Here is a 61728-nt window from a genome sequence, read left to right as displayed (position 1 = left end):
ATACGCATCGTGGTAGCACCTGACTGATAACATTACTTGCACGCTCTGCTTGCGCAAGTAATAAAGGTCAGAATTATTTCAACATATTGTATGAAACATTTATTCAAGTACCACAAAGTGTCACAGCATCTGACATTTGTACAACCCTAATTTGCATATTACCAAAATGGCAGCTATGTGAAACCAAGTTCTAACTTAACTTGGAGTCGATTTGTTTTACTAATCATTAGAAACACATTGGAATGTTCCAATTTATACTCCCACAGCTTCCTCGCTGTATGCACCTTAACCACCCACTCCAGTGAGGTCCCCACGAAGGAGCCCTTCCTCGATCACCAGCATCCTGTTGCATACGCTAAAAGATCTGAGCCTTCTCGAGAACAATACAGTGCATCAGAGTAGACTACTCCAACAACCTGTTTAGGTGCACTCGGAAACTACAAACTTGTAGTTGTCTACATTCTCCACTACCTCTGCATTTATGTTGGAGCCTCTTGGTCATGTCATATAGTCTACCACCATCTCCTTGGTCTTGCTAGCATTGAGCCAGAGGCGGTTTGCCTTGCTCCAGTGCACTACCTCCTTAACCATGCGTGCTCAACAGTGTTATCACCTGAGATACATTCACCTGAGATGCAGCTGACCACTGCAATGTTATCTAAAAAATTCATCTGTAGGTGACAACTGACATGTCTTTTAGTTGAAGCGGAAGTCAGATGTTTATAGGGTGAACAGGAAAGGTGACAGCACTGTGCCCTGGGGAGTGCCTGTGATGTTCACCAGCACATCCGAACAGACAACACTGCAGTCTCACATACTGCAGTTTGCCCGAGAGATAGTCTTAGATCCATGCCTGACACATAACTCCATATATAGGCATAAAGGGACACAGAGAGGCAGATACTGAAATCTCCAGTTGCATCATTACAAATATGTTCTGACATCTGCATAGACTCCATATTTGGGCATGTCTGACAAAGAACTCCATATGGGCATAAAAGGGCCTGTTCTTCTGATATCTGCATGTTCTGACATCACATTGTGATATATATGGAATTAATTCTGACTATGCCACACCTCCTAATTGATTACTTAGTAATTACACACTGAGGGTAGTTTTTTTTTCCAGGCCTGAGATTACAAACCAATTTCCAGGGTTGTGCAGATGTACATATGAGTATACCCATATACGTATGCCTATATATTCTATATCTGCAAATGTTTCATATCCTAACCAGTCAGTCCAAGTGAAAATGGCCAGATCAGACTTTAGGTCTTCAAGTTTATTTATAAATGTGTAGGGCAGAAACCTCTTATCTCCATATTTTAACTTTGGGGTTTTTTTCGTAAATGAATGCCCTACTCGATCACACTACAGCCTTTATTGCTATTTTTGCATATGATTCCTGAAAAGTAACAGTTTTGGACATATGAGGTTTCCACTCGACAGATTAAAAAGAAATGTCTTCTCGTCAGTGACAATGACCATAACATGACATAATGACGTGATAAAATAAACAGTCAGACTCAACAAAATAAATTTAAAACAAATTTAAAACATTTGACTTACACATTTATACAGTAGAACAGCTGTGAATCATTGTTTGCAACGATCATTTGTTGTTTGCCGTTTTGCTCTCTTTTCAAGCTTGCAAACTCATTAGTGCTTCAATGATTATTATACAAAAAAAACAACACACTCAATTGTATTTAACAAAGATCAAATTAAATAAACTGGTCATGACAACACAAAACATTCCATGCCAACAGCTGAAGCAGATGAGATCCTTGCAACTTGTGGTTAAATTGTAATTAAGGCATGGGTACATCAACGTATGTTGTGGTACTGTAATAGAACAATGATGGCTTTAACTTTACTGACGTCCATTTATAGATTGGTCAAGTGTCTAATAAAGGTCCCATTCTAAACCATGCACATCCCATGCTATAATGCTGTCATTCAGAAAATAAGGCTTTTTCCGCATCAGCTGCTAAAACGTGGGGTCTTTTTAAAATGGCAAAGTTTCTGTTATATAGCGGTGATGTTCTGCCTTTGATTGACAGTGGTTGCTAAAACTCTAAAGATGTCAGATTCCTGTTTGTCGACGTCAGTCCTGGGACGAACAAAGGTCCAAATGGACCATTAGGGGTTTGTAATTCTGAGATTGTATAACTCAGAGAATGTACAAATGAACCCATGGTGGTCCATTTGTACATTCTCAGAGTTAAACAACCACACTGAGGATTTGACAGTGGAGATTGCAGTTCCAGAGGAAAAAAAAAAGTGGGGGTCCTTGGCCTAGTGCATATCAAACTGGGGGCCTCCAGTGACTGTCAGCCCCACTCCCACTCCCTCACCCGCTGGCATGTGTCAACCACCCCTGCCCCTTCACCCAGGCTGTTACAGGTCAGTTGTACTACCCGAAAAGGCAGGATTATCAAACGCTACATGAGTTTTCCCAGAGCCTTTCTTGGCTCCCCGCTGGGCAAGTGCTGCCCCCAGAGGCTCAATGTATCCTGGCTCCTCATGGTCCTCATCCTCTTCTTGGATTATCTGTCAAAGAGGAGACACACTGGTAAATGAAAGCCCGGTAATACGTTGCACAGCAAGCGTGCAGATCATGCTTTTTGTTGTATTTTGTATTGAGTTTGTGCTTGAAATGTACTGTAATTCTGCAAACTGTTTGATTGATTGTTGATTGTTGATTGTTTTTCAATCAATCAATCAAAAACTTGTATGGAAAGTACAGAATATATATAACACACTTTTAAACTAGCAGTTGTTGTAGATGTGACAAATCAAGATTGAGTAACCTTCATGGACTAGGTGCCTTGCCTTGCCTAAAACTTTATACATTTTACTAAAATGAATAAAGTAGAATTAGAAGAGAACAGTTTACAGACAAGCTGCCGGAGGCATGGTATCGACTACTGAGTGCCTGCACTTCTCCCTGCCTGTGAGCTCTCTTGCACAGCTGTGTGTTGGCTTGTGCAGCCTGGAGCCGTGATGGCACTCACAGTGAACCACATCTCACTTAATGATTAATAGGTCTGCCTGACTGCCTTTAACAAAATTCATCTCCACAATTGAATATAGCAAAACATATAATAGGCAACTCTTAAGGTGAAATAGGCTCAATCTTACCCCCTTCATCCCTCCCTTCCCCTCTTACTCACACTGAGGGAATCCCTCTATCCCTTTCACCTTTTCTCCCGCTCTCTCACTGATCGAGCTCCGATTTGACGTCACACAACAGAAATAGGCGTCGCCTATTGCAATGGCGACGCGGTACGGGAGCGTTCCCCCTTCACACCATTTTAAGACGGAACGATGATGGCGGCCGGGTGGTTCTTCAAAGGTTAGTGAAAAACTAGGCAGTCGCTGAAGGGAATTAGCACTCATAGCAATTGGCACTCATATCCGCCGATCAGATTCATGCAAGGCCCCAGAACAGCTGGCCAACGTTGAAGCCGTCGAGCCTACTGGTCAAAGCTGGAACTGCAGGCGCAACCGTGCATATAGCACGAGGAAACCCCGCTCAGCTGGGGTTTAACATTGAGCGTTCATTTGCTGTTGGAGTGTCCTTTTTCAATTTATATACTTTTTCTTTTCATCAGATATCGATGATTTATTTTTCTTTGAGAAACTAAAAAGGGATCCAGGACACTTCTAAATCGATAGAACTGTATTTCTTTTATAGATAGAAACTTTTACCATACTTCACAATACTACTTTTTACCTCCAAAAACTAGGTACGTAGCAAATAGCTAAACCTAATAATATAACGTTTTTTTCACAGAGAAGCTGAGATTTGACAGTTTGTAGCGGTAGACAGTACTTGCGCGCTCTGCTTGCGCACTAGTAGGCGATTTATGGCCTACTTGTGTGCAACAAGCAAGTGCAGTTGTATTATAAGTTTCCTACATGTGTACTTTATTATAAATTATTCTATGATTACAACTGTATCCATAGAAATGTAAAGAGACAGAACAGTGGTTATTCAAAAAAACAGACCAATTAATTCATTGATTAATGTATAATCTATTAATCTATCACCTGATAGATTCATTGATTATAAATTAAACAATGAGTGCTCTACAAAGCTGTGTAATAACTGCTAATAAACATGCTGTTTGGTCATATGAGCATTAGAGCTGCTATAAGCAATCATTTGTCAAAATCTTAATGACCTTTTTTGGGGGTTTTTTCTTTCTTTTTTTGGGGTATTTAGACAGCCAGCAATGGGTAGAACGCTCTCCAAAAGGGGCCGCAATCTGCATTCAAAGATTTTCCTAGAAGCTTTGTCATTGGTCGATTTGCCTGTCTATTTCCTGATTGGTTAGTCATTGCGACCGGGTTTTTTTCGACCAATGACAAAGCTTCTATGAACATCTTTGAATGCAGATTTCAGCCCCTAGATATTTCACAGAGACTACATTTTTTGGGGGAGCGTTCTACCCATTGATGGCTGTCTGGAAAAAAAAAAAAAAAAAAAAGGTAATTAAAATGTTGACATTATTGCTTATAGCAGCTTTAAGTTACTCAGTCAATTTAATGCACAGAAGGACAGTGGATGGACATGGACTGGTGACGTAACCAATGCATACAGTAATGCATGAATTCATAACGACGATGAAGGTAGTTCAAATGTAAACTCACCATAGTAAGGGGCGAATCCTTCTCAGACATGTCGATGTTGTAGTCCAGAGAGTTGAGGCTTGATGGGGAAAGAACAAATGTGTTATCGTTACTGAAGCTTTTCTCAGGGAGCCTATGTAGTGTTTCATGTCAGGACACCAAAATGTATACGTATAATATTGACCGCAGAGCCCCATCTGAAAATACTGTGCCATTTTTTACTGATAAAAGTATTCAACCAACCAAACAATCAATCAATGACTACAGTAAAGTGGACACCATGGGTCCTCATTCACAAAGGAGAAATACGCCAGAGTGTAACGTATGCGTAAACAGATACTAAATATCATCGTATTTCTCTGTCCGATCACGCTGCGATTTGCTCCCGTCTTATTCAGGGAAGCTGGTGTAATCACTTCATTTGTGCGGATCGCAGAGTGTAGACTTTCCGCATTTTTCCCCAAGCGATTCGCCTGGTGTCGCCTGGTTAGAACGCCCATCCCACACCATATAAGGCAACAGGAAATATCGAAATACGTCATCATAGCCTGCACCGGGCTTTAAATTATATACAACAGCCGCGATGAGCTTGTAGAGCAGTTAATTTTGACAGGCGGGTCTCTGCACGGACAGATCTTCAAGCAAACAGCACGAGTTATGTATATAATTATAAACGAAACTTGTCAACTTGGCACGCATTGCTTCACTCCTTGTTAAATGTCAGAACGCTAATAAGTTAACTGATGTTACAGTTACTTTCACATAATGAGAAAGAAGTTAATTTGTACTGTTCACCACACGACTAGATTCGTACAGTGCAGAATGCAGATAAGTGTATGCAGCGTATAACATGCAGCGCGAGTCCGCGAGAGCCGATCTACAAGCTCACACCGCGTTGCACTGCGAGTAGAAAGCTGTCAAGTGAGCAGCGCAATCGCGCATGCTAGAAATATCCTAATAAATAAATAAAAAGGTGTCGGGCTTGCAGGGGCAGTTTCTGTATGGGACTCTAGGCTAACCTGCCTCTAGAATGCATCATTTTTTTATGTGCTGACCAATGTTTTGGACACATGCCTACATATTTTATCTGAGATTTGGGGACTTTTAATTGAGTCAGCATGAAGACTAAAGCCTTCTGAATAAATCTACGCAAGCAGTACACGACCCTCTGAGCTGGCGCAGCATTTAGCGGAGTTTCCGACCAAACAACGTCAGCGTCAAGTTCACGTTCAAGTTCATGAATTCCCACGTAATGTGGGAATCCACGTAAATGCCTGTCTGCTCACGCTCCGCTCACGTAACGTCACTTTATGAGCGTAAACTCGTTGTGAATGAGGACCCATATGCGTATTAAAGTAGGGAGCAGTCAGTGTTCCATCATCACAACACAGGTATCATGCTGTAGTGAAACCACTCGGACAAAATTATTTTGTAGCTTGTCGTGGAGAGCGATGTCTCCACTCTGTCACTTTGCATCAGTACGATGGTTGTGGAGAATGCTGCGGAGGGTCGTTTGTACCTGACTTTGTCTGCGTTAGAGTTTTCCTCATCGAATCCCAGATCTGTGGCCGTGTCGATGTTGAGGTTGAGCACAGGGTTAGCCCTGTCAGTGCACACACAAAAACGTACACACGCACAGACAGAATTAAATATAGATCATATCGATACATGGACAGGGCAATACATCATTTATTAGATATAAATTATATATATAAAATGTATATATAAGAGATGTGGTATATATATCCGTTTTTAATCATTTGAATAGACCAGGGGTGCCCACACATTTATGACGTGAGATCTACTTTCAAAATGACAAGCTCAACAAGATCTACCCACTGAAAAAATAAGTGTACCATTGCTGAAAATAGTTTGAATATATAATGTACCTGGGGGGGCTTTGGAATAGGGAGGGGGGAGAAATTATGGCAGGCAGTTTCTGCTGTCAAAATATGTCCCCCCCGTATTTAACTTAAACACCCAATGCATTCTCAATGGCAATAGCACAAACTTTGCCATGCTACTAGTCCTACATACTTACACCTAGAAACCCCATTCAAACCTATTTAGGTTCATCTTACGGTGGACATGTTTGCCTGAAAAGAAATCTTTGAAATGTTTCATAGTTTTAGAAATATATAGTGCAAGGACACTTCGACACCAACTCTGGGGGAGCCCGGGTTCGAACTGGCAACCTTGCAGTTACCATCCAGCCACTCTACCCCCTGAGCCACCGTCGCCCTGTTTTGGTTTGGTTTTACTATAGTTTATGACAGAATGGAGAGAGAAAGCTAAATTCATTGACAAAGTACATTTGGAATTTGTCACCCATCCTACACACCCTATGGGTGCCCACACTTTTTGACTTGAGAGCTACATTAAAAATGACCAGCTCGGCAAGATCTACCCACCAAATCAATTATTATACCATTGCTGAAAATAGTTTAAATATGTACCTGAGGGGGCTTCGGAATAGTAGAGTTCGTGTTACATTCTGTACAGTATAAGACAAATGCACTTGGAATGGGAAATAGAGGGGGAGAAATGTTTTTCTCTTTTTTTTTTTATCGTTTTGTTTCTTCAATATATTTAAATGAAATACTCTTTAGAGGCATGTCATGTGATCTACCTGCACAGCCTTTGTGATCTACTGGTAGATCGTGATCTACCTTTTGGGCACCCCTCAATAGACCGTCAAAAGTACACACACACACACACACACACACACACACACACACACACACACACACACACACACACACACACACACACACACACACACACACACACACACACACACACACACACACACACACACACACACACACACACACACACACACACACACACACACACACACACACACACACACACACACACACACACACACACACACACACACACACACACACACACACACACACACAAACCACTTACTTGTACTTGTTAGTTCCAGGAACTACCGGTCCATTGGTCTGGTTTTCAGTCACTGTCATGGCCACAGTGTTCATGGCTTTAGCCGCCTTCAGCTTCCTCCGGTAGCTAACACATGAATTAATTGGATTCAGTTGAAACAGATCCAGTACCTCTCTAGTCAAAGTCTTTATCACAATATAAAGCAATAAGCCACTAGCATTTGAGAGTGTGACTCAGGTGTTATTAAAAGCCAGTGAAAATAAATACAGTAGGTCTTAAGTTAGGATTTAAAAGCTTCGATGGACTGTTACTGTATTAAGAGCCAGTGAAAAGAAATAGGTCTTAAGTTAGGATTTAAAAGCTTCAATAGACTAGGCCCTAAAGAGCAGCAGCAAATGTGCTGTCAGCCCTGCAAGCTGGTCTCCTCTTACGTTCAGAGTCCAAAGGGAAGCATGCACATCCCAACAAAAACCTTTTCAGGTGCTGAACATCAACACGTACAAATTAATGGAGGAAAGGAGGGGGAGTCTGCACACCGTAGCTCCCAGTAGATTTCAAAACAAATAACAGAACCTTGAATGTATTCTAAAAGTGAAAGGAAGCCAATGAAGTGCAGCTAAAACTCAGATTTGTTTTGTGCTGGTGAGGAGAGCAGCTGCATTTTGCACCAGCTGGAGGCATTGATGATTGATCAATGTCATTATAGAGATAATTGCAATAATGATTAGACGGCGACGCCATGAGATGCTCTTCAGACGCCATTGGATGCTCTGAAGAGTATCCAAATGTACTGTGCGTGTGCTCTCCACATTAATTGCTTCTGCTTCTTTCACACCAACAGCCAGCATAATGATCAACGAATTGTTAATGTGTATTATAGTAACAGAGTGGTCATTGCAGCGAGAGGCAAGCAATCAGCCAATCCACAACAACGATTGTGCAACACAATGGGAAACGGTGGGAGTGCTAGACCAGCACCAGTTGGGGAGATAGACAAGTCGGTCCCTAAATAGGCCCTTCTGACCCCCTTTCCGGGGCCCATGAGATTGGCTGCTCCGTCTGTCTCCCCCCCCCCCCCCCACCCAAATCCTTGCTTACTTTCTGCGTGTGCACAGCAGAGATGTGGTGAGAACTGCCAAAACGATGATGCACCCACCGACGAGGCCCACCAGGACAAAGGTAAGAGGTTTTTCTTTTGGTTCCTCCACGGCCACAGTCCCCTGGAACGTAAATCACAATCAAAGCAACAATAACAGTCACAATCACAATTAGGCTTGGATGGTGCACACACACACACACACACACACACACACACACACACACACACACACACACACACACACACACACACACACACACACACACACACACACACACACACACACACACACACACACACACACACACACACACACACACACACACACACACACACACACACACACACACACACACACACACACACTTACAATGTCTATGAGGCCAAGCTGACGCAGTACAGCAATATGTTCAGCAGAGAGCATCTTCTCGAGAGCGTCAGGTGGAAGGGCGGTCCCATTAGAGTAGACACAATACAACTCCATTATAGTGTCCTTTTCAGCCCTGCCGAATGATAGCACTCAACCAAGTCAATACCGGCTGAGAGAGAACACTTTACAACAAAAACATGCCAGAATTATGTTTATGACGTTATGTTATACCTAACATATCATTTACGAAATGTCTGAATGTCTATCTGTATGTCTGAATGTCTGTCTGAAACACTGTCACTGGTCCTCACTGGCTGCACTCACATTCAACAATTTTTCTCTAAGAAACCGTAAGGGCTACAGTTTCAACACTTGGAGGGGAGGTACCTAATAATTATTAAAATTAATAATAATTACATCAGTCGGCCTCATGTTGGCGCTATAACAGCCCACTTTACATTTCGCCTTATAACTCTTGAACTGTAGGTTGTAAAATCAAAATGTCTCTTTCCCTGGATTCCTTGGGTCATGAGTGGCACATCTATCTCCCTATATAGGCCACGCCCATTTGTGTCAGGATAGATTTCCTGCCATTTAGAATTTTCTTCAAAACACACTTTTTGTTCTTCCACCTACAGATTTGTGTCCAAATCTCACAAACATCGGTACACATAATCTCTGGACCTATCCGAATAAAACACAGCTGGCAGAATTTCCATAGTCCGTATAGTTCGGCTCTAATCGGCTTCCAAAGTTAGTGGGTTGGCTCTTCTACAAAAAAAAAACTTACAAGTTAGTTACAAGGCTGCGTTCTGTCGCGCGTGCCAAGCTGTCATTCTCTTGTATTATTTTCCCACCATGGAGTAACCTCGCATCTCGGAGGACAGTCGAGACGGGCAGTGTCGGTAGGCCAATCAGAGGCAGGCGGGGCGTTACCATGTCTATGCTCAGATGCACACTAGATATACGCGTAAGGACTAGTCAAATTTGATTTATCTGAAATTCTTCTTGCGTCACAAGCTACATCATTCAGTAGAGAGGCACATACACACAGTGTACAATGAACAAAAATGCATCGCATGGATGCACCTGGGACGTATCCTCAGTGATGTATCCCAAGGTCATCGGGTTTTGGGTCTCGCAACATCAGACCCCTCACTCAGGTGACCCAGACGGTCCCAACTTACGTCCCAGTAGCTACCCTCGATCAGTCCCATTTTCCCATAAAAAGTATAACCAACAGATAATGTGCATTTCATTGACAATCTAACATAATTAAGGGAATATCTGTCCGAAGCAATGTCGCTGTCCTAAGGAATCCAGGGAAAGAAATTTAGATTTTACGACCTAAGGTTCAAGAGCTATAAGGCTAAATGTAAAGTGAGCTGTTATAGCGCCACCATGAGGCCGACTGATGTAATTATTCATTACATTAATTTTAATAATTATTATGAACCTCCCCTCCAAGTGTTGTAACTGTAGCCCTTTCGGTTTCTGAGAGAAAAATACTTGAATGTGAGTTTTCGCATTTTCCCATATAAGTCGATGGGAAATTTGTATTCAATAATACATTTAATTAACAGCGTTACATTTGTTAAATTGAAAAAAGGGCCTCATTAAGACCCTTATAATATAATGGTCAATACCTGTGAAAATTCAGAGCGATTGGTGCAGCCAGTGAGGAACAGCAACAGTGTTTCAGACAGACAGACAGGACAGACATTCTGTTAATTATATGTTAGATGTACATATCTACAATAACTATAACAGCATATTATAGGATAGTTGGCACCACCTGGTGGTGGGTGAGCTGAATGAAGTCAAGAGCTGAAAAAAGTACATTTGAATGGGTGGGATGAAGATGACGTGCTCACCTGGACTCTTCAGTTTCAGTGTCAGGTCTGATTTTCATAACTTGAACAGCAGCTTTGGTAGCAAAGGTAAGTACCCTTGGATAGAAGGTAGAAGAAATAATACACTGACAAGACCTGATTTCAAAGATTCCAAAGTTGTTTCTACCACAGTTGTTGTGGAAAGGGCAAATGTTGTACTTTAGGCTATGAAACCGCCTTACCTAATGATTTCATTTTTGTTCTTGTTGACTTCCTCTACAGGTGAATCAAATCGAAGCTCAATTTTATATGATTGGTCAACCGTGAAAATCTAGAATATAAACAATGAGCAGAGAGAGCAATTATTCTTCCCACCAGGTAATGAACTCACCAGACAGACAGACAGACAGACAGACAGACAGACAGACAGACAGACAGACAGACAGACAGACAGACAGACAGACAGACAGACAGACAGACAGACAGACAGACAGACAGACAGACAGGGCAAGTTTATACTGCATGTATAGCAAATTTCAACAAGGCAAATATACTGTACAATTTCTTCAGGCTTCTCACCTCCAGCACTGTGGTTGTTGAGAGGCCACCCGTGTCTGTTGCTGTTACGTTCACCAAATACTTCCCTTTCAGATTCGTAACAAGCTCTTCAAGAGATCTGCAATGTAGAAAAAAATGAAAAGCTAAAAAGATTTAGTAAAACACTCAACAGAAAGCTATTTTAAATATGTATTTTTCAGCTTTTTATTTTATTTAAGCAGGCAGACAGAAAAGTGGTCTGGCAAAAGGCAGCCTCTTTTGGGTGCAAGTATGGGAACCCCTGCTCGATAACAAATCCCTTCTGCAGAAAACGCTGATCTACAAGCATGCAAAATTGTAGATTTTGTGACTCTTAAGAAGAGCGTCATCTATAAACAGCTGCAATGCAGAAAGGGACTCACTGGATGACTGCGATGTAAATTTCATTTTCCTGTGGGGCGCGGACAGCTTCAAACAGAATCCTCTCGTCGTTCGTTTGATTGTTGGAGTCGTGGAATTGCACTGACGTCACTTCAAACGTAATTTGCTGATGGATCCCAGAGTCACGGTCTGTCGCCTGAAATGTGTGTGTGTGTGTGTGTGTGTGTGTGTGTGTGTGTGTGTGTGTGTGTGTGTGTGTGTGTGTGTGTGTGTGTGTGTGTGTGTGTGTGTGTGTGTGTGTGTGTGGAGGGGGGACACACACTTAAAGCAGCTAGCATCAACAGAGACAATTTAATTTATGGATTATTTGTGTCACTTCATACTCACTTTAACACTGGCCACCGATGTGGCCTTGCTTGCACTCTCTGACACCACAACTAAACACCAGAGAGGGAATCAAATCACAGACAGGCAGACGTACAGTACCACCATAGATATATACGTTGATAGATATACGAGCTCACTGTATATAGTATCTGAAATATCTTATACATCCACTCACCAAACACGGAATCGGGGACAATGAATTCTGGAACATTGTCATTTATATCCACAATGTTGATCACCATTTCTCCTGCAACAATTCAGATTATTAATTCATATTGTCTCTTTCCACAGATCTGTGCACTCATTCTGAAGAGGAGCAGCAAACCTACATTCTGTCTGTGTGTGTGTGCGTGCACAGTCTGCACGCATGCGTACAAGCACATGTGTGTGTTTTTGTGTGCCTCAAGTAACTGCATGTGAATGTGTATTCTGAATCTGATATAGTTCGCTTACAAACCAGTCATGCCCTACAACAAACTGCACAATTAGAACAACTATGTGAGCTCTTCCAACCACAAACCCTAATGAATCGCAGTGCTTACCTGATACTGCACTGTTGTTGGCTCCTTTTTCCGTGTTCACATCCACCACCTGAGCCTTCATTATCACCTGCACACACAGCTCATAATCCACTGTGACATTCGGGTTCACTATGACTTCCCCTGTTTTCTCCAAGAGGAACCAGTTGCAGGGGCTCAGCGTGTTGCTGCATCGGCACTGGGTGGATTCCATCTCGTAGACCAACAAAGGGTCGCCGTCTCTGTCCTCGGCCATAAACCACCCGACGGCTCCAGCGATCGTGCTGTTCTCCTTGACGTCCACGACCTCCGTCGGCAGGAACACTGGTCTTTCATCGTTCACATCCAAGACCTCCACTTCCACCACCACCATGGAGCTTTTGAGTTCCAGGTCTGCGGCCTCCACCCACATGGTGAAGTTCTTGTGAGCACTCTCGTAGTCCAACTCGATGTCCGGGTCCACGGAGATGTTGCCTCTGTAACCTCCCTCCTCAGGATAGGTACGAATGATGAAACTTCGAGAGCTTCCATTAATGATGCTGAAGGAGATGCGGTTGAAGTCTGAGGTCTGGTCCAAATCCACTGCATGCACGGAGCCAACATCGCCTGATTGGTTGAAGCAAAGGAGTAGAGAATGTTTCAGTAACAGTGTCTACAAGTGAAAGTAGTTGATTGAACAAAGTTGCTTACCTTTCATCCCTTCTTTGACTGAGAATTTGTATGACGTTTTATTAAATCGTGGAGTGTTGTCATTGACATCCTGGGAGGCATTAAGAGAAAATCAATAGATAGAAATTGATTATGCACCATAGAGAAAATCAATACCACTATCTACAGTGGCAACTGACAATAGTGTGTGTGTGTGTGTGTGTGTGTGTGTGTGTGTGTGTGTGTGTGTGTGTGTGTGTGTGTGTGTGTGTGTGTGTGTGTGTGTGTGTCAGGGTTAGGATTAGAGCAAGGGACAGATTTAGGTTTAGTTTTAGTGTTTGAAAGACAAAGGGTAAATGTAACTTTAATGCAAATTGTACATTCTAACCTGTTGCTGTCCTCATGAGCATACTTTGAAATACTAACACACCAGTGTGTATTCAGTTTCCTAACAACCTTGGTCTATTTGGGTGCTGCTGACAAACTGTACAGACCACAAATTGTAACATCAGGAGTATAGCATCAACATGGGTTGACTAGACACTGGTGAAGACTCACATCCACTTGGATGATAACTGTGACCCACGTGGACAGGGGATGGGGATCAGTGCCCTTGTCGGTAGCAGTCACATTCAACTCAATTTTCCCCTCTAGCTCAGGATCCAAGGCCTCTCGGTCCAGTTGGGTTCGGTTTGTCAGAACTCCAGTGTCAGGGTCAATCGTGAAGAGATCACTGTACTCGCTTGGCACAATTCCAAACACAATCTGGCTGTTTTCCGTCCCTTGTTCGTCATCATCAGTAGCCTGTAGGGAACATTGGAAGAAACAGATGGTAGAATCCAATATTTTATATTATCAGATATGCCACCTGGAAAAATAAATTAAAAAAATCATGAGACAACCATCACCATGTTTTCTGTTTGTAAGTGAGATTGTGAGGTCCATTTGTTGTATAAGATTTACATGCAGGATTATACTTCTATAATACTATCCAATAGTTACTATAGTTAATTTCGTTTGTGGTTCTTAGTTGAAGTTGTCAGTTAAATTTATTTTTAAATTGTCTTAGCGACTTACACCCTATACTAGGCTACTTTGACAAATAGCGGAAATAGCCAATGTATTGCGAGCGCGATTGGTTTTTGACATTTTTTGAAGGGCACTAGCCCCTCCAATGCATGGCTTTCCGAAATGATATCATAGGCCAGCCAAGTCTATGGAATTTGTCGAGAGCCCAATTATAATTTCCTGTCCCAGCAAAAGTCTACTCAGGCTTATGGGAGCACCCCAGACCGTTTGATTGATATTCATTTTAGCTGCCCCGCCCCCTTCCTATACAAACCCATTGTAACCGTAATATTCCTCGAAAAAACACGTCCTTTTTTTCTGGTTTTTTCATTTACTTTTTCATTTATTTAAAAAAAAAAGTATGCAGAGGCCGGAGGAGACAAAATAATATATTCAAAATTAAAGATTAACCATATCCCCTAAAATGGAGGGATATCAAAAGCAGAGTCATGTTCATGGATATCCTCATCGTAAATACCTGTATTTTGAGGTCCACATTTTCACCCTCTTTAACAAACTCCAGATAAGGATTCCTGTTGATTTCCGGCCTGTTGTCATTGATGTCAGTCAGTGTGATCTCTAACACTGTTGAGCCTGTCTTGTTGTCCGTGTCTCTGGCTTGCAGGGTGGCTGAATACAGAGACGTGACCTCTCGGTCAATCAGCCTGCTGTTTGCCACATACACCACTCCTGTGTCTGGATACACATCGAAATACTTGCGCCTGAAAGAAAAACAAAAGAGCACACAGGAATAACCCAGTGTCACAACGACAAGAAGGATATGTCTTTTGTTTCAAGATACAGCATGGATAGGGCCGTCACCATCATGATATTTTACTTATTGATTGTCATTAATAATTTAGATTAATGATTGAATTGTGTTTTAATTATACATGTCTGTCTAAACAGACATGTATAATTTCTAAACAAAAATTGCACAGGGCAGATATGACAAAAAACTTAAAGGACCACTTCACCACTTTTCAACTTCTCTTCCTATAATTGGTCCTAACTAATGTTCATGATAAAATACCACCATTTTTTTCTACTCAGTCTGTGTCTCATAGGAAGGCTGTGGGCAGTTCAGAAACCCGTCCACCAGTGACATCATCGATGGTGAATCCAAGCTAATAGAAACGGCAGGCTTTCTTTTCCTGAAAAGTTGCAATGCAAAAGTTGAAGCCATCGTTCTCACGATAATACAAATCTAAATATATTTTAAAACAAATCTTGTCACTTGTCACTGGTGGACGGGTGTCCGAACTGCCCAAAGCCCTCCTATGAGACACAGGAAAAAATGGTGGTGTTTTATCATGAACATTAGTGAGGACCAATTATATGAAGAGATGTTGAAAAGTGGTGAAGTGGTCCTTTAAATAAGAAATTACTGACATGTATTCATTTTAATATATCTAGAAATAGCCGATTTGTAGCTCTGCTATTTACACTATTTTTTGAAAAGTATGAAAAATATTTCTTCCAACAAGGAAACTATGACAATTATACAAAAATAATTGTGATTATCTAAAATAATTGTGATTAGGCTCTTTCTCTAGTATGTAACAATTGTGACATGCTTAAAGATGGATCGAGTGCAGTGATGTTTGTACTTTTTCTGTTTTGCACGGTTAACATTACTCTAATAGACCCTCCAGGTGTGGTTATAATATTAAAATATGTCTTCCCTGTGTATTTTTGGTTTCTTCCTGAAAGCTGAAAGTCTTTGAGTCAAAAGGCCCAATCGAAATAACACCATTTTAGTGTCAATCAATCAATCAACATCATAATTATACTGTACATTCATTCAAATGTAGAATTTCATGCTAGAAGGCTTTCTTACCTTTCGTTGTAGTTGTTAGGTCCGCACCAAAGTGGTCCAGGTGTTATTTTGTGCAAAACCGCATTATTGGCTATTTCCCCTACCACACCATAAGCCCTCAATGGGGCGTTGGGTTTTAGTGCTAATTTGCTCATTTCCATTGCTCGAAAATCCTTTTTTTATATAAATCCTCTCTGGACCACTTTGGTGCGGACCTAACAACTACAACGAAAGGTAAGAAAGCCTTCCAACATGAAATTCTCCTTTAATCATTACATTCTGATGCGAGTGTATATATAGACAAAATATTTTGGAAATATTACATTTTGATGTACAGTAGTGTCATAATTAAATGTAATGTTAAGGCACACAGACTATCAAGAAACATGACACTTCATGTCAAAAAGGTTGCTGACCCCTGCAGTATATAAAGGATAGTTATACATAGTGTCTGGGAGCAGTCTGTAGATGAGTCTGCCTTCATCCATTGTGTCAGGATCCTCTGCCTGAAAAAGAACATAACCCTTTGTGAATGTCAGATCAATCCAAAAATATTCCCAGTTCCTTGCACATTTTACTACATGGGTTTCTACATGGGTTACATGTAGTTAACTACAGATAGTGTGTGTAGCATCTCGTTGCAGTCGGTCAGAAGCCTTGTATCTCCATATTTCAATGTTCTGTAAATTAATGCATGCTCTACTTTGTCACACAACATTAATAGCAGATGTACAAGCTTGTAGATGTGCTATTTTTAAACTTTTTAAGTGAAAGTGTCTGTCTGTAGGTCTGTCTGTAGGTTTTATGATATTTTTAACCAATGAAAAGAGCTTACTAAATAATAACTGCCTTGATTGGATCCATTGGAACACAATTTCCTGTAAAGTAAATGTTTTGGACGTACTGCATAAGGGTTCCACCCAACAGCAACGATACTCTATACAATATATTGTATATACATGTATGCTAGAAACTATTGTGTTTTCTATGGCCATGTCATATGCTTCTGACATACAGACAGTATATGCACATTACAGAGCATACCTTTAAAGCTTGGGATTGAATTTATCATTAAAGTTCAAAATTCAAATAATACACAGAATAACCCTATTGAATTTCTCAATCAAATCAAACCATTATTTATGGGAAGTAGCTGTCAATAATGTCACGAGTACTGTAGCTCATTAAGCTTTAATCTAAAATACTACAGATTGATAAGTAAAAACTTACAGTGATGTTGGCGGCAACTGCTGTACCATTTGGACTGTGCTCCTTAACAGATATCGAATAGGACTCCTGTGGGAATTTGGGGTTGTTGTCGTTGATGTCTTTGACCTTGATGGTGACAGTAGCAGTAGAACGGAGCGTACTGTCTTGTACATCTTCTGCTATCACCTGTACCGTAAGACAAAGGAAACCAGGAAATAGCATCATGTTCACCAACAGCACAACTTGTAATTTTTATTTTTGTACCCCTTTTACTCCCCAATGTAGTCGTTATTCCAATTGATTCCTCCCCACACATACCGGTATCTGTATTGTCACTGCTGTTGTATCCTACTGTCTCACCTACCAGTGTGAAGCCCCCACCGGGGGGATGTAGAGCATCCGTCCTACTCCTCTCACCCAACACTCCGCCCCAGCCGTAGGAATACGTGCAGTGACAATTATCACACTCCCTGCCTGGCTTCCCTCCCCTGAACACGTGCCAACTGTGTTTGGATATGGACCAAGGTGGATTCAAACCCACAACCTCTGCGGTAGTGGGCAGGGCACTGCCACACCCAAGCGCCTTATCAACAGCACAACTAATTCAGGCCTCACACACATGCAGATGCCATTTCCATTTTATCACAAGTCTTGCTAAATTACCTGCACATGAATTCACTGTGAGCGGAGTCGGACTATAAATTCTGTCCAACATTATCCTGAGCTGAAATACAAACAAATCTACATGCAAATAGTGCACTGCAAGCCCATATACACCGGTCAACTAGTGATGAAGTCCACTAAGAACGGAGTCCCGCAGCGCTCATTAGGCCCTCTCCTATTTTTGAGTGGTGCCTCCGATGTATGTGTGTGTGTGTGTATGTACAGTATGTGTGTCTGTCTCTGTATCCGAGCACGGACAGCTGAAACACCTAAAGTGGCCAGTAGAGTACAGCACAGAGTAAAGTGGCACAGAGTACACTACAGTAGAGCCCTGGGCACGTTCCTGGGGGTCTGGATGTTCCACACTGTAACTCTTGTCATTTCTCGACCGTTTCGGACGCGGGAAGGCTCGCCGGAACCGGGCCGGACCCCTGGGCGCGTTCCTGGGGGTCTGGTTGTTCCGGGACCCCCATACACGGTAACTCTGTCATTTCTCGAAGATTTTTTTCCAAACATTATCTAAGTACTGTAGAGAGCACAGTACACTACAATACAGTACAGAGCACAGTACAGTACAGTATCCATAAATAAATGTCTAGTTGCACCGCTCAGTTCACACAGGTGTGATTTTCAAGTGGTTTTAACCAGTTTTGGTGTAACAGCTTACGCGCTTTTCCTTATCTTATCTTAATATAGTATTTACTGGTCCCCTGGGGCGGGGAAATTACTTTTCTGCATTTACCCAGCGAGATGGCAGATCAAATTGCTCAGATAAGTGCTCTGTGGCGAGCTTTTAGGTGTTAAAAGACTTGCTCAGAGACACTTCGACACATAGACGGACAAGCCGAGAGTCAAACTTAACTCAGCCAAGGTTGCCAACCTGTCTCACCAAACATGATGATTTTGAAATTGGCTTCCCAGTGCAACATCATTCTCAGGTTTCATTGCTTGACACCTCAATTCTGCAATCTGTGCTTACCTGAATCACCATCTCTTTTGTTTTCTCGAAATCCAGTTCCTGCGTGTTTTTGACCATGAGCTGAACAACGCTCTCTGAAAAGGCAAGCGAGGGACCCACAGCAAACACCTCCTTATAAACTCCGTCAATGCTCAGTTTGATTTCTGCATTTTTCCCCTGCAAACATCAGAAAATGATGACATACTTTATAAAACCTAAATCAGATCATAAAAGTCATACATTATTAACATAATGCAAAAGCTGTGGTTTCCCAACTCAATACAAGGGATCTATAGAAATATATCCCAATGAGTGAGTATGCCGACTGATTCATCTGAATCTTAAAATCTTAAAAGAGAAGGCATACAATGGTAGCCTGTTTTTTAGTGCCTTGTACTGTCTCCGCACCCTGAGTGAAGTCCACCCGAATTTCTCACAGGGATTGTCTGTAATAAATCTAGATAAACAGATACACTGCATCCATTAATAGGCTTGAGGGTTTACAGTAAAGCATTGGCATGTTCTAATTAACTATCTGAGAAGGGTTTAATAAGCAGTGAAATCCTTAACCTTATCCAGTGTGGTACTGGTGTACTCAAGTACTGACACACGTTGCATTGCAACGTGTTGTTGTGAGCTTGTAGGTCGTTAACTATATTATATTTATATTTTGATTGCAGTATAAATACTTTTACTTAAGTAAAAAAAGGGTTGCATCACATCACTGACCTTATCCATGTCTCTGACTGTCATGTTGATGGGAACATTGCCTAGCGAGTGCTCAAAGACCTCTCCTGTGAAGTTATCCGCCCGTATGCATTCACTTTCAGCAGAATCACCACACATGTAAAACTCAGGGTATTTATCATTTATGTCTTCAATGGTGATCCGTACTTCTGCAAAGGCACTGGCCTGAACACCATGGATGTTTAATGTGGTCTCCATAGCCTGGGGAATAGAATACAATTGAAAATAGGATTCAATTACAATTACGTTACAATTATATTTATAATTGAGTATAATTAAGTACTGTACAATTACAATTCGTCCCCTTCTTAAATGAATGGCCTAAGTCTGATTCAAAACAAAACTAGCCTATATGATATTTCCTAATCATTCCACAAAAAAAACGTTTATGACTATTAATATAAAAATAGCACTCCTTTTCAATTAGGACGTCGAGGTGGCCATGTCATTAGGAGCCGACTTAGGCTAAAAACAAATTAGTTTAAGAAAGTGACAAATTTGGAACTTTAGAAGACGCTCTTAAAACTGCAAGAACGGTGTAAGCATTATATATATATACATACATACAGGTGCTTGCATACATGCACCTGACGAAGCCAAACGGCGAAACGCGTCGTGCAATAAAAAATGAAGCATAAATAATCTTGTCCTGAGTCTCTGGAGTGTGCGGTCCCTTGCTTTCCCTGGGGAAGTTCTCTTTGGCCTGCATATATATATATATATATATATATATATATATATATATATATATATCCTGTAACTACCATACATACTGTATATCTGGGAACAATAGGAGGGAGCCAGGGAGACATAAAATTGAGGAAACTAAAATAAAAATCAAAGCTGTACCTTGACTCTCAGAGTGACGACATCACCAACAACTTCACGGTCTATGTCATTATTGACAAATATAGCTCCATCATTTTCTGAGATGCGGAACAACGCGACTGCTCTGGAAACTGTTGCAGCTGCGGAAACAATTCCAATGTCAACGATTCATCCAGTAACATCATTCATTAATAACATTCATTCATTCATTCATTCGGTCGTTTGTTCGTTTGTATGTTCATTCATTCATCCATTTATCCTTTAATTAATTCATCCATTCATAATGTGTCCGCCCTGTCACTCATCCTATCATTCATCCAATTAACCCAGCATCCGTACTCTGGGGGGGAACAATGAACATTATCCAAAAATAGTAGATCTGACTACTGTAGATCGGTTATTTTTGGTGTAGAGACTTGGGCCCTTATTTATCAACGCGTTGATAAATAAGGGCCATAGTGTAGATGGGAAAAAGCAGTCAACGTCCAGTTGCAACTAAGGCGTGTTTACTAAGATTAGAGGATTTAAACTGCAATAACTGCAATACTGTTGTTGATGCTCACATTCAATGCTGTAGGTGATACGATCGTTGATTCCTGTGTCCTGGTCTATGGCCAACACTTGAAATATAGAGTCGACCTGGCAATACAAAAATAAACCAGTCAGTTGAAGAAGTCTACACACAAACACACAAATGGCTACTAAATTCTCGGTTGCTGAAGTACAGCTAGGCTGAACGAGTTCACGTCAAATTCACAGCAACTGTGCTTGACATGAGTGCAATAATACATGAACACAAGTAAAGCGTTATTCATAGTCTGGATTTTTGGTGGTGAGGTGACCACCGAACTACAACATGACGTCACAAGCCGCGGTGAAAAGCAAACCACCGCCACCGCCCCAGCCATTCTCTCTGTTTTTACTCACCACCGCTCAACGTTATTTCAGCTCCGGTGGTCAGCTCACCCCCGGAGCGATGCAGGTCACCTGACCACCGAAAATCCAGACTATGAATGAGCCTTAAATGCCCAGTATCAGTGTTGCCAGCTTTTCCGAGAGAAAAAAGCAACCAGGCTCAAGCTCAAAAGAAGCGACTATAGGCCACATGAGCAGTTTAACCCTATATGGATCTTCAAACTCATATTAAAAGGCGTCAATTTACTATTGTCAAACAGACCTTGAAAAAGAAAAAGTGATACATTTTAAATATTTTTCGAAACATTTTAACAACACAAATCTGGTACAGCATTCTGGCACAAAATATTTTCGATGGGGGCTCTGTGGACAAATACATATTATTTTGTTGGGGGTCCGACATGAACATTTTTGAGAACCACTCGTTTAACCAGAATTAGGAAACAAGCCCAAATATGTAACTGCACTTAAGAAACAAGCCCCAAAACCTGAAACCTCCAACTACCAATATTTACAAGCAACTGTACAGAAAAACAAGCCCAAAGCTTATAACAAGCAGTATATGTAAACTCAGTGATAGCACATCTCTTTTCAGGCAATCTGAGAACCCATCGGCATATAAAGGAAAGATCACACCCGTGTGAAGTGAGGGGTGCTATATTAAAGTCTATCTCATGTTGATTAGGTGATGTAATGGTGATATAAAACAAACGGTGCCAACACAAACATTAAATGCCATTAACAATAAAGAGATGACATAATTGAACTAAAGAGAAACATTAAACCTGTATTAGGAGGGGCTAGCGCCCCTCAAATACAGCGCCCTCTTGAGTCTTGACATGAGTCAACAGTCTGTCTTGAGAGACAGACTTTTCAGGTGGTAGAACTAGATTATCAGTCCACCTTTTAGGAGCTAAAATCACTGCTCAATTTAGTCAGTTAGACCAGTGGCTCTCAACCTTTTCAGGCCGTGAACCCCCAAAATAATCATATTAGAACAGGGGACCCCTCCCACCCTGACCAAAATAATCATATTAGAACAGGGGACCCCTCCCACCCTGATAAGCACTTGACTTTTTCCGCATGTCGGACCTTTGGTGTGTCGGATCTGCATGTGCATCCCCACATCCCCACATACCCACATTCATTTTCGGGCCTGTTGAGAACTCTAGTTTTCGCCGGCTGCACTAATAAGTGCAGTTTAAATGGACAGGTATCAGTCAAAAGGGAGACATCGAAGAGGAAGGATGGATGGGGAAGGATCAATATATGGAATGTCAGAACAGAACAATGGAGATCTAAGGGGTTGAGGTCAGATGTAGAGTTGCTGGCCAATATTGATGACATCAGGGATCTCCATATATGAGCTTAATAATGATGACATCAGGGATCTCCATACATCCATCCCTGATGATGTCACGTTGATGGATAATTTTGAATTATTGTAGATCTGTTATTTTGTGGATGGAAGTTTCCATGTTCCCAATGACTTTGTATCTTCATGCCCCATGTCCTGTACCTTTCATATCTCAAGCCCTGTGTCCTACCGATTTTAATTCTTCCCCCCAGCCGGCGTGCTGATAAAGTATTGTTTTCTCCGGTTTGCTAAAACACCCAGCGTGTCTGTGGAAAACACCCTGTTATTCGGCCTTGGTGCTTTGCCAGAGCAGACAAGTTGTCTGCTAGTCACGTTAGCTGGTTGAATTTAACTTAAATTATGAACTACATTTACATGATTAACTACATATCCCATACATTATGCTTCCTGGTTTGGACAGGATGTGATTGTTTGAACTTCCTTTGGTTATTTGACACGTTGCTTTGTGTAGCCTTCTCAAATCTTGATTAAAATGATATATATACCGTGTCCATTTTGTGGCACGCCGGAGAGACATTTTGTAATTTGGCTGTATGTGGGATCTGTTCTATTCTCTCCGAACTGAAAATGAATCGACAAAAAACATATTTGCTCTGACTGGACAATCATTCTTCCTGGTGGATTCATTTATTCTATTGGGTATTTAAAGGTATTTTTCTAAAGAGTATTTCCTGCTTAAGGTAACATTTGGATATTGATCATTCTCTTAAAAGTATTCCTGTTAAAGCTAATTCTTAACTTTATCATCTAAAAGGTTTAAATCCATTTTTGTAAATTGTTAGAGGCTCTCTGCCTAGACTTGTGGTGCTGAGTATTTATTTGTACTCAAAATACTTTCAAAAGTATTTTTACAGTTTTATAGTTTCAGCTCTGGCTATCGAAGTAATAAAGTAATACAGTCCTTTTTATCATTAGTAAATCATTAATTGTCCCTTCTGCATTTTATATGCAACACACTTGATGTCACGAGGCCAACCAACTAGTCTCGCGTTCCCAGACTGTTGCCTCTCACAATTTCCAAATACTTCTGTCATACAGTCTGGAGCAACGGAAGAGCTGTCATAAGTAAAATATAAAGCGGAAGTGGAGACTCCTCCACACTTCCGTTTAGTCGTGCAAATTTATCCTAATATAAATAGAAAACATCTAAGCATATATAGCTTGTTGCTTAGCAGAAAAGGAAATAAAAAAAACAAAATATTAGATTATCTTTATTGTTAATGGCATTTAATATTTCTGTTAAGGACAAGATGAAATATTTTTTTTCATTGTCAATGGCGTTTTTAAAACAAACATTGAACTAAAACAAACATTAAACCTGTATATAGGAGTATTAGTCCAAAGTTAATGAGACCTTGATGTACTGTATATATATATATATTTTTATAACTTTGTTTATTGGTTTTTTCACAGAAGCATTATTCAAATACTGGAGTTGAAAAAGAATAAATGGTGGCATTAACAGCTTCTCTTAATAAACCGTAGATGTACTGTATATTTGAGTTGACTTACCACGCGGGAGTGCTCTGTGACTGAGGTTGTGTAAGGTAGTCGTATAAACTGTGGGTCAAGGTCTGGCACGTCTATGACGGTGATGAAGCCAAAGGCGACGTTTGACTGAAACACCTGCACTCCGTTGAGGAGACCTCCACCGTCCTGTTATGGGACATAAAGAGACACTGTAGCTCAAAGGTTACAGCCAGGGCAAAGCGACAGGAAATCCACGAGTTGGTTAATACAGTCTTAGCCTAATATGCTACATGATTGCCAGTTTACTATGTAAACCTGCAAAACCTGTCAGTCAGTCTGTCCGTCCGTCCGTCCATCACGCCTCGTGACACACTCCATATACTGTATAGCCAATACAGAATTCATTCCATACGTTGATCTGATCCCCCATGACAAAGCACCAGCGCCCGCCCAGCAGTCTGCCATTACCCAGGCGGATGCGTGCACGACCTTTGGGGCGAGGTCGCACCCTCAGGGCGTCTTAATGGTACATTATTTGGATCTATTACATGCTGCACTATGTCTCAGTGTGTACAATGGTTGGAATGCACATATTTGAGAGAACATTAACTTGGTCATACTAAAGACTGGGACCCAGTGCCTCCCTGCTTGGCACTCAGCATCAAGGGGTGGGTTGGATTGGGGTAAGACCCTGCGACATACTAGCGTCATGTCCAGTACATCAAGGGTTGGATTGGGGTAAGACCCTGCGACATACTAGGGTTGGATTGGGGTAAGACCCTGCGACATACTAGGGTTGGATTGGGGTAAGACCCTGCGACATACTAGGGTTGGATTGGGGTAAGACCCTGCGACATACTAGGGTTGGATTGGGGTAAGACCCTGCGACATACTAGGGTTGGATTGGGGTAAGACCCTGCGACATACTAGGGTTGGATTGGGGTAAGACCCTGCGACATACTAGCGTCATGTCCAGTACATCAAGCTGCCTCACGCTAAGGAATGGGGCTCCATTTTCGTCACCGCTAAACCCCTTATCCCTAAACTTCTTTGCCTTTTTTACTATTTTGCAAAACATTTTTGAATAGTTGAAATGGTCTACAAGCTCACAACGTGTCAGTGTAGATTGGCTAGTTGAACTATTCCAAAATGTTTTTTCAAAATAGTAAAAAAAAGCAAAGAAGTTTAGGGATAAGGGGTTTAGCGTTGACGAAAATGGAGCCCATAGGCTCCTGCCCCTATGGGCCTCATGGCTCGGCAACGCTTACAAAATTAGCTAAAGTCTATCCCTAAGGATAATGAATTATCTGCAAAAATATGTGGAAAGACTTTAGGGGAAATTTCTATGCAATATCCTTTGATAAGAAAAATACTTACAGTTGCATTTATCTTTATTCGGTAGAAAGTGCTCAGAGCGGTGTAATTTAGGCTGTCTGCTAATGTGACTGCACCAGAAAACACATCAATGGCAAACGGATGCACTCCATCACCTGGAATAACCTATAAATCATAGTGTAAAAGCATTTTACAGTTCCATATAGATTAATCCAGTCAATTATTTATCTGATAAGGTGTCTGGTAAATACTATCACCTCGTCAATGTTGTATCTCACAACAGAAGCAACTCCTTCATCAGCATCCTCTGCAAATACTGTAAACAAAGTTGTTCCCACAACTACATTCTGATCAATGGGAAGTAAAGAAAAGAATGAAAAGAAAAATAAGTAAATAAGTAGGAGTCAATGGATGCTTTAGCAGGTATTAAGGTCAATAATACCTGCTAAAGCATCCGCCTTGGCGAGTTGGTAAATTGGCGACTCGTTTGGTATTCGTGGCATCAGTGGGAATCATACTTGCCTTACAATATTGTCTAATTGGAGTCCCAGAAATAAACAAAAATGTATCAAATGCGGGGGCCGTAAACTAATGCATATACAACTGCGTTGAGAATCATTTATACACAATACAGGTCACTTTCCTGCAGAAGAATCAAATGAATAGGAAAAATATTTAATGCTGTTCAACTTACTTCTTCCACATCCCTGTTGTATGCAGATTCCGTAAAAATGGGTTTGTTGTCATTGGCATCTATTAATATTATGTTTATTTCTTTCGTGGTCTGAAAGGTAGAGCGTAGTGGACCAGTGAACAGCAAAATAATATGAAATGCAAAAAGCTGGTATGCTCACTTGTACTGTATTCCATCTGCCCTTACTGTATATTTAAACTTACCATAGTAAAGCCATCATTGACCCAAAGTCCAAGTTTCATGTATGTTTCACCAGATGGCATGGCCTAGAGCAAAAACACGGCAGTTTAAAGTGTGGGTAACTCAGCTTGAATACCAGTGACGTTATGGGAAAAAGTAAGTAACCAACAATTACCCCATCTAATTTATGCTTGTATGATCTGATATGTAAGTTATGTAACTAACTGACCTTTGTACGTCTTTAAATGTTCTGATGAATTGAAAATGGAGGACCCTGATGTAAACAAGTTTTAGCAGTTTGTTCCTGTATACACCTGTACTTTCGTTTGAACTGTACCCATTCTACAAACTGTGAATACAATTTTCAATCAATCAGCCTCTGACCACTGAGTTGCTCTCTGCTGGTGCTCTTGTGATGAGTTCTGATTATTCCGATACTTAATTAAAATGTATATGTAGGTTTAATTGAGCGATGACAATCAAATAAGAAAGGCTCGCAAGGAATACAGGAATCTGTACTACGTATAGGCCCTTAACTCATTCAGGACGGGAACCCCTTTTGGTGTTTCAACCCTTCTGGACGGGAACCCCTTTTGGGTACAGTATATAGCAGCATAACATTTTCGTGCTTTTTGAATAAATATTTGAAGTTTTTCAGAAAACTTGATTTAGGCCTCAATCCTAAATGGTTAAACTTTAACTTTAACGTGGTCCTTTAACTTAAAGGACCACTTCACCACTTTTCAACCTATCTTCATATCCTCACTAATGTTCATGATGAAATGCCACAATCTTTTTCCTACTCGGTCTGTGTCCCATAGGAGGGCTGCGGGCCGTTCAGAAACCCATCCACCACCAGTGACATCATCGATGGGGAATCCAAGAAGTATATATCTATTCCCGAAAATTTTTATTATCGTTCTCACGATAATAAAAATCTAAATATACATTTACAATGTAACAAACAAACAAAATCTTGTTTATAAGAAAATCTGCCTAATTATATTAAAGGTCTGGTGATTTTTTCTCCCTTTTTTCTGACCTCAATTGCACCAAAAAAACCTGAACATTCAGTTGATTTTTCTGAATAAGTCTCAAAAATAGCCTCAAAAAGTGCTATGATTTGGAGCAGACCCGTCGTTGATCCAGGCGACAACGGCTGCGTTCATCGCTGCCCGTTTGAAAAGCCCTTTAGAGGATCTCTGGAATGAGGGTGTTGTCGTTACAGTTAATAGTTATTTTTACAAACATATTAACCAATTAAGTCTTATTTTAGGCTATACTTGATTGTTTCCGAAAAGAATAATGTTTTTTTGTGAGAAACAAAATTGTAGGTATGTTTTGATGCCAATACTTTTTTTTACTTTCATTCAAGTAAAACATTTCAATAAAGGCCTTTAATAATTTTACTATTATTTAGTAACTATATATTATATTATTATTATTATATTATTATATTGTGACCAAACATATCTGAACACTGAGCAAAATTCACAAAGGAGATGTCCTTCCTACTGTAGGCCTACCTCTCTGTCAAGCTCGTTCTGGACTGTTACTTTTCCAGTTGCTGGGTTAACAGAGAAATAGACCATACTGAGACCACTTATGCCATAAGTCAATGGGTCGCCTTCAGGATCGGTTGCATTAATATTAAATGCAAGTCCATCTATAAAGAACAGGGAGTAAAGTAATGTAAATGTCAAAGTAAACTTTACATATGACTATAATCAATGTAGTAAAGTTTTTAAAAAAAACAGTTAAAAGGTTCATCCTATCTCCTCAGCTCTTTATAAAACAACTGAAATTGGAAAAGATGAAACAAAAACCTAAAAAGACCATGGGACTCGAATAGGCTACTATAGAATGTAAGATGCTAAATGATCTTGTTGGGTTCTCTCTCCCGATTGGATACAATTGATATGCCAATCTGTGTTTACTAAACTAGAGAGATGGGGAGATCCCAGTTAATGAATAAACACTCCATAGCAATGATTACTATTTGAACTTTACATTACATTTTTCTTTTTCTTTTCTTTTTTACAAAAAACATGACTTAGCCTACACCCCATTTAACTGCATTCACTTATAGTCACTGTTTAAATCAAAATGCAATAATAAAACTTGCATTTGTCTACCTACCTTTGGGGACATCCTCACGCACAAGTTCAACTGTATTGAAGATTCTAGGACTGAGATTTGCTAGGGGGAAAAAAGAAAGAGTTTAATGTTACATGCTGCTATACAGACACAAAAAGGGTATGCTTATATTGTTAGCTGAATATACTCACCGTTGCTGAGGCTAATAAGGCAGTACAACAGTAGGATGCTTCTTGTAAGTATCCCCATTTCTACCACAGAGACTAAATGGGAAAAAACACGTGTTAACTTGACCACTGAAGACCTAATTTCTCGTTGAGAATCAGTTCAATCAGTCTGTCTATGTCTTCAACACAGCATCTTGTGTTTTATGGAACATTATTATATGCTGCTGCTATTTACTACCTCATTTATATAGGCAGTTAAATGAGGCAGTAGTACTTAAAGGAATATTTCACTTTCAAAAAACTTTTGGTCGTTTACTCGTCTACTCAGGCTTATGTGACAGTTTTTAAGTTACTTGATTCAGTATTAGATATTTGATATTCATTTCAGCTTCCTCCGCTCCATTAATCTATTATGGTTAAAATGGGTTTGAATAGGAAGGGGGCGGCAGCTCGTTGACTATCACTCAACGGCCCATGCGTACCACCTGTTTTGAATGTGCACATAATGCAGGAGGCAGCAGGAGGTTGCTTTACTGATAACGAGCGCTTCCATACTCTGATACTTAGAAAATAATCATCTACAGGAAGTAGCTCATAAAATGTCTACGGTGGATTTTTATTAAACAAATATTTTACAGATTGAAAGAGGATAATTCAAGCTTTCCCTACAGCTGCAATGTTGGTGATTTTGACGTTGTTTAATATAATTAGAGAGGACTTTTCTGTTTGGATGAATGGGCTCTCTATGGGAAGTGTCACCTAGGTATCACCTTGCTGGCAAAATGGCTGTGGTCTGAATATGGAGAATTGCCATCCAAGGCGTAAGAAGAAATGTCACCCTTTACACATTGGCCTATTATAGTGCCACCAGGAGGCCACAACCTGACCTGCCCTGGTGGAGACCTGTGCCCCGAGGGGCACTTTTTCTAGTTGATTGTACAATGCAATAGTTGTGGCTTGGTATCAAGACAGTATTCAGCACATAGCTTAGGTGAAACAGGTCTCGTGTTTATACATGGGATGAATTAACCAATGCACTGTACCACTGAGCTCAGGTGGCAGGTGTGCCAGTAGGGTACAAGAGCAGCATATAAATGTGTAGGGAGGATTTAATTGTCTCCACCAGGCCGAAGGCATGGGGAGAGAGTATGTTTTGCACTCCGTCCGTGTGTCCGTCCGTCCGTCCTTCCTTCCGTCCGTCTGTGTACAGCTAATCTCCGGCACCGTTAACCCGGTCGATGCCAAACTTTGCACACACACTCCCTGGATGCCAACGATGAACCTCTGCCCCACATTTTCCAGAACGGCCTGTTATAGCGCCACCATGAGGCAGCTTTTCACATGTTTTACCTAAAACTGCACAGATCTGCGTGAAACGTTGCATGCACACTCCCTAGAGGCCAAGGACAAACCTTTGACCTGCATTTTCCGCATCTGCCTTTTATAGCGCCACCAGGAGGCCGACTTTTGTAAAACACATTTTTTGATATTACTCCTCCAGATTCTGTCCAAAAATCTCACAAATCGTTACACAGTATCTCTATGGTCATGTGCTCAAGTCGGATCTGTCTGATATTTCATATTCCATCCTAATTGGCTATAATTGGCTTTCACAGTTTGCAAGATTGCCCCGTTTTGAACAATAGCCTCAAATCATGAACGCAGCATGCAATTTACGTGAAATCTTTCACACATTTTCTTACTAGGCTGAGGAATATATCCCACCCTTTTCACATTGGCCTGTTATAGCGCCACCAACAGGTTGATTTTTGCAAAACACATTTTTGGACAAAATGCCTCAAATCATCCAATTGCCATCAAAGGCGTATGAAGAAATGGCAATCGGTACACATGATCTCTGTAGTCATGTGATCAAGACGAGTCTGTTGGATTTCTCAGATTGTACACTGATTGGCTAAGATTGCCTTCCAAAGTTTTCAGGAGTGGCCCGTTTTGTACAAAATGCTGCACATGTCTTGCTCATCCAGAATTCTATCCTCAGAGATGCTATGAGTGATCTGGCTCTGCATTTCCTCAACAAAATGAAGCAAATTGTTGCAAAAACAAATACAAAAAAACATCCTCCTAAACATTTTGCCAAACATCACACACACTCCTATCCTCCTGGTGGAGACCTGTGCCCGGAAGGGCACTTTTTCTAGTTGCTACTAAATTGGGGAGAAAAGGGGTTAAAAACTAGATAAAGTGCCCCTCGGGGCACAGGTCTCCACCAGGGCAGGTTAGGTTGTGGCCTCCTGATGGCGCTATAATAGGCCAATGTGAAAAGGGTGCCATTTCTTCTCATGCCTTGGATGGCAATTGGATGATTTGAGGCATTTTGTTCCAAAAATGTGTTTTGCAAAAATCCACATGTTGGTGGCGCTATAACAGGCCAATGTGAAAAGGGTGGGATATATTCCTCAGCCTAGTAGGCAAGTCTGTGAAAGATTTCACGTAAATTGCACGCTGCGTTCATGATTTGAGGCTTTTTGTTCAAAACGGGCCAATCCTGTAAACTTTCAAAGCCAATGTTAGCCAATTAGGATGGAATATGAAATATCGGACAGATCCGGTTTGACTATAGAGATAGTGTGTAACGATTTGCGGGATTTTTGGACAGAATCTGGAGGAGTAATATCCAAAAATGTGTTTTTCAAAAGTCGGCCTTCTGGTGGCGCTATAACAGGCCATTCTGGAAAATTTGGGGCAGAGGTTCATCGTTGGCATTCAGGGAGTGTGTGTGCAAAATTTGGCATCGACCGGGTTAACGGTGCCGGAGATTAGCTGTACACAGACGGACGGACACACGGATGGACACACACACGGACGGACAGAGTGCAAAACATACTCTCTCCCCATGCCTACTAGCCTGGCTAATAAGCCAGACTAATATCACACAACACTGTCGCGGTATATCAGTCTGGGCTGGCTCCACTTGGATTTCATTTCCCGGGGGGCGGGTTCAAACATTTTCTCTTTGACGCAATTGGTCAGAGCTACTGTCAGTCAAAAGTCTCAAGCATTGAACGTCACTGTACCAAAGCCCGCCCATATTGCATACCGTGTCCCGATTGGTCCGACCTGTTCTCGATTGTAGGAAAGAGGCGTGCTACTGAGCCTCGCCAGACCGAAATCCGCTGGTAGGCAACTTTTTTTTGCCAACGGCTGATTCGGTCTGGTTTATTAACCAGGCTACATGCCTACGGCCTGGTGGAGACAATTGGCTATACAAAGTTCAATTGAAAGATATAAATGGAAACATGAGTATCTACTCTGACCATTCATAAATTTTGATGTCAAAAGCAGAGCACTCTGAAAGAACATTCTCATATTTAAACTTCTGCAACACATAAACCAAGATAATTCTTCTGTAAATTACTTTTCTAGGCTCTTTTTATTTTCTCACCATCATTTACTGCATTCATGTTGAAAAGGAATGGAAGAAGAGTCTTGAAAGTAATGTCTTGAAACATGCAAAGTATTGGTAATTCAGCCTTGGATATTGATGATCCTGCTTCACAGTGCAGTTTAACCATCATCACTTATTTACTTTAAATGACTGGTGGTGAATTTATTTATTTTTAAGCCGATGTGATAGACGGCAGGTGTGTAGGACAAAAAGGAAGTCCAACTGTACACAGAAAGGTACCACAAAAATAGGTATTTTGTCCTGATGAACGTCTAAGGACCGAAACGTTGTTTGGTAACAGCTAAAGTTTTTTGTGGGCCCTACACAGTGTGCCCTTTCTCATTGTGTGCAGTTACATGACTGGACAAAATGCAAAACATATAGCCTAAGCCTACACAAACAGAAAAATGTCGACATTAACGTACAATATGTGGCCAAATTTCTGAATAGACAAATTACACTGGTATGGTCCTGCTACAATTTAGCAGAGCTGTAGTTGCAGTAAGTGATATTTTTGTTAAAATATGTGTAAAAACATCTATATTCTGATAGTAATCATTGCTTGCGTTTGTCCGTTTGTCCAGTATAGGGGTCTTCCTGACTCCCCAGCTCGAGGAAACAGACCTGAAAATGTATTTTCTGTTTATTAAGAGCTGGAGAGACAGGGAGACCCCTACTGAACACTCAGTAGCAATGACAGAGTGACAGCACAATACTTTTAGTTCGAAACAATAACTTACACTACCTTTAACTAAAACACTACACACACTACATCTACAAAAATAATTACATTTTCTCTAACAGTTACCATAAAACGTAATTTACCTCCAGAATAGAAAGGAGCAGCAGAGATACTGAACAGACAACATGGACAACACTCACCAGACAGCACTTCTCCTACGAGTGATGGAGACCTTTGCCTGCTGCTGTCTGGTCATCTCCCAACTGTAAATGTGAATGATTAATGTCATAGAGTGGAGAATGCCATCTGGTTTAATGTCACAAATGCACAGGGCCATGTAGAGCAGCATGATAAATGGTTAACTTTATATTGTGTTTTATTGTTTTATTTTAACATTATGCCACAGTATTGTTACCTGTCAGGTGCTCTAACCGAGGCGTGTGCAGCCTATCAGACACAGACTGAGTCAAGGCATTCATTCGCCAGTGAAAACTGTAACGTTTTGATACGCTTGTAATTTTACTTTAGATTAGAACACAGGACACTCTGACCAACGCTTGCGGGGGTTACATAACAACTGTTTTATTGAAGTGTGCCAATCAACCACAACTCACACATACCAGCGTGCGCATGCGCACAACAGACTTGACATAATGGCATATGTAGTTATATTAGTTTGACACATGTAGTTCACTTTACATGACACCTCCCCTCTTAAGTAAAGAAATCCCAAAGTCTTTTACAAAGGCAATATCACCAATCAAATACCTCAGTTTATCTTTTTCTTTCAATTACAAAACCATATGCATCAAAAGTTAGATTAATGAATTAAATGTAAATGCAAATAACATCAAGCATGCAAATTAGCTGTAAACATTATTTCAAGGATTAACTGACCTTAAGGGGAGTGGGTGGACTACCACAACCCGAGAGGAGGCAGGGATTATTCTGCCCTAATGCCATCCATCTCTGCTTACAGTAACAAACAACCTAACTAACATAGCGACTGTTAGGCTTCACCACTCTTCCGCTCCTGGTGACAACAGGACCTCCGAGACCTGCTGCTGGGTGGCTGCTGACAGGTTGTGTAGTGTACAGTACCGGGGGTACTGGATCAGGATACTCTGGTGCATAATGTTCTGGTTCAGGCGGGACCGCTGGTGGCTCCGCTGGTGGTTCCACTGGAGTCTCTCTGTTGACCAGCTGGATGTTCCTCCGGTTCCTCCTGGGTGTGTCACCTCGGCCTGTCTGCAGTGTGAACGACCGTGGTGTAGGCTCCTCACGCTGCACCACCGCTGTTGTCGCCCACGTCTTCTCTCCGTCGATCTTAAGACGTACTTGATCACCACAGGTGAGAGGCGGGAGAGGCTTTGCTGAGTGCCTGCGGTTGTAGAACTTCTCGTAGGACTGTTTAGCTTGCTTGTCATTTTTCCTGACCTTTTCCAAATCAGGCCAAGCAGGTTTCAGATTCTCCATGAGGGTCGGCAGGGTTGTTCGCAGGTTCCGGCCCATCATGAGTTTAGCAGGGCTCTCTCTTGTTGGCTCTGTTGGTGTTGACCGATAGCACAGGAGTGCCAGGTGAGGGTCATCCTGCTTGAGAATGGCTTTGGCTGACTGAACCGCGCGTTCAGCCATGCCGTTTGACTGAGGACAATAGGGACTGGATGTGACATGTTGGAAATCGAACTCTGCAGCAAACTTCTTGAAGAGCTCCGCAGAGAATTGAGGCCCGTTGTCGGTTCGGACCTCCGAAGCGATCCCCCAGCGGCTGAAGGTGCTCTTCATCTTCCCAATGAGTGTTTCACAGTTCGTCTTCGGCAGATTGAGGATTTCCAGCCATCTGGAGAAATAGTCAATTATGACAAGGTAGTGTCGGCCTTTGTACTCACAGAGGTCATCTGCAATCTTCTGCCAAGGCAGCTCCGGCAGTGCTGTAGTGATTAAAGGCTCCTTGCGCTGACTGGGTCGGTTGAGGTTCCAGTGCCGACATGACTGTATGAGTTCTTTCACATCATCTCCAATACCTGGCCACCAGATGGAATCATTGTAGCACTGTCTACATTTCGTCAGCCCCTGGTGACCCTGGTGGACCTTCCGGACCATGTCATTGCGCATGCTGAATGGGACAACAATCTGGTTGCCATGTCTCAGGACTCCATTCAGCTCACTTAGAGTTCCACGCTCGTGGAAGTACGGCTTCGCCAATATGGCCACATTTTTTTTGTGACCTGGCCAGCCTGTCTTTATGTAGCTCAGGACACACTGGAGCTCACTGTCCTTCTCTGTTTGCTCCATGATCTGCTCCAAGACCGGCCTCCTGACTCCTACGCTCTCCTCAATGGCATTAACGTATGCCTGGACCTCCTTTTTCAGGCTGCCCGGATCTGTGCTTCGTAGAGGGCGCCTCGACAGTGCATCAGCAGCGACGAGGTTCTTCCCCGGGACATACACAGCTACAGGATTGAACTTCATCAGTCTGATGAGGAGACGCTGGCAGCGGAGGGGTGTCGTATCCAGATCTTTTGAATTGATCAGTGTGACCAGTGGCTTATGGTCTGTGTGTAGCTCGTATGACTCTAGGCCACACAGATACTGGTAGAAACGTTCTGACGCCCAAACGCCCGCCAGACATTCCTTCTCGATCTGGGCGTATCTTCGTTCAGCATCAGATAGAGTACGGGAACAGAATGCCATGGGCTTCAGTGTCTCATCATGGTTCTGCATCAGTAACCCTCCCAGGCCATAGCTGCTTGCATCGGCGCTGACGACGGTGGGTTTCCGAGGGTCAAAGTAGACTAAAGCTGGTGCTGAGGAGATCAGTGATTTCACCTCAGTGAATGCTCTTTCTTGTTCCGGACCCCAGACCCATTCTCTGTCAAACTTTAGCAGTTCGTTCAACGGCTGGAGACAGGTGGACAAGTTTGACAGATAGCGACCTATGTAGGTCACCATTCCGAGGAACCGCCTCAGTTCTGGAACGTTCGTTGGGGCGCTCATGTCTCTGATAGCGGCAACTCTCGCTGGGTTTGGCTTAATGCCGTCCTTGCTCACCACCTGCCCCAAAAAGTCCAACTTCGTTTGAGACATCTTACACTTTTCTTTGTTGAGCTTGAGGCCAGAGTTTCTGATGGACTCCATAACCTTGCTGAGTCTCATGTCATGTTGCTTTTGGTTTTCTCCGAAAATCTAAATGTCATCCATGTAGACTATTACGCCTTCATGTCCTTCCAGCAGCTCTGACATTTTCCTCTGAAATATTTCGGGCGCCGACGTGATGCCGAAAGGCAGCCTTTTAAAGCAGTATCTACCCCATGGGGTGATAAACATAGTCAGCCGGGCACAGTCCTCCTCCAAAAGGATCTGCCAGAATCCGCTGGCCGCGTCCAGGCTTGTGAAGACTGCACTTCCTGCTAGCTTGGGGAGAAGGTCGTCAATAGTAGGCAGTATGAACTTTTCTCGTTCAACACATTCGTTCAGCCTCTTTAAGTCAACACATATTCTGATTTTGTTGTTCTTCTTTATCACTGGGACCATAGGTGCACACCATTGCGTTGGCTGTGTGACTTTCTCTATGATGCCCAGTGACTCCATCCGTCTCAATTCTGCCTCCACCTTTTTCCTTTAGCTGGACACTGATCTGAATCACTGTGTTCTCTGTGACATTTTCCACAGTTTCCTCTCCCCCTTTGGTTTTTCTGTCTGTGTGGAGTGTGTGCTTTAGCTCCACTTGCTTTATAGTCTCTCCTTCCCTTCTGTCCGAAGGTTTTGACTTCATCCACATTGTCTGATGAGCCTTGGTTCTGTCCTTTAATTAGCTCGCTATGCCTCGCCATGTCAATTGCACTACGCAGCGTCAGATCATCCTTCATTTGTAGCTTTTGAGACAGTCCTTTATCACGGATTCCCAGGACTAACCTGTCCCTCAAATTGTCATCTTTCTGGGCTCCAAACTCGCAGTTTTCTGCTAACTCATAGAGCTGCCTTACAAACGCTTCCACATTTTCGCCAGCATGCTGCGCTCTTGAGTGAAACCTAGCCCTCTCAAATATGACGTTACGTTTTGGGGACAAAATGTGCGTAAAATTTTGCAAGCACTGGGTCATATTTGTCTGCATCTAGTGCATCCGTGAATGTGAACGATTTAAATATGTGCTCAGCCTCTGCTCCCATGGAGTATATTGGGCGCTGACCTGTATTACATCAGCCTCCGCCGTCAGTTTTGTTGCAACTCTGTACCGGGAAAATCTTTCCTTCCAATCTGGCCAGGTTGCCGGCTTCGGGAAATCCAACTGATCCGGGGAGGGAAACTTCGCCATAGCGATGCACACACACGTTCAAAAGTCTCAAAGTTACTCTTCTTTTCCTTCTCCAACTGTTAAGTTAACTTCTGACACCATGTAACGTTTTGATACGCTTGTAATCTTACTTTAGATTAGAACACAGGACGCTCTGACCAACGCTTGCGGGGGTTACATAACAACTGACTGTTTTATTGAAATGTGCCAATCAACCACAACTCACACATACCGGCGTGCGCATGCGCACAACAGACTTGACATAATGGCATATGTAGTTCTATTAGTTTGAAACATGTAGTTCACTTTACATGCCAGATCCCACCCCGGCTCTCTCTCTGCAGTGCTCAGACAGTGCCTGCTGCCGCCGTCGTCGGATCACGCCAGACCTCTCTCTGTCCTCTTCTCCCTACATGTTGTAGGCCAGATTAAATATCTCATCGTCTCTCCACGCTGTGCCCGCGGACCAGACTCCTCTCCTCCTCTCGACCACACCGTGGGTCCGATGTCCTCATCGCCTCCTCCACGTCGCTGAGATTGATCACTCTGCAATGTCAACGCTCTCTATCATCTGAATTAAGGAAAGTAACTATATTCCTCCGTGCTATTGAGTTTGTGGGTTAAGGCTCTTAAGTGTGACAGTAAAGTGATTTGAATTCCCGTTTCTGTGTTGAGGTGCTGGAGCCAGCAGCCAGATGTTGTGACAGCGGTGGAGCAGCAGACCAGAGATTGATTAATGATATGCTCATCCTACTCCTTTTTAAAGGAAAGTAATAACGCTAGCCTGCGTGTGTTGTCAAAGTTGAAAGTGCCGGTTGTGAGAGGGCTGTCACTCATTACGTCGTTCTCCTTGTCCAACAGCGGAGCGTCAGGTCGCCCGGACAGCGGCGACGCGGAAGTCCCGGACTGGACAGTGTGGATCGAACTGAACTTAACTAGCTGTCTCGTCACGGCTGTGGCGAGGCGCAAAACCCGGATCGGATTCACTACTGGACTGGACTGTGGTATTTCTAACTCCCCTGACTCACTGACTCTCTCCCTACAGTTTTATCAATTGCTGCTTGCTATTTTAAATGCTGATGAAGTGATTTATTGATGAAGTGATTTATTATTGTTTTGTTTTAAAAGAGGGTACCCTTGCATTTAATTATTGTACTGTTGAATGGATTCATATGTCTAGATTATAATAAAAGGATTTTGTACTTTTATACTTTACCCCTATTGTGTCGTGTCATTTACTCTGTATTGGTGTGAACTGGAGTCTGAACTTTAGAGTAGTAACAACTCTCTCAAAAACCTGTTACATAAGTGGCGTAGTCGGCATGACTCCTTATTCACACCGTACAGAGCAAAATGGCCGACGACAATGTAATGCAACCTGAAAGGGCAGGCCCTAGTGTACCACGAGAAGATGGGGCCAGGTCAGAAAATGTTAATGCAAGCCAACCATTGATAAATGCAATGATGATGCCATGGTTTATGGGGGTCCCATGGATCCCAAAATTCAATGGTGACCCAAGTAAAATGAGGTTTTCAGAATGGAATGGGCAGGTTCGGGCTATGCTGCGGGCACAAGGGTTAAATGAAGAACAGAAAATAGACTATTTTTGGAGCGCTTGAAGGCGAAGCAAAGCGAGAGATACGTCTATTAGACCCAGCTAGGCGTGCAACTAGCGCAGCCATCCTACAGGAGCTACAGAAGCTGTATGGACAGGTAACTCCAGTAGCCCAGCTCCGTGCGCAATTCTTTAAATGTCACCAACAGGAAGGAGAAACTGCTGCCGCCTACATTCTCCGGCTGCGGGAGCTATTCTCCATATGGCGAGAGCATGAACCAAATGGCTCGGCTCAAGATGAGATGACCATCCGAGACCAGCTTGTCCTGGGTTTGAGACCTAGCACAGTACAACAAGAACTCCAACGCCAGGTGCGTAGAAACCCTACATTATCCTTCAGTGAAGTGTGTAGTGAAGCCCGAGCATTGGAAGCCGAACAGAGGATGGAGTCTGCATGCGCAGCGCGTGTCTCAGTGCCTCCACCACAACAGACCCCAGTTGCTCCTAGTTTAAACGAGTGGAGAGAGACTGTAAGAGCTGAACTTAGGAAAGAAATGAAAGACCAAATATCTGTTCTAACTGAAACTCTGAAAGATGAAATTAAACGGCAACTTTCCCCACAGAATGCCCCAGATGAGTACAGACGCCCTACTACAAGAGGGAGAGTTCAGGCGGGTCGTTATACACCCTCCCCCGGATGACACCAGACATTCGAATGGGACCAACAGGGCCAGCCCATTTGTAGAGGCTGTGGAAAGGCAGGCCACATCCAGAGGCGCTGCCCACAGGAGAAGAGGCATTTAAACTAATAGCCCCAGCCACTGGGAGCCAAGTGGTTGGGGAGGGGAACCAGGGGAACCAAGCAGAGGAGAACGCTATGATTGGTACGTGTCCAGGGGTGGAAATAGCTGTTGCAGGGGTTAAATTACCCTGCTTGCTCGATACAGGCTCACAAGTAACATTGTTCAGCGAATCCTTCTTTCAACAATGGCTCAGTGGGGAACAGACACGGGACCCACAGGATCTGTACTGGCTGACCCTAAAAGCTGCCAATGGCCTACGGATCCCCTATACCGGGTACGCCATCTTGGATTTCACAGTGGGAGGGGTCACTGTGTCCGGTAAGGGGGTCATCATTGTCAAAGACGAGTGCCTGAATGCTGAGAAGGGCATTCTAGGAATGAACGTGATCTCACATTTCTGGAAGGAACTGTTCCAGGGAGTCCACCCAGGGCTGACAGCATTTGGTGCTACCATGTCCCGACAGGCCAAAGGTGAGTGGGAACGTGCCTTCGCCGTCTGCCAGAAGGTGTTGCAGGCTGAACCATCAGATGGACAGGTTGGAGTGGCCCGGTTGACCCGCCAAGATCCAGTCTATGTCCCTCCCAACAGCGAGATGGTGTTATGGACACACCTGTACGGGACGAGGCCCAGGTCTGACTTCTGCGCTCTTGTGGAGGGCCCAGAGAGAGATGATGAATGGCAGGTGGCCCGGTCCGTTGCTTGGGTGGTGAAAGGACGCCTCCCCATAAGGATACGCAACGTGAACCCATACCCCATCTTAATACCTCAACGGCGCCCCCTTGCTAACATCTTCCAGGTTGATGCAAGCCAGGTGCGAGGGGAGAAGGACCTGGTGTTGAAGGCTTCAGACCCAGGGGTAGTTGAAGTTGACGTCCAGGTGAACCAGGTCACCACAGAAGACCAGCACCCAGTCCACCTGCTGAAAGGTGATGGGCTGTCTGCAGAGCAGCAACAGACGATGGACTCCCTGCTGCAGCGATGGAAGACTGCCTTTGCAGCAGGAGAAGAGGACTTTGGACAGACTGATGCAGTCCTCCATTCAATCCCCACAGGCTCAGCACCACCCAGCAGGGAGTGCTACAGGCCGATCCCACCAAGCCTCTACCCAGAGCTGAGAGGGCTCCTCCAAAACATGTTGGACACAGAGGTCATCAAGGAAAGCTCCAGCCCTTGGGCGGCGCCAATTGTCCTTGTGAAGAAGAAGGATGGGTCGTGGCGCTTCTGCGTGGACTACAAGAAGCTCAACGCCCTCACCCACAAAGACGCCTACCCTCTACCGAGGATAGAAGAGTCCCTCACCTGTCTAAAACAAGCGGCCTGGTACTCCACTCTCGACCTCGCCAGTGGGTTCTGGCAGGTGGACGTGGACCCGAAGGACAGAGAGAAGACTGCATTCACCACCCCCATGGGCCTCTACGAGTTCCAGAGGATGCCTTTCGGCCTATGCAACGCCCCAGCGACGTTCCAACGTCTGATGCAGCGGTGCCTGGGGGGGCACGTCAATGAGTCTCTCCTAATCTACTTGGATGACGTGATAGTCTATTCTCCGGATTTCAACACCCACATCGAACACCTGGAGCAGGTCTTTAAAAAGCTGGTAGCCCATGGCCTGAAGCTGCAACCCAAGAAATGCCACCTGTTCCAGAGGAAGGTAACCTACCTTGGCCATGTCATCTCCAGTGAGGGGATCTCCACTGACCCTGGAAAGACCGCTGTCGTAAAGGACTGGGCCGTCCCTTCAACTGTCAGCCAGGTACGCTCATTCCTGGGTTTTGTAGGGTACTACAGGAGGTACATTAAGGGCTTCTCCAAGGTAGCTGCACCCCTTAACGCCCTCCTGGTAGGCACAGCCAGTTTGCAGAAGGGGAGAAGCATCAACTGGACTCCGGACTGCCAGACGGCGTTCAACGCCCTGAAGACTGCTCTGGTGAGTGCTCCAGTTTTGGCCTATGCTGACTTCTCAAAGCCCTTCAACCTCTATACTGATGCTAGCCTAGGGGGTTTGGGGGCCGTACTATCACAAGTACAGGATGGCAAAGAGAGGGTAGTTGCCTATGCCAGCAGAAGTTTGATCCCAACAGAAAGAAATGACCAAAACTACAGTTCCTTTAAACTAGAGTTTTTGGCCCTCAAGTGGGCCGTTACAGAAAAGTTTAAGGACTACTTGTGGGGCAATAAGTTCCTGGCCTTTACCAACAACAACCCCCTTGTCCATTTGGACACAGCACGCTTAGGGGCTGTTGAACAGCACTGGGCAGCCCAACTGGCAAATTTTGATTTTGAACTGAAATACCGCCCAGGTACTCCCAACCGTAACGCTGATATCTTGTCCAGGTTACCGCAGGAGACTGAATTCGTCCAAGCCGCAGCGGCTACAGTGGAATTGGAGGCAACCCCTGAAACGGAAGACCAGTGGAAGAACTGGCAGGATGGAGACCAAACCCTGGCCCAAGTGAAGGAGTGGGTTGCAGGAGAACACCTCCCAGGAGCAGAGGAAAGGAAGGACAGCCTGCCTGTGGTAAGACGCCTTTTGCGAGAATGGAGCCGCCTACACATCCAGGGAGGTGTGTTGAAGAGGAGAGCGCAGGAGCGCAACACCGGTTTGAACTTGGCTCAAATTGTGGTACCCTCAAGCAAGACCAAGGAGCTGTGGGAGAAGTACCACAACTCCTCAGGCCACATGGGAGTGGCCAAAATTGAAGCCCTACTGAGGAAGACCTTCTACTGGCCAGGGATGATTACTGACCTGCAGGAATGGGGGTCCCAGTGCGCAAGTTGTGTCCAACAGAAACGTGGCCCAGAGGTAAGGGCGCCTTTGGTGCCAATTCTCACATCTTACCCCATGGAAACTGTCTCAATTGATTACTTATCTCTTGGCCGGCATGGCGACACCTACCCTTACCTGTTGGTTATAACTGACTTATTCTCCAAGTATGGGTGGGCCATCCCTACGAAAGACCAGACAGCAGCCACTACGACCCGGGTTCTCTGGCGCCACCTCATCCAGGCGTGGGGGTCCCCAGAACGGATCCTGTCTGACCATGGGGCAGCGTTCGAGTCAAACCTGGTAGCACAGCTGTGCAGCCTCTACGGATGCTCCAAGATCCGAACTACACCTTACAGGCCTCAGGGAAACGGGGCCTGTGAAAGGTTTAACAAGACTATTCTGTCTCTCCTAGGAACGCTGAGTCAGGTTGACCAAGCACACTGGCCAGATCACTTGCCGACTCTGCTCCAGATGTACAACACCACCACCCACGAGACCACCGGACTGACCCCACACTATGTCATGTTTGGTCGAAATGCCCGCCTGTCTGTGGTCGTAGGAGCACCGGCACTGACCCAAAGACATGACCTAGAAGGCTGGGTTCATCAACACAACCAGACGCTGCAGAGAGTCTACAAACAGGTTGCAGTTAAGACCAGAGAAAACAGAATGAGGGACAAGGACAGGTATGATGAGAGAGCAAAACACCTACCCTTGTTGCCCGGAGAAAGAGTGCTCTTGCGCAACTTCCGCCGCGGAGCAAGGTTTGCGGTTTGCCTTGCTCCAGTGCACTACCTCCTTAACCATGCGTGCTCAACAGTGTTATCACCTGAGATACATTCACCTGAGATGCAGCTGACCACTGCAATGTTATCTAAAAAAATCATCTGTAGGTGACAACTGACATGTCTTTTAGTTGAAGCGGAAGTCAGATGTTTATAGGGTGAACAGGAAAGGTGACAGCACTGTGCCCTGGGGAGTGCCTGTGATGTTCACCAGCTCATCCGAACAGACAACACTGCAGTCTCACATACTGCAGTTTGCCCGAGAGATAGTCTTAGATCCATGCCTGATACATAACTCCATATAGGCATAAAGGGACACAGAGAGGCAGATACTGAAATCTCCAGTTTCATCATTACAAATATGTTCTGACATCTGCATAGTGCATAGTAGACTCCATATTTGGGCATGTCTGACAAAGTACTCCATATGGGCATAAAAGGGCCTGTTCTTCTGACATCTGCATGTTCTGACATCACATTGTGACATATATGGAATTAATTCTGACTATGCCACACCTCCTAATTAATTACTTAGTAATTACACACTGTGAGGGTCGTTTTTTTTTCCAGGCCTGAGATTACAAACCAATTTCCAGGGTTGTGCAGATGTACATATGAGTATACCCATATACGTATGCCTATATATTCTATATCTGCAAATGGTTCATACCCTAACCAGTCAGTCCAAGTGAAAATGGCCAGATCAGCCTTTAGGTCTTCATGTTTATTTATAAATGTGTAGGGCAGAAACCTCTTATCTCCATATTTTAACTTTGGGGTTTTTTCCGTAAATGAATGCCCTACTCGATCACACTACAGCCTTTATTGCTATTTTTGCATATGATTCCTGAAAGGTAACAGTTTTGGACATATGAGGTTTCCACTCGACAGATTAAAAAGAAATGTCTTCTCGTCAGTGACAATGACAATAACATGACATAATGACGTGATAAAATAAACATAGTCAGACTCATAACAAAATAAATTTAAAACAAATTTAAAACATTTGCCTTACACATTTATACAGTAGAACAGCTGTGAATCATTGTTTGCAACGATAATTTGTTGTTTGCCGTTTTGCTCTCTTTTCAAGCTTGCAAACTCATTAGTGCTTCAATGATTATTATACAAAAACAACAACACACTCAATTGTATTTAACAAAGATCAAATTAAATAAACTGGTCATGACAACACAAAACCTTCCATGCCAACAGCTGAAGCAGATGAGATCCTTGCAACTTGTGGTTAAATTGTAATTAAGGCATGGATACATCAACGTATGTTGTGTTACTGTAATAGAACAATGATGGCTTTAACTTTACTGACGTCCATTTATAGATTGGTGAAGTGTCTAATAAAGGTCCCATTCTAAACCATGCACATCCCATGCTATAATGCTGTCATTCAGAAAATAAGGCTTTTTCCGCACCAGCTGCTAAAACGTGGGGTCTTTTTAAAATGGCAAAGTTTCTGTTATATAGCGGTGATGTTCTGCCTTTGATTGACAGTGGTTGCTAAAATTCTAAAGATGTCAGATTCCTGTTTGTCGACGTCAGTCCTGGGATGACCAAAGGTCTAAATGCACCATTAGGAGTTTGTAATTCTGAGATTGTATAACTCAGAGAATGTACAAATGAACCCATGGTGGTCCATTTGTACACTCTCAGAGTTAAACAACCACACTGAGGATTTGACAGTGGAGATTGCAGTTCCAGAGGGGAAAAAAATTGGGGGTCCTTGGCCTAGTGCATATCAAACTGGGGGCCTCCAGTGACTGTCAGCCCCACTCCCACTCCCTCACCCGCTGGCATGTGTCAACCACCCCTGCCCCTTCACCCAGGCTTTTACAGGTCAGTTGTACTACCCGAAAAGGCAGGATTATCAAACGCTACATGAGTTTTCCCAGAGCCTTTCTTGGCTCCCCGCTGGGCAAGTGCTGCCCCCAGAGGCTCAATGTATCCTGGCTCCTCATGGTCCTCATCCTCTTCTTGGATTATCTGTCAAAGAGGAGACACACTGGTAAATGAAAGCCTGGTAATACGTTGCACAGCAAGCGTGCAGAGCATGCTTTTTGTTGTGTGTTTTTCTTTTTTATACAAATGAGAAGTGGATTTTGCCAGGCGGCAGCCTATACGTATCAACCCATAGTCTCCATTTCTGCATTGAGTGACTTCCCACATGACTTGAGACAGACATAAACAGACTACTTGTATGGAAAGTACAGAATATATATAACAAACTTTTAAACTAGCAGTTGTTGGACTAGGTGCCTTGCCTTGCCTAAAACTTTATACATTTTACTAAAATGAATAAAGTAGAATTAGAAGAGAACAGTTTACAGACAAGCTGCCGGAGGCATGGTATCGACTACTGAGTGCCTGCACTTCTCCCTGCCTGTGAGCTCTCTTGCACAGCTGTGTGTTGGCTTGTGCAGCCAGGAGCCGTGATGGCACTCACAGTGAACCACATCTCACTTAATGATTAATAGGTCTGCCTGACTGCCTTTAACAAAATTCATCTCCACAATTGAATATAGCAAAACATATAATAGGCAACTCTTAAGGTGAAATAGGCTCAATCTTACCCCCTTCATCCCTCCCTTCCCCTCTTACTCACACTGAGGGAATCCCTCTATCCCTTTCTCCTTTTCTCCAGCTCTCTCACTGATCGAGCTCCGATTTGACGTCTCCCACAACAGAAACCGGTGCCAGTCACACTGGCTTGCTAAGGCTTCTGGGAAATTGAGGCCCAATGCATTCCTATTGCAATGGCGACGCGGTACGGGAGCGTTCCTCCTTCACACCATTTTAAGACGGAACGATGATGGCGCCGGGTGGTTCTTCAAAGGTTAGTGAAAAACTAGGCAGTCGCTGAAGGGAATTATTTTGCAACCAGAGGTGTGGCACTCATATCCGCCGATCAGACTCGTGTGCATATAGCATGAGGAAACCCCGCTCAGCTGGGGTTTAACATTGAGCGTTCATTTGCTGTTGGAGTGTCCTTTTTCAATTTATATACTTTTTCTTTTCATCAGATATCGATGATTTATTTTTCTTTGAGAAACTAAAAAGGGATCCAGGACACTTCTAAATCGATTTATTTTATAGATAGAAACCTTTACCATACTTCACAATACTACTTTTTTACCTCCAAAAACTAGGTACGTAGCAAATAGCTAAACCTAATAATTCAATATTTCAAACGTTCTTTCACAGAGAAGCTGAGATTTGACAGTTTGTAGCGGTCGACAGTACTTGCGCGCTCTGCTTGCGGCCTACTTGTGTGCAACAAGCAAGTAGGCACTCGTCAGAGTGCAGTTCTAGTTGTATTATAAGTTTCCTACATGTACTTTATTATAAATTATTCTATGATTACAACTGTATCCATAGAAATGTAAAGAGAGTGGTTATTCAAAAAACAGACCAATTAATTAATTGATTAATGTATAATCTATTAATCTATCACCTGATAGATTCATTGATTATAAATTAAACAATGAGTGCTCTACAAAGCGGTGTAATAACTGCTAATAAACATGCTGTTTGGTCATAAGCATTAAAGCTGCTATAAGCAATAATTTGTCAAAATCTTAATGACATTTTTTGGGGGGTTTTTCTTTCTTTTTTTTGGTATTTAGACAGCCAGCAATGGGTAGAACGCTCTCCAAAAGGGGCCGCAATCTGCATTCAAAGATTTTCCTAAAAGCTTTGTCATTGGTCGATTTGCCTGTCCATTTCCTGATTGGTTAGTCATTGCGACCGATGATGAAGCTTCTAGGAACATCTTTGAATGCAGATTTCGGCCCCTAGATATTTCACAGAGACTACATTTTTGGGGGAGCGTTCTACCCATTGCTGGCTGTCTGAATAATAAAAAATAAAAAAAGGTCATTAAAATGTTGACATTGCTTATAGCAGCTTTAAGTTACTCAATTTAGTTAGTCAATTTAATTCACAGAAGGACAGTGGATGGACATGGACTGGTGACGTAACCAATGCATGAATTCATAACAACGACGATGAAGGTAGTTCAAATGTAAACTCACCATAGTAAGGGGCGAATCCTTCTCAGACATGTCGATGTTGTAGTCCAGAGAGTTGAGGCTTGATGGGGAAAGAAAAAATGTGTTACCGTTACTGAAGCTTTTCTCAGGGAGCCTATGTAGTGTTTCATGTCAGGACACCAAAATGTATACGTATAATATTGACCGCAGACCCCCCCCCCCATCTGAAAATACTGTGCCATTTTTTACTGATAAAAGTATTCAACCAACCAAACAAACAATCAATGACTACAGTAAAGTGGACACCATATGCGTATTAAAGTAGGGAGCAGTCAGTGTTCCATCATCACAACACAGGTATCATGCTGTAGTGAAACCACTCAGACAAATTTATTTTGTAGCTTGTCGTGGAGAGCGATGTCTCCACTCTGTCACTTTGCATCAGTACGATGGTTGTGGAGAATGCTGCGGAGGGTCGTTTGTACCTGACTTTGTCTGCGTTAGAGTTTTCCTCATCGAATCCCAGATCTGTGGCCGTGTCGATGTTGAGGTTTAGCACAGGGTTAGCCCTATCAGTGCACACACAAAAACGTACACACGCACAGACAGAATTAAATATAGATCATATCGATACATTTGATATGGACAGGGCAATACATAATTTATTAGATATAAATTATATTATATAAAATTTATATATAAGAGATGTGGTATATATATCCTTTTTTAATCATTTGAATAGACCATCAAAAGTATGGTAAAATTAAGTAATAAAGTACAAAATGATGGACACACACACACACACACACACACACACACACACACACACACACACACACACACACACACACACACACACACACACACACACACACACACACACACACACACACACACACACACACACACACACACACACACACACACACACCTAAACCACTTACTTGTACTTGTTAGTTCCAGGAACTACCGGTCCATTGGTCTGGTTTTCAGTCACTGTCATGGCCACAGTGTTCATGGCTTTAGCCGCCTTCAGCTTCCTCCGGTAGCTAACACATGAATTAATTGGATTCAGTTGAAACAGATCCAGTACCTCTCTAGTCAAAGTCTTTATCACAATATAAAGCATTTGAGAGTGTGACTCAGGTGTTATTAAAAGCCAGTGAAAAGAAATACAGTAAGTCTTAAGTTAGGATTTAAAAGCTTCGATGGACTGTTACTGTATTAAGAGCCAGTGAAAAGAAATAGGTCTTAAGTTAGGATTTAAAAGCTTCAATAGACTAGGCCGATCTCTAAAGAGCAGCAGCAAATGTGCTGTCAGCCCTGCAAGCTGGTCTCCTCTTACGTTCAGAGTCCAAAGGGAAGCATGCACATCCCAACAAAAACCTTTTCAGGTGCTGAACGTCAACACGTACAAATTAATGGAGGAAAGGAGGGGGAGTCTGCACACCGTAGCTCCCAGTAGATTTCAAAACAAATAACAGAACCTTGAATGTATTCTAAAAGTGAAAGGAAGCCAATGAAGTGCAGCTAAAACTCAGATTTTTTGTGTGCTGGTGAGGAGAGCAGCTGCATTTTGCACCAGCTGGAGGCATTGATGATTGATCAATGTCATTATAGAGATAATTGCAATAATGATTAGATGGCGACGCCATGAGATGCTCTTCAGACGCCATTGGATGCTCTGAAGAGTATCCAAATGTACTGTGCGTGTGCTCTCCACATTAATTGCTTCTGCTTCTTTCACACCAACAGCCAGCATAATGATCAACGAATTGTTAATGTGTATTATAGTAACAGAGTGGTCATTGCAGCGAGAGGCAAGCAATCAGCCAATCCACAACAACGATTGTGCAACACAATGGGAAACAGTGGGAGTGCTAGACCAGCACCAGTTGGGGAGATAGACAAGTCGGTCCCTAAATAGGCCCTTCTGACCCCCTTTCCGGGGCCCATGAGATTGGCTGCTCCGTCTGTCTCCCCTCCCCCCCCCCCCCCCCCCCCACCACCCAAATCCTTGCTTACTTTCTGCGTGTGCACAGCAGAGATGTGGTGAGAACTGCCAAAACGATGATGCACCCACCGACGAGGCCCACCAGGACAAAGGTAAGAGGTTTTTCTTTTGGTTCCTCCACAGCCACAGTCCCCTGGAACGTAAATCACAATCAAAGCAACAATAACAGTCACAGTTACAATCACAATTAGGCTTGGATGGTTTTACCTGTGTACACGCACGCGCGCGCACACACACACACACACACACACACACACACACACACACACACACACACACACACACACACACACACACACACACACACACACACACACACACACACACACACACACACACACACACACACACACTTACAATGTCTATGAGGCCAAGCTGACGCAGTACAGCAATATGTTCAGCAGAGAGCATCTTCTCGAGATCGTCAGGTGGAAGGGCGGTCCCATTAGAGTAGACACAATACAACTCCATTATAGTGTCCTTTTCAGCCCTGCCGAATGATAGCACTCAACCAAGTCAATACCGGCTGAGAGAGAACACTTTACAACAAAAACATGCCAGAATTATGTTTATGACGTTATGTTATACCTAACATATAATTTACGAAATGTCTGAATGTCTGTCTGTATGTCTGAATGTCTGTCTGAAACACTGTCACTGGTCCTCACTGGCTGCACTCACATTCAACAATTTTTCTCTCAGAAACCGTAAGGGCTACAGTTTCAACACTTGGAGGGGAGGTACCTAATAATTATTATAATTAATAATAATTACATCAGTCGGCCTCATGTTGGCGCTATAACAGCCCACTTTACATTTCGCCTTATAACTCTTGAACTGTAGGTTGTAAAATCAAAATGTCTCTTTCCCTGGATTCCTTGGGTCATGAGTGGCACATCTATCTCCCTATATAGGCCACGCCCATTTGTGTCAGGATAGATTTCCTGCCATTTAGAATTTTCTTCAAAACACACTTTTTGTTCTTCCACCTACAGATTTGTGTCCAAATCTCACAAACATCGGTACACATAATCTCTGGACCTATCCGAATAAAACACAGCTGGCAGAATTTCCATAGTCCGTATCGTTCGGCTCTAATCGGCTTCCAAAGTTAGTGGGTTGGCTCTTCTACAAAAATAAAACTTACAGGTTAGTTACAAGGCTGCGTTCTGTCGCGCGTGCCAAGCTGTCATTCTCTTGTATTATTTTCCCACCATGGAGTAACCTCGCATCTCGGAGGACAGTCGAGACGGGCAGTGTCGGTTTGCCAATCAGAGGCAGGCGGGGCGTTACCATGTCTATGCTCAGATGCACACTAGATATACGCGTAAGGACTAGTCAAATTTGATTTATCTGAAATTCTTCTTGCGTCACAAGCTACATCATTCAGTAGAGAGGCACATACACAAAGTGTACAATAAACAAAAATGCATCGCATGGATGCACCTGGGACGTATCCTCAGTGATGTATCCCAAGGTCATCGGGTTTTGGGTCTCGCAACATCAGACCCCTCACTCAGGTGACCCAGACGGTCCCGACTTACGTCCCAGTAGCTACCCTCGATCAGTCCCATTTTCCCATAAAAAGTATAACCAACAGATAATGTGCATTTCATTGACAATCTAACATAATTAAGGGAATATCTGTCCGAAGCAATGTCGCTGTCCTAAGGAATCCAGGGAAAGAAATTTAGATTTTATGACCTAAGCTTCAAGAGCTATAAGGCTAAATGTAAAGTGAGCTGTTATAGCGCCACCATGAGGCCGACTGATGTAATTATTCATTACATTAATTTTAATAATTATTATGAACCTCCCCTCCAAGTGTTGTAACTGTAGCCCTTTCGGTTTCTGAGAGAAAAATACTTGAATGTGAGTTTTCGCATTTTCCCATATAAGTCGATGGGAAATTTGTATTCAATAATACATTTAATTAACAGCGTTACATTTGTTAAATTGAAAAAAGGGCCTCATTAAGACCCTTATAATATAATGGTCAATACCTGTGAAAATTCAGAGCGATTGGTGCAGCCAGTGAGGAACAGCAACAGTGTTTCAGACAGACAGACAGGACAGACATTCTGTTAATTATATGTTAGATGTACATATCTACAATAACTATAACAGCATATTATAGGATAGTTGGCACCACCTGGTGGTGGGTGAGCTGAATGAAGTCAAGAGCTGAAAAAAGTACATTTGAATGGGTGGGATGAAGATGACATGCTCACCTGGACTCTTCAGTTTCAGTGTCAGGTCTGATTTTCATAACTTGAACAGCAGCTTTGGTAGCAAAGGTAAGTACCCTTGGATAGAAGGTAGAAGAAATAATACACTGACAAGACCTGATTTCAAAGATTCCAAAGTTGTTTCTACCACAGTTGTTGTGGAAAGGGCAAATGTTGTACTTTAGGCTATGAAACCGCCTTACCTAATGATTTCATTTTTGTTCTTGTTGACTTCCTCTACAGGTGAATCAAATCGAAGCTCAATTTTATATGATTGGTCAACCGTGAAAATCTAGAATATAAACAATGAGCAGAGAGAGCAATTATTCTTCCCACCAGGTAATGAACTCACCAGACAGACAGACAGACAGACAGACAGACAGACAGACAGACAGACAGACAGACAGACAGACAGACAGACAGACAGACAGACAGACAGACAGACAGACAGACAGACAGACAGACAGACAGACAGGGCAAGTTTATACTGCATGTATAGCAAATTTCAACAAGGCAAATATACTGTACAATTTCTTCAGGCTTCTCACCTCCAGCACTGTGGTTGTTGAGAGGCCACCCGTGTCTGTTGCTGTTACGTTCACCAAATACTTCCCTTTCAGATTCGTATCAAGCTCTTCAAGAGATCTGCAATGTAGAAAAAAATGAAAAGCTAAAAAGATTTAGTAAAACACTCAACAGAAAGCTATTTTAAATATGTATTTTTCAGCTTTTTATTTTATTTAAGCAGGCAGGCAGAAAAGTGGTCTGGCAAAAGGCAGCCTCTTTTGGGTGCAAGTTTGGGAACCCCTGCTCGATAACAAATCCCTTCTGCAGAAAACGCTGATCTACAAGCACGCAAAATTGTAGATTTTGTGACTCTTAAGAAGAGCGTCATCTATAAACAGCTGCAATGCAGAAAGGGACTCACTGGATGACTGCGATGTAAATTTCATTTTCCTGTGGGGCGCGGACAGCTTCAAACAGAATCCTCTCGTCGCTCGTTTGATTGTTGGAGTCGTGGAATTGCACTGACGTCACTTCAAACGTAATTTGCTGATGGATCCCAGAGTCACGGTCTGTCGCCTGAAATGTGTGTGTGTGTGTGTGTGTGTGTGTGTGTCACGTGTGTGTGTGTGTGTGTGTGTGTGTGTGTGTGTGTGTGTGTGTGTGTGTGTGTGTGTGTGTGTGTGTGTGTGTGTGTGTGTGTGTGTGTGTGTGTGTGTGTGTGTGTGTGTGTGGAGGGGGGACATACACTTAAAGCAGCTAGCTCATGCATCAACAGAGACAATTTAATTTATGGATTATTTGTGTCACTTCATACTCACTTTAACACTGGCCACCGATGTGGCCTTGCTTGCACTCTCTGACACCACAACTAAACACCAGAGAGGGAATCAAATCACAGACAGTACAGTACCACCATAGATATATACGTTGATAGATATACGAGCTCACTGTATATAGTATCTGACATATCTTATACATCCACTCACCAAACACGGAATCTAGGACAATGAATTCTGGAACATTGTCATTTATATCCACAATGTTGATCACCATTTCTCCTGCAACAATTCAGATTATTAATTCATATTTTCTCTTTCCACAGATCTGTGCACTCATTCTGAAGAGGAGCTGCCTTTACAGCTTTACAGATTGAAACAACCTACATTCTGTCTGTGTGTGTGTGTGTGCGTGCACAGTCTGCACGCATGCGTACAAGCACATGTGTGTTTTTTTGTGTGCCTCAAGTAACTGCATGTGAATGTGTATTCTGAATCTGATATAGTTTGCTTACAAACCAGTCATGCCCTACAACAAACTGCACAATTAGAACAACTATGTGAGCTCTTCCAACCACAAACCCTAATGAATCGCAGTGCTTACCTGATACCGCGCTGTTGTTGGCTCCTTTTTCCGTGTTCACATCCACCACCTGAGCCTTCATTACCACCTGCACACACAGCTCATAATCCACTGTGACATTCGGGTTCACTATGGCTTCCCCTGTTTTCTCCAAGAGGAACCAGTTGCAGGGGCTCAGCGTGTTGCTGCATCGGCACTGGGTGGATTCCATCTCGTAGACCAACAAATGGTCGCCGTCTCTGTCCTCGGCCATAAAACACCCGACGGCTCCAGCGATCGTGCTGTTCTCCTTTACGTCCACGACCTCCGTCGGCAGGAACACTGGTCTTTCGTCGTTCACGTCCAAGACCTCCACTTCCACCACCACCATGGAGCTTTTGAGTTCCAGGTCTGCGGCCTCCACCCACATGGTGAAGTTCTTGTGAGCACTCTCGTAGTCCAACTCGATGTCCGGGTCCACGGAGATGTTGCCTCTGTAACCTCCCTCCTCAGGATAGGTACGAATGATGAAACTTCGAGAGCTTCCATTAATGATGCTGAAGGAGATGCGGTTGAAGTCTGAGGTTTGGTCCAAATCCACCGCATGCACGGAGCCAACATCGCCTGATTGGTTGAAGCAAAGGAGTAGAGAATGTTTCAGTAACAGTGTTTGTGTGCAAACACTGACTATCTACAAGTGAAAGTAGTTGATTGAACAAAGTTGCTTACCTTTCATCCCTTCTTTGACTGAGAATTTGTATGACGTTTTTTTAAATCGTGGAGTGTTGTCATTGACATCCTGGGAGGCATTAAGAGAAAATCAATAGATAGAACTAAATTGATTATGCACCATAGAGAAAATCAATACCACTATCTACAGTGGCAACTGACAATAGTGTGTGCGTGTGCGTGTGCGTGTGCGCGCGCGCGCGCGCGCGCGCGCGCGCGCGCGTGCGTGCGTGCGTGCGTGTGTGTGTGTGTGTGTGTGTGTGTGTGCGTGCGTGCGTCAGGGTTAGGATTAGAGCAAGGGACAGATTTAGGTTTAGTTTTAGTGTTTGAAAGACAAAGGGTAAATGTAACTTTAATGCAAATTGTACATTCTAACCTGTTGCTGTCCTCTTGATTATACTTTGAAATACCAACACACCAGTGTGTATTCAGTTTCCTAACAACCTTGGTCTATTTGGGTGCTGCTGACAAACTGTACAGACCACAAATTGTAACATCAGGAGTATAGCATCAATGTGGGTTGACTAGACACTGGTGAAGACTCACATCCACTTGGATGATAACTGTGACCCACGTGGACAGGGGATCAGTGCCCTTGTCGGTAGCAGTCACATTCAACTCAATTTTCCCCTCTAGCTCAGGATCCAAGAACTCTCGGTCCAGTTGGGTTCGGTTTGTCAGAAATCCAGTGTCAGGGTCAATCGTGAAGAGATCACTGTACTCGCTTCGCACAATTTCAAACACAATCTGGCTGTTTTCCATCCCTTGTTCGTCATCATCAGTAGCCTGTAGGGAACATTGGAAGAAACAGATGGTAGAATCCAATATTTTATATTATCAGATATGCCACCTGGAAAAATAAATTAAAAACCATCACCATGTTTTCTGTTTGTAAGTGAGATTGTGAGGTCCAGCCACGATTTGTTGTATAAGATTTACATGCAGGATTATACTTATCCAATAGTTACTATAGTTCATTTCGTTTGTGGTTCTTAGTTGAAGTTGTCAGAGTTACATTTATTTTTAAATTTATTTTTAAATTGTCTTAGCGACTTACACCCTATACTAGGCTACTTTGACAAATAGCGGAAATAGCCAATGCATTGCGAGCGCGATTGGTTTTTTTACATTTTTTGAAGGGCACTAGCCCCTCCAATGCATGGCTTTCCAAAATTACATCATAGGCCAGCCAAGTCTATGGAATTTGTCGAGAGCCCAATTATAAATTTACTGTCCCAGCAAAAGTCTATGGAATTTAAGGGATATTTCACTTTAAAAAAAAGTTGTCATTTTATCGTCTACTCAGGCTTATGGGAGCACCCCAGACAGTTTGATTGATTGATGCTTGATTCAGAATTTAGATATTCATTTTAGCTGCCCCGCCCCCTTCCTATACAAACCCATTGTAACCGTAATTTTAACCATGATATATTCCTCGAAAAAACACGTCCTTTTTTCTGGTGACTTCTAATACGTGAGGGGGCCGTGTTTTTTCATTTACTTTTTCATTTATTTTTTAAAAAAGTATGCAGGCCGGAGGAGACAAAATAATATATTCAAAATTAAAGATTAACCATATCCCCTAAAATGGAGGGATATCAAAAGCAGAGTCATGTTCATGGATATCCTCATCGTAAATACCTGTATTTTGAGGTCCACATTTTCACCCTCTTTAACAAACTCCAGATAAGGATTCCTGTTGATTTCCGGCCTGTTGTCATTGATGTCAGTCAGTGTGATCTCTAACACTGTTGAGCCTGTCTTGTTGTCCGTGTCTCTGGCTAGCAGGGTGGCTGAATACAGAGACGTGACCTCTCGGTCAATCAGCCTGCTGTTTGCCACATACACCACTCCTGTGTCTGGATACACATCGAAATACTTGCGCCTGAAAGAAAAACAAAAGAGCACACAGGAATAACCCAGTGTCACAACGACAAGAAGGATATGTCTTTTGTTTCAAGATACAGCATGGATAGGGCCGTCACCATCATGATATTTTACTTATTGATTGTCATTAATAATTTAGATTAATGATTGAATTGTGTTTTAATTATACATGTCTGTCTAAACAGACATGTATAATTTCTAAACAAAAATTGCACAGGGCAGATATGACAAATAACTTAAAGGACCACTTCACCACTTTTCAACTTCTCTTCCTATAATTGGTCCTAACTAATGTTCATGATAAAATACCACAATCTTTTTCTACTCAGTCTGTGTCTCATAGGAAGGCTGTGGGCAGTTCAGAAACCCGTCCACCAGTGACATCATCGATGGTGAATCCAAGCTAATAGAAACGGCAGGCTTTCTTTTCCTGAAAAGTTGCAATGCAAAAGTTGAAGCCATCGTTCTCACGATAATACAAATCTAAATATATTTTAAAACAAATCTTGTCACTTGTCACTGGTGGACGGGTGTCCGAACTGCCCAAATCCCTCCTATGAGACACAGACTGAGTAGGAAAAAATGGTGGTGTTTTATCATGAACATTAGTGAGGACCAATTATATGAAGAGATGTTGAAAAGTGGTGAAGTGGTCCTTTAAATAAGAAATTACTGACATGTATTCATTTTAATATATCTAGAAATAGCCGATTTGTAGCTCTGCTATTTACACTATTTTTTGAAAAGTATGAAAAAAAATTCTTCCAACAAGGAAACTATGACAATTATTACGACAATTATCTAAAATAATTGTGATTAGGCTCTTTCTCCAGTATGTAACAATTGTGACATGCTTAAAGATGGATCGAGTGCAGTGATGTTTGAACTTTTTCTGTTTTGCACGGTTAACATTACTCTAATAGACCTCCAGGTGTGGTTATAATATTATTACAAATATTACAAATATGTCTTCCCTGTGTATTTTTGGTTTCTTCCTGAAAGCTGAAAGTCTTTGAGTCAAAAGGCCCTATCAAAATAACACCATTTTAGTGTCAATCAATCAATCAATCAACATCATAACCCTAACCCCTCCCCTAACCCTTCCCACACTATCATACAACAACAGCTGTGGGTGATATATATAATATATAGGCCTATACAAATTTCATCCTGCTCATAATTATACTGTACATTCATTCAAACTCAGAATTTCATGCTAGAAGGCTTCCTTACCTTTCGTTGTAGTTGTTAGGTCCGCACCAAAGTGGTCCAGGTGTTATTTTGTGCAAAAACGCATTATTGGCTATTTCCCCTACCACACCATAAGCCCTCAATGGGGCGTTGGGTTTTAGTGCTAATTTGCTCATTTCCATTGCTCGAAAATCCTTTTTTTATATAAATCCTCAATGGACCACTTTGGTGCGGACCTAACAACTACAACGAAAGGTAAGAAAGCCTTCCAACATGAAATTCTCCTTTAATCATTACATCCTGATGCGAGTGTATATATAGACAAAATATTTTGGAAATATTACATTTTGATGTACAGTAGTGTCATAATTAAATGTAATGTTAAGGCACACAGACTATCAAGAAACATGACACTTCATGTCAAAAAGGTTGCTGACCCCTGCAGTATATAAAGGATAGTTATACATAGTGTCTGGGAGCAGTCTGTAGATGAGTCTGCCTTCATCCATTGTGTCAGGATCCTCTGCCTGAAAAAGAACATGACCCTTTGTGAATGTCAGATCAATCCAAAGATACTCCCAGTTCCTTGCACATTTTGCTACATGGGTTTCTACATGGGTTACATGTAGTTAACTACAGATAGTGTGTGTAGCATCTCGTTGCAGTCGGTCAGAAGCCTTGTATCTCCATATTTCAATGGTCTGTAAATTAATGCATGCTCTATATGGTCACACAACATTAATAGCAGATGTACAAGCTTGTAGACGTACTGCATAAGGGTTCCACCCAACAGCAACGATACTGTAAACAATATATTGTATATACATGTATGCTAGAAACTATTGTGTTTTCTATGGCCATGTCATATGCTTCTGACATACAGACAGTATATGCACATTACAGAGCATACCTTTAAAGCTTGGGATTGAATTTATCATTAAAGTTCAAAATTAAAATAATACAATAACCCTATTGAATTTCTCAATCAAATCAAACCATTATTTATGGGAAGTAGCTGTCAATAATGTCACGATTACTGTAGCTCATTAAGCTTTAATCTAAAATACTACAGATTGATAAGTAAAAACTTACAGTGATGTTGGCGGCAACTGTACCATTTGGACTGTGCTCCTTAACAGATATCGAATAGGACTCCTGTGGGAATTTGGGGTTGTTGTCGTTGATGTCTTTGACCTTGATGGTGACAGTAGCAGTAGAACGGAACGTACTGTCTTGTACATCTTCTGCTATCACCTGTACCGTAAGACAAAGGAAACCAGGAAATAGCATCATGTTCACCAACAGCACAACTTGTAATTTTTATTTTTGTACCCCTTTTTCTCCCCAATGTAGTCGTTATTCCAATTGATTCCTCCCCACACATACCGGTATCTGTATTGTCACTGCTGTTGTATCCTACTGTCTCACCTACCAGTGTGAAGCCCCCACCGGGGGGATGTAGAGCATCCGTCCTACTCCTCTCACCCAACACTCCGCCCCAGCCGTAGGAATACGTGCAGTGACAATTATCACACTCCCTGCCTGGCTTCCCTCCCCTGAACACGTGCCAACTGTGTTTGGATATGGACCAAGGTGGATTCAAACCCACAACCTCTGCGGTAGTGGGCAGGGCACTGCTACACCCAAGCGCCTTATCAACAGCACAACTAATTCAGGCCTCACACACATGCAGATGCCATTTCCATTTTATCACAAGTCTTGCTAAATTACCTGCACATGAATTCACTGTGAGCGGAGTCGGACTATAAATTCTGTCCAACATTATCCTGAGCTGAGATACAAACAAATCTACATGCAAATAGTGCACTGCAATCCCATATACACCGGTCAACTAGTGATGAAGTCCACTAAGAATGGAGTCCCGCAGCGCTCATTAGGCCCTCTCCTATTTTTGAGTGGTGCCTCCGATGTATGGCCCTCATTTATCAACCGTGCGTACGCCAAAATATGGGTGTACGCCGAAATTACCGCAATTTTCGGCATTTACGATTTGCGCCAAAGCTTGAATTTGAACTTGTGCCAAGACAAAAATCACGTCTGGTCGGGAGCTGTCGTACGCTTTGTCCACACCTGTTTTTTTGTCGTAGAACAGCGGAGCAGCATTGTTTGACCAGCTGAGAGGCTGTCACAGGCATCGAAACATATGTATTCACTATGTATTCAAATGTTTATATAAAACTGTATAGGTATGTATATGGGCTAAATGTAAAAAAGGAAAAAAAAGTAAAGGAATACGATGTGTCTTTGTGTCATATGAAATTAGTAGGAGATTTCCAACTTTACAAGCAAGCAATTAAAATCGCGCATTTAAAAACAATGTTGCAAGTTAGATGCGTAAGCCATTTAAACAGTGTTTTGCATGATGAGGCTGTCTGTGCTGAAATATTTCCATGACGGGACGTTGGAGAGTATAGTGCAGCGCTGCAGCTGCGGAGAGTCCCAACTTGGGTAGCCTACTGTAGCCTAATCTACAGCAGGACGATGTCTTTCTGGAGTTACAGTATGTGCAATCTCCTCCTCGTTTAATAAACCCGACACGTCGCTCGAATGCCAAATGTGCCGTGCCAGCGCAAGTGGGAACGCATCGGAGATAGTATAGGGCGGCTAAGCCAGCCTGCAGCGGTGGCTCAGGGGTAGAGTGCCTGGATGGTAACCGTAAGGTTGCCAGTTCGAACCCGGGCTCCCCCAGAGTTACTGTCGAAGTGTCCTTGAGCAAGACACTGAACCCCTAATTGCTCCCGATGTGCTAGTTGGTGCCTTGCATGGTTTCCGCTGCTATCGGTGTATGAATGTGTGTGTGAATGGGTGAATGTAATACACAATCTCTGTAAAGCGCCTTGGATAAAGGCGCTATATAAATGCACCATTTACCATTTACCATTTACCACCACCACCACCACCACTGTCCAGTGCCACATGAGGCTACGGTTTTGGCTGCAATATTCATATAATTGACAGTTGAAAGCGAGGCAATTTAAATAGACTGTCGAACGTGCATGATCAATTGGTCACGGTGTCACGGACGGACCACAGTGATAGAGAGAGACAGATAGACAGGACAGGAGATGCACCTTGCAAAACAGCAGCGTGAGTGCGCGCCTATTTGTTATATAATTCATGGTTCACAGGTTCAGGTTTTCGTTCACTAATATATCTTGTTGTATATTAAATGAATAAAGACTTAATTTAATATACAACTAACAACACAGTGACAGTTGCTTGCAAATTGCCATATGTGCGTGCGTGCGTGCGGGGGGGGGGGGGGGGGTGAGGCGGGCAGCAAGGGAAGCGAAGCGAGAGGAGAAACAGACAGGGTAGTCCTACAGCTTTATTTACTTCATGCAGGTTTATTTATTTAAGATACAACAAGTTGCATGTGCGTGCGTGCGTCTGTGTGTGTGTGTGTGTGTGTGTGTGTATGGGAGGGGGCAGCAAGGCAACTTAGGCAAGCGAGTGAAACTTTCTTTTTCCTGTAACCATGGTTTCCAGGTCGTATTGCAGTTGTTCATGTCGCAAAAACGAGGGCGAGGCTTGATTTCATAGGGCATGCCAGATTGATTTCAGCCGTCACATTTATTACTGCTAGGAATGAAATTAGGAAGGATCAGCTGTTTGCGATCACTTTATAAATGCCGCCGCGACGTGGGTGTACTACGGAACCTACACTCAAATTTGGGGCAGAATTTACACTCAATTGATAAATGAGGGCCTATGTGTGTGTGTGTGTGTGTGTGTGTGTGTACAGTATGTGTGTCTGTCTCTGTATCCGAGCATGGACAGCTGAAACACCTAAAGTGGCCAGTAGAGTACAGCACAGAGTAAAGTGGCACAGAGTACACTACAGTACGAGCCCTGGGCACGTTCCTGGGGGTCTGGATGTTCCGGGGACCCCCACACGGACCCCACGGGGACCCCCACACTGTAACTCTTGTCATTTCTCGACCGTTTCGGACGCGGGAAGGCTCGCCGGAACCGGGCCGGACCCCTGGGCGCGTTCCTGGGGGTCTGGTTGTTCCGGGACCCCCACACGGTAACTGTCATTTCTCGAAGATTTTTTTCCAAACATTAAGTACTGTAGAGAGCACAGTACACTACAATACAGTACTGAGCACAGTACAGTACAGTATCCATAAATAAATGTCTAGTTGCACCGCTCAGTTCACACAGGTGTGATTTTCAAGTGGTTTTAACCAGTTTTGGTGTAACAGCTTACGCGCTTTTCCTTATCTTATCTTAATATAGTATTTACTGGTCCCCTGGGGTGGGGAAATTACTTTTCTGCATTTACCCAGCGAGATGGCAGATCAAATTGCTCAGATAAGTGCTCTGTGGCGAGCTTTTAGGTGTTAAAAGACTTGCTCAGAGACACTTCGACAAATAGACGGACAAGCCGAGAGTCAAACTTAACTCAGCCAAGGTTGCCAACCTGTCTCACCAAACATGATGATTTTGAAATTGGCTTCCCAGTGCAACATCATTCTCAGGTTTCATTGCTTGACACCTCAATTCTGCAATCTGTGCTTACCTGAATCACCATCTCTTTTGTTTTCTCGAAATCCAGTTCCTGCGTGTTTTTGACCATGAGCTGAACAACGCTCTCTGAAAAGGCAAGCGAGGGACCCACAGCAAACACCTCCTTATAAGGTCCGTCAATGC

At 42.9% G+C, this 61728-nt stretch overlaps 1 protein-coding gene across 1 annotated transcript; it reads right to left on the bottom strand.

The window, feature by feature from the left end:
• Nucleotides 1–1127: 1127 nt before the first annotated feature.
• LOC306920331 (cadherin-related family member 2-like) lies at nt 1128–36102 on the bottom strand (the record flags this gene model as incomplete). Its single annotated transcript, XM_079497045.1, has 24 exons — nt 1128–2554; nt 4661–4718; nt 6159–6242; nt 7577–7681; nt 8654–8775; nt 9025–9157; nt 10899–10973; nt 11099–11187; nt 11436–11532; nt 11816–11970; nt 12162–12211; nt 12337–12408; nt 12704–13285; nt 13370–13439; nt 13886–14131; nt 14874–15117; nt 16659–16720; nt 17445–17609; nt 19066–19221; nt 19774–19992; nt 20641–20759; nt 21183–21258; nt 24425–24568; nt 33946–36102. 24 exons carry the CDS (start codon nt 36100–36102, stop codon nt 2402–2404), a joined length of 5433 nt encoding a protein of 1810 aa, XP_079353171.1. The 3' UTR covers nt 1128–2401.
• Nucleotides 36103–61728: the final 25626 nt, after the last annotated feature.

The sequence above is a fragment of the Electrona antarctica genome (assembly GCF_951216825.1).
Source record: "Electrona antarctica genome assembly, chromosome: 1".
Lineage (NCBI taxonomy): Eukaryota > Metazoa > Chordata > Actinopteri > Myctophiformes > Myctophidae > Electrona > Electrona antarctica.
The sequence above is the reverse complement of the archived record's forward strand: the minus strand, read 5'-3'. Positions and strand labels throughout refer to the sequence as shown.